The 70518-nt window shown below is 46.8% G+C and overlaps 2 protein-coding genes across 5 annotated transcripts; both read left to right on the forward strand.

Annotated features, from left to right (window-relative positions):
- Nucleotides 1-3380: 3380 nt before the first annotated feature.
- Nucleotides 3381-19144, forward strand: LOC130862562 (sperm acrosome-associated protein 7-like). The gene is made up of 6 exons (XM_057752199.1): nt 3381-3474; nt 11045-11107; nt 13425-13526; nt 14362-14445; nt 18444-18524; nt 19065-19144. Exons 1-6 carry the CDS (start codon nt 3381-3383, stop codon nt 19142-19144), a joined length of 504 nt encoding a protein of 167 aa, XP_057608182.1.
- Nucleotides 19145-32322: 13178 nt separating this feature from the next.
- Ankrd10 (ankyrin repeat domain 10) lies at nt 32323-57996 on the forward strand. Of its 4 annotated transcripts, XM_057752149.1 has the most exons (6): nt 32323-32661; nt 35045-35197; nt 38738-38829; nt 47559-47794; nt 54205-54300; nt 56791-57996. In XM_057752149.1, the coding sequence occupies exons 1-6, from the start codon at nt 32461-32463 to the stop codon at nt 57249-57251; spliced, it is 1239 nt and encodes a 412-aa protein (XP_057608132.1). In that variant the 5' UTR covers nt 32323-32460; the 3' UTR covers nt 57252-57996. The 4 variants fall into 4 exon arrangements, with proteins under 4 accessions (XP_057608132.1, XP_057608135.1, XP_057608134.1 ...); XM_057752152.1 differs by lacking the exons at nt 32323-32661; nt 35045-35197 and adding an exon at nt 43185-43313 and having other exon boundaries at nt 38746-38829; XM_057752151.1 differs by lacking the exons at nt 32323-32661; nt 35045-35197 and adding an exon at nt 43152-43313 and having other exon boundaries at nt 38748-38829.
- The last annotated feature ends 12522 nt before the right edge of the window (nt 57997-70518 follow it).

Consider the following 70518-nt stretch of genomic DNA (forward strand, 5'->3'; position numbering starts at 1 on the left):
CCCGGAAGCCACGCTCTCAAGAACAACTTCTGCACCAACGCACCCAGTGTTGCCTGGACTTAACAGCCCACAGGCCAACCAGAGCCTACAGGCTCCGGGCCAACTCCACCAGAGCAGAGTTTGCACTGACCCACCCTTAATGTCCTTAGCCAACAGCTCTACGGGAGTTCCCTCTCCCTACCCTGTCTTCCTCGGCCTGCCTGGAGTCTCTACCAATCTCAAGTCAGGATAACTGACTCTCCAGTCACCGCAAGTTTTGGAGAAACCTGTTTTTTATTTGGATGGACATCTTTATTTCTGCAATATTGCTACCAGATCCTCCCACAACCCCGAGTCAAGGCAGGAAGCCCTTCTACTACAGCCCCAAAGGCGCAGTCCTCCAACAGCTTGCCTGAGGCTGCTGTTGGGATAGTAAGTTGTTCAGGGACTCTTGTCCAATGCGGTGAGCCTTCAACCTAGGTCACCACCATCACAGGGTCTCTAGGGGAGAGAGACTGAACACAAATGTGAGCACAGATGGGCAAGTGGGCATTCATAACCAAAAAGGTGGGCTCAGAGGATGGACAGAGGCAGCCTCAGGGAAAAGAGAAATGTGAAAAAAGGAAGCTAACAGGAATCTTGCCCAAAGGAGGACGCAGTCAGACACCACCTGGGAGAGATAAGGCTCCCGAGGCCAGAGCACAGTGCAGATAAGCACAAAAGTGCAACCTTTTGTCAAATCTGGGGTATGCAATAATCTAGAGATTATTTTTGTGGTACTGTGACAGAACTTGTCATCTACAAACTCCATGTCTGAAAACACTGAAGTTAAAAAAAAATCTAGGTGGGACCTTTGTTTAAGACAGTAACCTTGAAGGGATAGAGGTGAGTTCCAACTCTCTGACCTTTGGTCAAGATGGAAATAAGCTCACATTTTTGGGCCTCCACAGGGAGGAAAAATACTGCCTTTTAATTTTGACTTGATTTGGTGTGTTCCAGTTGTCTTTACAGGGGCAGGTCACACCAACTCAGTTCTGCTCTCAAGATTATTGTCAACAGGTGTGGCTAATATCTAGACTTTGTAGTTCAGGAATAGAGAAGTAGATAAGTTTCTACCTCAAACAAAAGTGTAAGAATACAACTAAGTTCCTACTCCCTTAGGGAGATAACAATGGATTCCACCCAGGGAGTGGTTTGCCTACAGAACATTTTGGTCTAGGGTGTGAGTGTGACTTGTTTTGTCTTAGCAACAGAACGTTTAACCCGCGACCTTCAACTGGTCTGTTCACTTCCTTGTAACCTGTTAAGGCAATTTCTGATCTTACTCCTACCTCCTGGGGTCAGGAGTATTTTAAGCAATTGGAAATTAAACACAGGTGACTTCAGCATTCGCTGGCGCTCCCTCCCGGTACTATCCTGTGTTTTCTGTTTTATTATTTTTACTCACATCTTCGTTCTCTTTACTATTTTTCTAATCCCCACGCAGCTACCCTGGCAAGCGGTATTATTGTTGAGGATGGTCCATGACACCTCCCAAATATTACCAAATGTTTGTAAGGAACAATAGGAGAGAGACCAATTGGATAGAAGTTTATGATAAAAGCCTGGCTGTGGTGGCGCACGCCTTTAATCCCAGCATTCGAGAGGCAGAGGCAGGCGGATCTCTGTGAGTTCGAGACCAGCCTGGTCTACAAGAGCTAGTTCCAGGACAGGCTCCAAAACCACAGAGAAACCCTGTCTCGAAAAACCAAAAAAAAAAAGAAGAAGTTTATGATAAATAAAGAATAAGTTAAAAAAATCTTGCACTTTAAAAACTTTTTGTTCATTGTTTTTGCTGCAAAGCGTAGATGAGCAAAGAATGTGGCGGTGGCTTTGTGAGATTTCTGTGGCCTGAGGGATTTTAAGAGCAATTTTATTTTTTTATTTTTTTGGTTTTTCGAGACAGGGTTTCTCTGTGGCTTTGGAGCCTGTCCTGGAATTGCTTTAAGAGCAATTTTAGTCCGAGTGTTTCATTACCATCTGCTTAACAGCACCCTTAAAATTTCCATACTGTTCACCAGTCTCAGGTGGTGGCCTACAGCTTAAACTCAGTCATGAATTTTCTATTTATCAAAACCCTGAATCCAACAAAAGCAAGAAAAAAAAAAGTTCTTCCCTTTGAGTGCGTTTACAACCTGCCGGGCATTCTAGCTCACCACCAAGTTGGCTCACTAGGTGACTAGTTACTGGCAATATCACCCCAGCACGACCTCTCCTGGGGTTTTAAGTCAGGCAGAGGAGAAGGCAGTTCATGAGCAAGCAGACTTAGTTGCTGATTGAAGCCATGGCAGCAATGTCTTGTGAAAAACAAAGGGAACTGGGTGGGACTGAAGCCCAAGTGGAGGACCCAGGGGTAAAATCTCAGCAGTAGAGCAGGCAGGGAGTCAGCCACAGGAAATCAGTCTCAGTGGACTGTGCGGATACGCATGAGATTATGAGAACCACTGAGTGGAAAGACAAGTCTCTCTCTCTCTCTCTCTCTCTCTCTCTCTCTCTCTCTCTCTCTCTCACACACACACACACACACACACAATTTTCAGGAGAAACATGACATGAGACGCATCGGTGTTCCCAGGTGTCAAGACAGACATTGCAGGTAGGTTAGCCCGTGGACTCCAACTGATGTAGGAGGACCCAGTCCACCGTGGGCAACACCATTCCGTACGCACAAAGTTAAGGTCCATCAGCGGATGCCCCGAATCCAATGCATTCTGTATGCCTTTTCTGGGTGCTGGATTTGTCCAGGGAAAGTATGGAGACCAGATGAGTCAACCATAAGAACCATTTGGGAGACTTTGCACAGTACTGATGGAGAAGAGGGAGAACTGGAGGAAAATGACAGAAAATGCAGCCATACACCCTGTCCTGTGGAGACATTTCAGGGAATGGGTCTGGAGCAGATGCAAAGAAAGGAGAGAGGGAGGGAGGGTCTCGAGCTCCCAGAACCTCAGGACCCTGGAACTGCAGAACCATAGGCCACTCTCTTCGTGGACCGTCTGGATCTGCTTGTTCGGGCATACATCCTGCACTTCATCAAGTCCTCCAGCATCCTTCCATTCCATCTGTTCATGGAAAAAGATATGCTGGGGTTTGACCCTCACATCAGGAGTCTTAGCTGATGCCTAACCTCTCTGGTTCTGGAAGGTCTGGGGACTGAGACAGACACGGTACCGGCAGAGGAACAAAGTAGAGATGCTCTCAGTTGTGGTAGACTCCCATCAGCCTCTTCTCCTCAAGACCAGACAAGTGCAGTCCTACCCACCAGGAAAAGGAACCCAGACTTCTTCCTGGTGGTGATGTCACAGGTCCTGGACATTCTACGTATCCAGGAGATCAAGCCTCCTCCTTCTGCTGGAGGGACTATGGCAGCGAACAGAAGAGCGAGGACTTTCTTATCTGTCTTCCTGCTGTGCTGCTGGCAAGACGTGCAGCCCTGGCCTAACAGAGAGTTTTCAGGTAGAGTCCCCAGGAGACAGGCAGATAGAAAACCATAGGCGTGGATGGGCAGGTAATGGTTTACTCTCTGCTGCTGTTGAAAGGGTCCCCTTCTGAACTCCAGGTGTTGAACTGATGACAAAGCTGAGCTCTCCCTGGTAACTCTCCCTAGACCTCATTAAGGTCTCTGTCCGAAAGGGCTTAGGAGCACTTGCCTGGTTTGTCCGGCCACTGCCTGCTATGAACATGTACCAGTGGATCATTGTTCTGGAGTCTGGTATTGGCAAAAAAGAGAGAGAGAGAAAAACACACACACAGAGACACAGCACATTTTCATTATCAATTCCTCTGTTGTCAGGAACATAAGTTGGTTCTGTAACTTGGCTATTGTGAACTGTGTTGCAATAAACATCAGTGTTTAAACAGCTCCATGATGTGCTGATTTGAGGTCCAATGCATAAATACCCAGGAACAAGTTCAAGGTGGCTCTTGTTTGAGTTTTTCTGAAGATCCTCCATACTGAGTTCCGTAGCAGGTAGACTAGCTTCCATTCCATGCACCAGCAGTGCACATGTCACTATGGTTCTGGGATATACCTTGAATTCAGATGTGGGAAAAAACTTATTTCTTCTTTCATTCTTGCTGTATTTGTTTGTATTGGATCATTTTCCTAACAGAGGTTGTTTCTGCTTCTAAATGAGAATCTTAAGATTATTTTTCCAATTTCTGTGAAGAGTGGCATTGGCATTTTAATGGAGATTGCATTCAATCTGTACATTGATTTTTTTTTTCTTTTTTTCTTTCTTTTTTTTTTTTTTTGGTTTTTCGAGACAGGGTTTCTCTGTGGTTTTGGAGCCTGTCCTGGAACTAGCTATTGTAGACCAGGCTGGTCTCGAACTCACAGAGATCCGCCTGCCTCTGCCTCCCGAGTGCTGGGATTAAAGGCGTGCGCCACCACCGCCCGGCCTGTACATTGATTTTGATGGTTGCATTGGTTGCATTAGCTGCTCACTGCTGTGGCAAGACACATGGCAAAAGCATCGTAGCATTTTTATTTTGACAGTTCAAGTGTAGCCCACTGTGGCAGGAGCACCAGGGTGGCAGGAACATGCAGAGGGCGGCCTGTCACACTGTATCACAGTCAGAAAGCAAGGAACAAGGAGACCTAGGGTTCATCGTGACTGTTCCTTTTCATTCAGTCCAGGACTGAACCCCAACATATGATGCCACCCACACCCAGGCTGGGTCTCCTCCCTCAGTGAGCCCCATCTAGACAATCCTCACAACCGTTCCCAGGGCTAACCTATCAACACAATCCCACAGGTTTGGCCACAGGTAGTCATCAAGATGATCCTAGATCCTGTCAAGTTGGCAATATTAATTCTCGTAGCTCCACCTGCCTTCATCATTACATCCAAACACATTACTTTTTAAGCCATAACCACCCACTTCTTATATTTATAGATGCGTGGCCATCTCATAATAAAAAATACACTTAGTCCCCTGTCGTAAGGAGGCCGTTTGTTTTGTTCCCGGCTGCTCAGCTCCAAAATAACCACACAGAAACTGTATTATTTAAATGACTGCTTGGCCAATTACTTAAGTGTATTGCTAGCTAGCTCTTATATCTAGAATTAACCCATCTCCATTATTTTATATTTTACTACAAGGTTGTGGCCTACCAGCAAAGTTTTAGTGCATCTGTCTCCTACGGCTCCATGGCTTCTCTCTCACTCCACCTCCTTTCTCCCAACATTCAGTTTAGTTCCCCCCCCTTCCTAAGTTCTAACCTACAAGAGGCCAAGGCAGTCTCTTTAGTAACCAATGGTATTCACAGCATACAGAGGAGAATCCCACATCACCACCTCTTTTTTGTTTAATTAAAAGGCAAGGTTTTAACTCTAACATCATCCTTGAACAGCTCCAACACTGAAAGTCTGAATTCCAAGTCCCATTTTTGATCTATAAAATAAACCAAGTGGCATGCTTCCAACAAATAATAGCACACTAAAAACATTCTCATTCCAAAAGGGAAAACCAAGACATAGCAAGGAGGGCCCATACCAAAGCAAGACCAAAACCCAGTCAAGCAAACAAATCCAGCAGCTCTGAGTCTGGAAGCAATACCTAAAATGCATCCTGTTTTTTAATCCAAACTGCTAAGCTGTGTCTTTCAATCGGAGAGTGGAGACCATTAACACTCAGTCATTGCTGGGAGGTGTAACGGCTACCAGTGACTGTCAACCTGCTAGGATCTGTAGTCACCCAGGAGACAAGGTTCTGGGTGGTCACTGAGAGCACAGGCTGATTTCTGAGGCTCTCTGTCCTATGCTGTGGCTTGGGTCACTTGTACTGGAAAGGGAGAGATCCCCAGATTCCAGCAACCCTCTAGCCAACAGACTTCACTCCCAGTATTTTTTTCTTTGTCCTTTACTTATGATGGTTTAACTGAATTGGGGGTAGACAGCTCTATCTTGGTAAGTCTATTTAGGGCTCTAAACGTAATTCTGCCAGTCTGTCCATGTTTTCACCTGTGGGGCAGGAGAATCTGTTATTTTACTACTGAATGGGTTTTCGGTCACTGACTTTGTACCTCTTTTTGCCCATCTATTTTGATTATAGGTTCACTCCATTTTTTAATGGTTGACTTTGCTTTTAGAGTATTTTGGTTTCTGTTGTGGTTTGAATAAGAATGGCTCCTATAGGGCTGGAGAGATGGCTTAGAGGTTAAGAGCATTGCCTGCTCTTCCAAAGGTCCTGAGTTCAATTCCCAGCAACCACATGGTGGCTCACAACCATCTGTAATGGGGTCTGGTGCCATCTTCTGGCCTGAAGGCATACACACAGACAGAATATTGTATACATAATGAATAAATAAATAAATATTAAAAAAAAAGAATGGCTCCTATAAGCCCATATATTTAAATGCTTAGTCATGAAGGAGTGGCACTATTTTAGAAGGATTACTGTGCCCTAGAGTGGGTGTGGCCTTGTCAGAGGAAGTGTGTCACAAGGGGAGGTCTTTGAGGCTTTAAAAGCCCAAGCCAGGCCCAATGTAGTTCTTTCTGCCTGCTGATCAGGATGTAGCTCTCAGCTACTTCTCCAGCACCATAAATACTTGCCACAATGCTCCCTGCCATGATGATAATGGACTAAGCCTCTGAAACTAGAAACAAGTACTCAGTTACATACTTCCTTTTGTAAGGGTTGTCTTAGTCCTGATGTGTCTTCACATTTTTGTTTGTTTTATTAAGACAGGGTCTTACTATGTAGCCCTGACTGGCCTGAAGCTTTCTATGAAGACCAGGCTGGCCACTAACATACAGATATCAGCTACCTCTGCCTCCCAAGTGCTGGTATTAACTGCAAGAGTCACAACACCTAGTTTCAGTATTGATTGTATGTTGTTTATTCTGCCTTTTTTACTTATTACTTTCAGAGTGTGGCTTCCAGCCCCTGGCAGTCTCTTTTTCACTTGATCTAATGTGTCTCTGAGGTTTTCTACCATGTTCTTGTACAGGTTACTGGCTATTTCTTTTCCAGGAGTCCAGTTGTCTGTTTTTCAGAATCTCCATCTCCTTACTGAAATACTTTTTTGTCCAGTGTTATCTTCTGTGATTTGCTCAGCTATTTATGTTGGCCTCTTTGAATTCATAGATCATTTTAGAAACCATCCTTTGTCATGTTATCATTCAGGTATGTTTAGGGTTGGTCACGGAGCTGGGGAGTCTTACACTTGGGGGAGTCATGGTACCCTGTGTTCTCGAGTAGCTTGTGCTTCTCTGTTGACATTTGTGTGCCTGCTGGGATGGGTATTTGTTCCACTGTGGTGCATGGACCTTCTCGGTGAGCAGCCTGGTTTTTTAACAATATTTTTTAATCTTTGAACGTTCCATACAGACTTACAGGGTAAGTCGATCATATTCATCTACCATCACTTCCTTCCAATTACACAGAGTGGCCCCATGCAGAACTCCAAGTCCAACTGGTGTTGTTCATACACACATGCCCGACTGGACATAAGTAATCTCTTAGTGGCCACATCCTCAAGAGAGTAATTCTCCCTCCCGCAGCAGGCACCTCCACTGGGCCTCAGGACTACTCCTATTCATGCTGGAATATTGACTAGTTTAATCCTGTGCAGGTCACCAAGGTGACCCTGTGCTTGACATATTTTAGATCTTGATCTACTGTGAGCCTTTTACTTGTACCCCCAACTGAACTTCCTGGTCTCACTCCCATCTGACCTCTTTGGCTGTGATGAGCAGGTTTTGATAGGGTACCTGGTCTCACTCCCACATGACCTCTTTCGCTGTGATGAGTGGGTTTTGATAGAGTACATATTTCCTCTTGGTCGGTCTCATAAGAGCACCGTCCTCTAGTGGTTCAGGAACTATGACGCCAGCTGGAGCATTATTTCTAATTGGTGTCAATAACAAAAACCTGGAGTCAGATATCAGGGGGTGAAAGCTGAAAGATCAGAGAAGCCAGCCATTAGTTCTTACCTCTACAAAATTCTCAGACTGAATGGGGTATCCTGTCTCTACAAGTCCTCAGATTTGAATTCCTTGAGCTCCTGTCTCTTCCCGCCTTATATTCATTCCTCTCTCTGCCCAACCATATCGCTTCCTGTCTCCACCTCCCTAGTGTTGGGATTAAAGGTGTGTGACTCCCGGGTACTGGGATTAAAGATGTGAGCCACTGCTACCTGGCTCTTTGAGACTGGATCAGTCTAGTGTAACCCAGGATGGCCTTGAACTCACAGAGATCCACCTGCCTCTGCCTGATATTAAAGGTGTGTGCCACCACTGCCTGGCCTCTATGGCTAACTAATGGTTTAGCTCTGCACTCTGATCCTCAGGCAAGCTTCATCTGTTCCAGCACAAAGTTTCACCACAGCCAGCAGCTGAAGATATGGTGGTTACTCCTCTGGACTCCTGCAGTGTGTGAACTCACAGGATATGAGATCTGTCTACAGGGAGGTCTTTGTGCTGATAACCCCTTCTCTGCTATGATATGAGTGTGTAGGAGTGAACTTTCCGCCCTCCTATACTTACACATACTTGGGTTATGCATAGTGGGGCTTTTATCGCCCCTATTCTTTAAGTTAAAGAACCCACCAATGTATTATTAGTATGGTTGGCTTCCCTCTTTCTTGAAGAAACATAGTCTGGTCATTTATATAGCAAATTATTATGTGGTAATTATTATGAAGGATCCAGAATAGGTACAAGATGCTGGTCCTCACGAGTGTCTCTGCCAGCTTCACTTGTCTACTCCTGTGCACAACTCTTGCCTGTGCTTGCCTGTGCTTCCTCACCTGGTCTTTGTTAAGGGATTTGCTCTCAATGTTATCCGGTCATTTTTCTCCTAAGACCTGGTCAAAACTGGGATGGCATTCACTGTCCTCTCTAGCTTGAAACTGCATTGAACCTCTGGGTGACCCTCACAGTCTCCATCGGTTGTAGAATGGTAGAATGATTACCACAAGGTCTAGGCTGGATGTGGTGGCATGTAGCTTTAATTCCACACTTCAGAGACCAAGGCAGGCAGATCTCTGAGTTTAAGACCAACCTGGTTTACAAAGCAAGTTCCAGGGCAGCCAGAGTTTTGTAGAGACCCTACATAAAAAGGAAAATAAATAAATAGTAAATCTCACAAAGAGATCTAGTCATAACCATGTATGACTCTCAAGGTCTCCCTAGCTTGAGACCTGGCCATAGTCCTGCATGACCCCCAAGGTCTTCTTCAGCTTGAGGAACCAGTGAAAGGAGAAGTTCTCCATTGTCTTGGGGTAACACAGGTCCCCTCACCCATCCTGGGTGCTCCGCTGCTTGCCAGGATTAGAGCTGTGACTGCAAGTGTGTGTGGTTTCCTCGGGGGAAGGTGCTACCCACTGAGAAGAAGGCTAGCAAAGCTAGCAGTTGATGTGAGTCTTGTGACGGAGAAGGGCTCTGGCTTGCGTTCAATCAACTACCTGGAGTGAATTCAACCCGACAGTGAGCTTCATGAAGCCAGTGCTGATGTGGGCAGTGCTGAGACATTTGAGTGTCTCTGACTTGTGGGGATGTGTGCTGTCTGGAAGCTGTGACTCTCAGGAGGAGGTGACAACAGGAAAAGCACGGTGGAGCAGCTACACTTGACAATGCACGTTAACAGGCATGGACAACATGAGCATACATACCACGCATGTGCGCACGCTGACTTGCACAATGCTTCCATTGTGATTATGGAACAGACACGAGATGAAAAGAATATTTTTAACAAAGTGCTGGCGCTGCGCAGCTGTACCCGGTCGTAATGATCCATTAATGTCTCGTGCGGAGAGAACTGTACTGTTTGTTTGGTTTCCCGAGGTCAGCACACTGGGAAGCAATTGTCATCACCGGTACAGACCTCCTTACATATTTCCCATTGTTCTGAGCCGTGCAGATGAGCACATTGGGATGCAGATTGTCCATCATTAAAGCCTTTGAGAACAGCTTTGTCATTGGTTTAGCTGCAACTTTAGTTCTCCCAGACAGCTCTGTGCCTCAGAAAGAGAAGGGACGGTGGCCCTGTTTGCCATCTTTGGGGTCCCAGGACCTGGGAGCTGGAAGAAGAGGCCAACCCTGAGCTCAAACTAAGGGATGTACCAGATCAAGAGACAGCACAGACCCCGAGATAAACAGAGGTCACGTCGGAAGGAGGAAATGTGTGCTGGACGCTGCAGAGGAGAAACTGGTCCTCAGAATTCCCACAGTGCCCAGATAGAGCCAGACCCTGTACACCCAGCACAGCTCCTTCTGTCCATCAGGAAGCAGACATCAAAGATAAGACAGCCCTGGGCCCTGGAGACAACTGCCATCCAGAACTCTTCAGTTCACTAACCAGCGACTCCACTTCTTACCAGCAGACAGACCCCCTGGAGGGCTCTGCTCACACAGGAGGAAGGAGGTGACCAGCCTCTGGCCCTCCCCTCCCCCTGAGAGAACCTCAGGTAGCACAAGAGAGCATGCAGGGTTACCTGGGGCTCAGAGAAAAACACTTGTGAGGTGTTTTCTCATCACAGGACAAAGCGACATGGAAAGTCTTAGTCAGGGGCGGGGCAAGGGCCGCTTCTCCCTGTGTGCCAAGCTGGGCTTTGGGCTGCTCAGATGGGATCCCAGGAAGGAGTTCCCCAGCCTGGTGGCCACCCAGATAGTATCACCAGCTATGCAGGAGGCAAAGCGCTGCCTCCTACAACAAAGCACACGGCCCTCTTCCTTCTTTGCCCCTGTGATAGAGCTGAGTTGTCCCTGAGTGTGGACACTGTCTTACCACCCACGAGGACCTCTCTAGTGACCAAGAGAGCGGTTCTAATCAAGGCAATTGGGGCAATCATAGGTTCCACCCACACAGCTGCCCCATGGGTAATGCCTTTCCCATCTTCCATATGAGAAAATCCTGAAGGGCTTCCCTCAGAACCCACGGGAAAGGGCAGTACTCCACACAAGGTCCTTCCCCTAGACGGGTGGGGCCGCCCCTCACAACGACCCGGTCACAGGGAGGTGGGTGGAAAGATCAGTAAGTGCTGTAAACTATAGGTTGTCCTTTTTATTTCCCTTATCAGGTTTAAGGGCTAGACAACTGCCAAGTTTTAAAGCTCTGGATGACGATATAGCTACAGTGTTTGGTAAGGATTCCCCAGGGGAACACTAGGTCCCATGGTGAGGGAGGGCGGGCACTCACCAAAGCATGTCCTGGACAACCTGGTGTCAGTTACAGGCACTGGGGGAACCGATTTGGTTTAAGGTCAGAACCCCATTCTTCTGGCCTGTGGCGGCGTTAGTGCTGAAGCCTCTCTAAGTGGCATTCAGGGAGTGGTAGTCTGTCACCCGTGGACTCGTTTCAAACACCCTGCACCACGCCTGCTCAGGCCTTCCACGTCAGAATCCACATTTAGATGGAGACACTGATGCGATGTGTGTGCAACTGAGAGTCTGAGGGCGGGGACAGCTCCTCAGTCTCAGTACCGGACCTGGCCTCGTCTGATCATGGTACCTCAGGGTTTCCTGCAGCTCTCTGGAAGGGGCTCGGAGCACAGCAGGGTGAGGACCATTGGTGTGACCCATACTGTCCTTCAGAGACAGCTGTAGCATGATCCACCTGGTGCGGCACTTCGGCATGTAGACCATGCCAAATGACTGCCGTGGTCAGCCTTCAGAACGGTCTACAAAGTCCAGCGTGCACTTCACACCCAGGCTAATTCTGTCTGCACTAGCGACACTCCCTGCTGTGTCTGCGTGCACATGTCTGTCCTGTGAACTGTGCTCACCGCCCCAAATTACTCCTCCCCCATTTTACACTTGGTAAAGTGAGGCCCGGAGAAGCTGTCTGAGCAGAGTTGCGACTTTCGGCTTAACACCCTGGGGCACCGTGGGAAAGGGGTAGTCTCCTGGGCATCTGTCTGCCCGCGGCCACCTGTCAAGGACGTCAGGAGTAGATTAAGGGAAGACAGGATGTGGCCATGAAGCTCCTCTCGGAGCCGAGCCTCATCAGGAAGGTTCTGGCTTGAATGAAGATACTGCCAGGGGACAGGGTTCTTCCCAGGGGGGACCCCTTCCAGGAAGGTCAGCTCTGCTCATTTCTGAGTCTGGACTGGGGACTCATCATGGCCTCCGCTAGTGATGGATTGATCACACGAATGAGTGAGCGAATGGTCCCAGCTCACCTATGCTGCCCTGTCTACCGTCCTAGGCTACCCTGTGTCACATGTAGGAGACCTGGTTCCCACCCAGCTGGAGGCCTCATCTTCTGACTCCAACATGAGTGGGTCACATAAAGCTTCAGACAGTTTCCCTGCACTGTCCCGGGTCAGAGGCCATGATGCTGCAGAGACAGGGGCTATTTCCAGCCCCCACTATGATCCCTACACCATGCTGAATGCGACTGGCCTCATAAAAGGCATGAGATTTTACATCCCATTTTACAGAAGGTCCAGTGGAAGCTAGAGACACAAAGGAACTCATCCTTGTTCCTATCTGAGTAAGAAAGGAGCCAGAGTTGGTTGGATACGAAGTCCAGGACACATGTAAGAGACTTCTTGGAGAGGCAGTACAGGGAGACTGACTAGGGTGGGGGCGCATGTCTTTAATCCTCTGCACTTGGGAAGCAGAGGCAGGTGAATCTCTGAGAGCAAGGCCAGCCCGGTATCCAGAGTGAATTCCAGGCCATCCAGAGTCACACCACACAAAAGAAAGGCTGGACCTGTGCAGGCAAGGATGCTGTTCTGTCAGCACTTAAGGGCAGTTAGGACAGAATGAAGTGAACCACGAGCAGAGACCGGGCTAGGTGTGGGCACTGTCTTTGAAGAGTGTACTAGATTTCTCTCACGATGACAAAATGCCAGAAATAAACACTTACAAGGATAAAGATATATTTGGGGTCGGTTTTGGAGTTTCTAGTCCTTGTTTGGTTGGCTCTGTTTCTTTGAGCAACTGGTCACACATCCACACATCATGGTGCAAGTGTGTGGTAATTAAAAACAAAGAAACAAACATACAAAAGCAAAACCATTTACATCATGGCCAAGGAGCTAAAGAAGGAAGGGGACCAGGGCTCCACCACCTCCCTTATAGATAGCCCCAATGACCTAAAGATCTCCCTCTAGGCTCTGCCTGAAGGAGGTTCCATCATCCCAACTCACCAATGCCACTGAGAAATCAAGCCTTGGAAGACAAGGGCATTGAGGGACCTTCAACATCTGGATTACAGGGATGCTCAGGGGATACTCTGACCATCTTAAGTTTCTGAATTCAGGAAGGCAGGAGTATGGACAGCCTCCCCAGATGAATTCTCCAGAGTAAAGCCACTGTCCATAAGTTCCTTGCGTTTTCTAGTGCAGGGCTGACAGGTGGCCTTTTTCACTTCTGTGAAGAAGTTCAATTCTTCACAGAACATCTGCCCTGCATCATTGGCTCTATAACATGTTCTCATGTGCTTTTCCCAAGATGAAATTCTAGTCCGGGAGATTTTGGATCCAGGGAAAACATCATATTTTGAAAATCAAAGCCCACCAAAAGTCTTTGAACCAAAAACAACGAAGGATAAAAGCAAGTATATTCTTTTTACCTCCACAACTTCGATTATTGTTAGACCCATGGTGTTGAACATAGGTCCCTATTTCATGAGCACTCACTAGATCCAACCATATCTGGGCAGGAACAGTGGACACGTGAGGAAAGTTGTGACCCAAAGCCACTGTTATGTTGCTCCTGAGATGGAGGGAGTTACCGCCAAGGCAGAGGCGGCTTGCTTCACTCTGGGGTGATCTCTGGGTCACATCCATGCATGTTCTTAGACCATGGACATGAATAGGGTTCGGGTGCTACAGGAGCACAGGCTTAGATGAGCCAGACCAGTAGCTTAACGCATCTCAACACCTTGTGCTCACCGATGGCTTCTGAGGGAAGCTGTTACACTGTGGGGTCAAAACAAAGTCAAGGTTCAACATAGGACACAACCAAGGCCAAAGAGAGCAGGGGAGAAAGACAAAGCAGAGCTCCACATTGTGAGACTGGGCAAGCAGATGGGGCATCACGGGGCATGAAAGAAGGATTAGAGAGCTGCAAGGAGAGGCTCTGGGGAAATGCACTCAGAGGTGGGAGGGCTCAACACTTCCTGGGAGGTTTTAGTTCAGAAATAACTAGGTCCTAAGGGTTTGCTCACCCCATAGCTGCCTAGTCCCAAACCACCGGGCTCAAGGTGGTTGGATGATACCTGACTATCTAAAGACTAACTTTCCAACACACAGTTCAGCTAGAACTGGGACACTGTGCTCAATATTGTAAAACAGGGCTCAGGCCAAAATTGTTCACAAGCACGTAATGGGAAAATGCTCTCCTGGTTTATTTGTTTGTTTTTCTTTCCCTATGTTCTTCATCAAAGAAGTCTGGGTGAAAGAATCCAGTACTCCTAAGAAACACGAGAAGCAATCATCTACTGAGACCATAGATACCCTTTCCTTTGATGGTAAATATAACCCCACAAACCCATTCCTGGGCTCAAAACCTAACTGGGGAGTTCTAGCCAGACGCAGATGGATGCTTCTGCTTGGGTGAGAGCAGAAATTCCTCTGCTGGGGTTGGTGGCTGTTGGACCTGGTTACGTAGGGTTCTTACTGTGTCCCGAGGTGTCTAGTCCTGCACTGAGGTTCAGCATCCACTGCTCCCTAGTCCTGCCCTAGGCCTGTCCCTGCAGAACCTAGACCAGGCTGGCCCAGAGGAAACATCTTCTTGTGAGTAGGCAGTTACCAGGAAGGAACACAAGCTGAGTCCTCTCCCAGACTTCCAACTGAATCACTTCTCTCTGAATAGAAAGGGTAACAGAGCAGACAGAGTGCCCGGGGGGGGGGGGGGGAGAGGAGGAATTGGGAAAAAAAAAAAAAAGCCTGCCTCCATTAGATCTGAATCTGCTACCTGGTGCCCATAGGAGGCACGGGTCTTTGCTGGAAAGGATAGATATGATGAAGGATGTGTAGCATAGGATGTTCATGTACATTGCTGAGTAATCCCATGAAGGACCCGATGGCAGCTTCAGGTACAGGGAAGGGAATGTATTAATCTGCAATATGGGCGTGGGGACCTGCATCTCCATCCTTCATGGCTTTTCCAGCTGCTGAAGTTTGGGGTGAGTCAAGATGATGGCTTCATGGCATAAGAAAGAGCACAGACCTATTTAAAATGATTGTTCTAACACCCAGAGTTTGTCCTGCTCGTGAGTCTGACGTCATTAGCTCATAGTAGCTGCCTACAGTCAGAGAGAGGTCAGGTGAATGCATAGTGGCAGGCAAAAGTAGACTGAGAGATAGAGAACAGACTCATGGGTAAGGAAATCTGAGGTTAGAACAGAGGAGGGAGAGGGGACCCTGAGGTAGCACCAGGGCCCTAGAGCTGGCTACACCCCTGGGAACAGTATGCTGGTTCACTAGAGGTCAACAAACATCCCAAACCAGTCCAGTATGTTGTTTGCACTGCTGCCCAGGTGTAAGGACTGTGGCCACCACATGGAGTTCTTCCCTCCTCAAGCAGTCCCTAAGCTGCTGGGACCAACAGGAGACTTACTCTGGCCCCCAGGCACACAGCAGCCATTAGTACAAATGAATCCTTCACTGCAATTGTTTGACTCCCAGCAACTACGCCAAGACAAGCCTCTCCAGGGACTGAGTGAAAATGTTTATGAGTTATGACTTCATGGCAGCGAGGGTGAGGACTGGGTTGGAAGAGACCTGGAGATCACCAGAGACTAGTGTGAGACCCTGGTAATAAGAAGATAGGGCATCCAGAAAAAGAAGCCAACAAGAGCAGACGTGGGAATCGGTGTGAAAAGGCAAAATACAGTGGGCCAGCTCCTGCCTCAGCACACAGGTTCTCTGCTGGAGCCCCTCCCAGGGGAAGGAGAGTTCCAGGAAAAGACTCAACCAGAGGAGTGGGCAAGACTTTGAGCACTACTGGACCTGGAGGCTGCCCTGACAGTAAGCCAAGCCCACCCGCTATCTGGGTACCTTTGCTTGGATGGAGAACTCGTGGCCTCCTATTGTCTGGGAGATATCAAAGCTGCAGGCCTGCCCAGCTCTGCCTCGGATATGGCAGGTGGGCTGTGCTGAATAAAAGCATCCACCACTCTCCACACATGGTCGTGAGTATCAGAAGACGGATGTACTTGTAGGTCTCTGCAGCAGAGCACCCTTCCAGCGTTTCCTCATCTTTGCCAGTGATGCTGTGCCCTCTCCTCCAAGCTGAGGCCATGGAGCACAGAGGGCTGGTGGTGAGATGCACACCCTTAGCCCTGACATCAACCTCAGCTCTAGCACACTGCTCCATGTCACCCTGATCTTCACATGGACCTTTCCGGGTGTGCACCATCCAGCCCAGAGTGTTGTGTGCAACAGCATAGACTAGTGAGTGTGTGTAAGCCTGTTAGAGAAGGCCCGTTTTTCAGCCCAACTCCGGCACTGTCCAGTGGAAATGCTGATGGCTGCATGCTTGGGGCTGCAGGAAAAGCAAGCAGTGGGAGGTGGGGAACCAGTCCTGTGTCTGGCTGCTGCAGGGGTACGTGGGTGGCACAGGGCAAGGGAGGATGCAAACCTGTTGCATCTCAGCAAGCAACAGGGGGCCAAAGGAAAGTAGAGGCATGTGGCCTGTAGGCTAACACAACCCTCAGTGTCTCCCAGGTCCAGGACAGGCAGTGTGTCTCTCTCTGTGAAAGGCCGGAGAAGCTCCGGAGCCCTTTTATCAGAGATGAGACCTTGCAGCGGTGGAGACAGCAGGAAGGATGCTGAAGGAAACACGGTGGCCTCCACTACAGGTTACAGTGGCCAATGTAAACAAAGATGCTTGTTTGCCAAGTGCTACAATGGAGACTAGAGGTCTGTGCCTGGCTGCCTGTGAGAAGGGGGCTGCTGTATGGTCATGTGCATGTAGGCATCACTTAGGGAACAAGGATCAAGGGGGAAATCTCAGGACAGGCTAAAAAGGGAGAGAAAGGCACTTAAAATAGCATCCATTGCGACATTATTTTAAGCTTACAAAAGTGTCACAAAGAGCTTAAAAAACCATTCCCAGCCCTTCAAGGTCGGTGACTGGGAATAGGTGGGGACATTCACTCCTGCAAAGCTCTTAAATAACCATGAACATTGGCTACAACAGAAATAAATGAGCAATTGCTGCCAGACAATTGTCTGTACCCTGTCAACTGTATTTTAATAAAATGCTGATTGGCCAGTAGCCAGGCAGAAAGTAGAGGTGGGGCAACCAGAACAGGAGAATTCCAGGAAGGGAAAAAGTCAGTCTGAACTCATCACCAGACACAGAGCAAGCCTCACCAAAAAAGGTACCAAGCCACGTAGCTAACACAGACAAGAGTTATGGGCTAATATAAGTTATAAGAGTTAATAAGAAGCCTGAGCTAATAGTCCAATCACTTTATATTTAATGTAGGCCGCTGTATGTTTATTTGGGGCTGAACGATTGTGGGACAGGGCAGGACAGAAACCTTGGTCAACAAGCAATGATAAACTCTCAGGTCTTGTTCACTGCACAGTGCCCAAAAGAGCTTATTCTAGAACCAAAATACGAGAGACTACAGCCCAGGAACATAGATGCAACTCACCCCCATTCCCATGTTCAGATGAGGCCACAGTTTCACTGAGTTCTTATAGTAATAGGATAAGGAAGTTATATATCAAGACACTGTTATGGAAACCAGGTAGGCAGTTACAGACAAGCAAGGAGTCTCTGGTGCAGGTCTCAACACTCTCTGAGGACACCCTTAGCTTTGGGATCAGTGAAGCTACGGGTCTGCTTGTACACTCCAGAAGGTTTGACCTAATAGCCGCAAAGACGACAGTCAGACACTGCAGAGGACAAAGGACTGGCTACTAAGGGACAAAGGACCGCCCACACAGACTACCATCAGACTTGTGGCCTTCTAACCGCGCCATGATCCCTGCGGGTCTCTCGGTCAGTCTGCCTTGCAGAGGGGTTGTGCAAGGCAGGGCGTCTTCCCGGGAACTCAGTGCCTATGCATACAGCACATGCAAACATCAGCACCCCTAGGCTGTGTTTCTGGGTCTAGAGCCCATAAGGACTCCACCTGTCCACTGCCTCGGTGTCCTCAACATGGCTGCTTCCTTTTCCACTGTGTCTTTGATGACCTCAAAGAACACTGGCCAGTTCCTCTGTGGACTGGCTTTCAGTTTCGGTTTATGAGAATTTTTCTGCCTCTAGGAATTGAAAACATTTCATCTGGCTGTCCAGCTTTATTGTTTATGGAGAATGACTACGACTATTTGAAATTTCTTGTTTCTTCATGAATTTGGACTGAGTAGGTGCTCCTGGTGGCCACAGGGCAGTAGGCTACACACATGTACACACCGCATATGCTCACTCTATGTTGTGAGACCCAGGGGCCTGGTTTCAAAAAGTTTGCAGATAAACACTAATTGTGGAATCTATTCATTGTCCTTACAGATGAAGAGAAACAAACACTTTTTCAGATGAAAAGCCTCGAGACTCTGGAGAAAATCATCAACACTATCCGAAGAGCTATTGGTAAGCAGGCGCTACGGCGGCGGCGTCCTATGGCGAGTCCTGCGCTAGACAAGGAGAGAGCCAATAAGACCGCAGGTGGCGGTGCTTGTTGCCAAACCTGCAACCTGACGTCTATCCCTGGGACCCACATGCTGAAAGGGATAACTGAATACTCAAGCTGTGTACACGCTTGCTCTCTGTCTCTCTGTTTCTCTCTTTCTAACACACACGCATACGCACGTGCACATGCACACACACACACACAGATGTAATTTTTTAAGGAGAAAGTGGGCTGAACACCAGCATGCATGTCTGTCTGTCTGCTTCCTGGCTGTAAGCGCAGTCTGGCCAATACCTCATGCTCCTTCCGCCATGATTTCCAGCCACGGCTGGCCACCTGTTTGCACCTGAAGGACACCTGATGTCACAGATACCTCCTGAATGCTATGCAGGACAGAAGAGTCAGTGCCACTGATTTGAGAGACTGGAAGGGTTGACACAGGCTGTGGTCACAGTCAGCGGGATAGTCATAATTACTCAAGAAAATCTCTTCCCTGACAGGAACTCATATCAAGAAAAAACGGAAGTTTCAGAAAAGCAGGAGAATCAGACAACTCCTGGAGAAATTAAAGAAGCCCTAAGGACCAGGATTGGTCGAGGGGCAAGCCACTGCCCACACCTGGGGACAGAATGGAGTGGGAGCAGCCACCACCCTGTGTGAAGAACTGCACTCAATGAGTACCAAATAAAATTAGCATATTTTAATATTAAGTTATCAAAAGTGGATTTTTTGAGTTATTTCTTTATTATAATTTTTATTATTCAAAACGGAAAGGATGACAGAAATTGGAGGGCATAGAGTGGGTGGTGGGAACCTAGTGCAGTGGAAACTCCCTGGAACCTATGAGGGGGACCCTAGCGAGGACTCCTAGCAATGGAGGCCATGGAGCCAGAACTCTCCGTCTTCTGTGACCAGCTGTGCTAGCTAGTCTTATGTCACACAAACTAGTGTTGTCTGAAAGGAGGGAACCTTGACTAAGAAAATGCCTGTTTAAGATCCAGCTGTAGGGCATTTTCTTTATTAATGATTGATGGGGAGGGCCCAGCTCACTGTGAGTGGGGCCTCCTCTGGGCCAGTGGTCCTGTGTTCTGTAAGAAAGCAGGCTGCTCTTTTCTGAATGGAAAGGGAGGAGCAGTGGGGACAGGGATGGGGTAGAGGAAGGGGAGGCTGTGGTCAGGATGTATTGTAGGAGAGAAAAATAAAAAGAAGGCAGGCCGGCAGGCAGGCAGGAAGGAAGCGCCCTTCCATGGCATCTGCAGAGCTCCTGTCTCCAGGTTCCTGCCCTGATTTTCGGTTTCATGAAGTCCCATTATATTAATTGTTTATGTTAGTGCCTGTGCCAACAGTGTTCTGTTCAGAAAGTCCTTTCCTATGCCAATGAGTGCAAGGCTATGCTCTACTATGCTCTACTTACTCTTTGATAGGACTCAGTGTATCTGATTAATGTTGAGGTCTTTGAGTCATCTGGAGTTGAGTTTTTTGCAGGGTGATAAGTATGAATTTGTTTGGAATCTTCTCCATGCAAACATCCGGTTTGACCAGCACCATTTGTTGAAGATGCTTTTCTCCAGCGTGAGTTTCTGACCTATTCATCAAACACAAGTGTCCACAGGTTTTTAGATTTACATCTGGGTCTTCAATTCCATTAATTTAACACATCTGATTTTGTGCCTATACCATACTGTTTTTATTAGTATACCTTTTAAGCAAATCTTGAAATCTGAAAGTCTAGTAGAATTCTGTGCTAAAACCATCTAGCCCTCAGCTTTGCTTGGTTGAGAAACTTTTAATGATTGTGTTTATTTCACTAGGGGCTACAGGTCTGCTCAAACTGCTTAACCGATCTTGATTTAACTTTGGTAAGTAGTATGTGTCAAGAAAATTATCCATTGCTTTTAGATTTTTTCATTTTGGTAGAGTACAGGTTTTTAGTTTGTCCTTATGATTCTCTGGATTTCCTCTTGTGTGTGTTCTCCCCCCCTTTTCATTTCTAATTTTGTTAATTTGGATATTTTCTCTCTGCCTTTTAGGGTTTGTCAATCTCATTAATTTTTGAAAAGAACTAACTCTGGATTCACTAACCTTTTGCATTGTGATGTTTTTGTTGTTTCTGTTTTGATTTCTGCCTGAGTTGCTTTATTTCTTGCTGTCTACTCCCCTTGGTTGTGATTTCTTCATTTTGTTCTAGATAATTCAGGAATTGTGTTGAATTGTTAGTATAAGAGCTCTCCGGGCTGGAGAGATAGCTCAGTGGTTCAGAGCACTGCCTGCTTTTCTAATGGTCCTGAGTTCAATTCCCAGCAACCACATGATGGCTTACAACCATCTATAATGAGATCTGGTGTTCTTTTCTGGCCTGCAGGCATGCATGCAAGCAGAACACTGTATACATAATAAATAAATAAATCTTTAAAAAAGATCTCTCCAATTTTTTTCAATATTCTTGCTATGAAACTCTCCAATTTTTTTTTTTTTTTTTTTGGCTTTTTGGTTTTTGTTTTTTCGAGACAGGGTTTCTCTGTGGTTTTAGAGCCTGTCCTGGAACTAGCTCTTGTAGACCAGGCTGGTCTCAAACTCACAGAGATCCACCTGCCTCTGCCTCCCAAGTGCTGGGATTAAAGGCGTGCGACATCACCGCCTGGCTCTCTCCAATTTTTTTAATGTAGGCCCTTAATGCTATGAATTTGCCTCTTAGAACCTCCTTCATTGTGTCCCACGAGTTTCAGTATGTAATGTATTCATTTTCATTCAATTCTGGAAAGTCTTTGATTTCCTTCTTAATTTCTGTCTTGACCCATTTTTCATTAAGTAGAGAGTTGATTGGTTTCCATGAGTTTTTATGCTTTCTATTGTCGATATTGTTGTTGATATGAAGCTTTAATCCATGATGGTCAGATAAGTATTTTGATTTTCTTGTATCTGTTGAGACTTGCTTTGTTTATAAGTATATAGCCAATTTTGGAGAAAATTTCATAAGGAGCTGAGAAGTTATATTTTTATATTTTTCTGTGTTTGGTTGAAATGTTCTCTAAATATCTGTTGGGTCCATGTGGTTTATAACTTCAGTTAGCCCCCATATTTCTGTTTCATTGTTGCCCGGATTACCTATCTATAGGCAAGAGTGAGGCACTGAAGTTTCCCACTGTCAGTGAGTAAGGATCAATATCTTATTTAAACTACAAGAGTGTTTCTTGTGTTTGAGTCATAGATGTTAAGAATTGAAATATCGTCTTGGTGGATTTTTTTGAGTATGCAGTGTCCTTCTCTATCTCTTCTGATGAGTTTCTTTCAGTTATTAAAATATAAAATAGCAACACTAGCTTGTTTCTTGGGTCCATTTGATTGGAATATCTTTTTCCAACCCTTTACTCTGAGGTGATGTCTATCTTTGATGTTAAGGTGTCTCTTGGATTTAGCAGAAGGATGAATCTTATTTTTGACTCCATTCTGTTAGTCTTGTATCTTTTTATTGGAGAAATAAGACCATTCATGTTGAGAGATATCAATGACCAATGATTTGATTCCTGTTATTATGTTGGTGGTGGTGGTGGTTGTGATGATTTGAATAGGAATGGCTCCCAAAGACTCATGTATTTGAATGGTTGGTCCACAGGGAGTGGCACTTATAGGATGTGTGGCCTTTTTGGAGTAGGAGTGGCCTTGTTGAAGGAAGTGTGTCACTGTGGAGGCAGGCCTTGAGGTCTTATATGCTCAAGCTATGCCCAGTGTGGCACAGTCCCCTTGTGCTGCCTGCGGATCAAGATGTAGAATTCTCAGCTTCTTCTCCAGCACCATGTCTGCCTGCATGCTGCCACGTTTCTTTCCATGATGACACTGGACTACACCTCAGAAACTGTAAGCCAGCCCCAATTAAATGTTTTCCTTTATAGTTGCCATGATCATGCCATCTATTGAGAGCAATAGAAATCCTAAGATAGCGGTGGTGGGTGGTGTGTGTGTGTGTGTGTGCAGGCACATGCATGTGTGCCCCTTTTGATTTTGCTCATCTGAGATTATTCCGCATGTTTTCTCGGAAGTAGTTAACCTCTTCAGGTTGAAGTTTACCTTCTAGCACCTTTTATGGAGCCAAAGTTGTAGACAGATATTGCTTAAATTTGGTTTTATCATGAAATGTCTTATTTTTCCCATGTATGGTAATTGAAAGTTTTTCTGGGTATAGTAGTCTCAGCTGGCATCTCTGGTCTTTTAGGAGTCTGCAGCACATATGTCCAGGCCCTTCTGGCGTTTAGACTCTCCATTGGGGAGTCAGGTGTAATTCTTATAGGCTGGCCTTTATATATTACTTGGTTTATTTTCCCTGCAGCTTTTAATATTCTTTAATTCTCCTTCTTTAGGTTAAGAAAGCATGGGGACTTTGGGGAGGGTTGAAAGGGAGGGGAAAGGCAGGAGGGAAGCTGAGAAAAATGTAGAGCTCAATAAAAATCAATTAAAAAAAGAAAACTTTCTTCTATGATTTTGTTGAAAGTATTTTCTGTTCCTTTGACCTGGTTTTTTTTTTTCTCCTTCCTCTACTCTTATTATCTTTAGATTTGGTCTTTTCACACTGTCCCAGACTTCCTGGATGTTTTGTGTCACAAGCTTTTGAGGTTTAACATTTTCTTTGACCTATGTATCCATTTCTTCTATCATGTCTTCAATGACTGAGATGGTCTCTTCTATCTCTTGTGTTCTGTTGGTGAAGGTTGCCTCTGTGGTTCCTGTTTGAGTTCCTAAATTTTTCATTTCCAGATTTCCCTTAATTTGGATTTACTTACTGATTCTATTTCCACTTTCAGGTCTTGAATGGTGTTCCTCATTTCTTACCACTGTTCACTTGTGTTTTCAAAGAATTCTTACGAAATAAGAATTTCTATCATATTATATCATAACCTCTATCATATTCATAAGGTCTTTTACTTGTACTTCAACTATGCTGCAGTACTTAAGGCCTGCTGTGGTAGGGTTGCTGGGTTCTGGTGAAGACATACTGGTTACCTGGGACTTTTATCTTAGCACCAGGCATCTAGGATTGGGAAGACTGAAATTCTAGGTGTTGATTATATGGTTTTATCCTTGTTGGGTGGGTGTTCTGTGGTTTCTGTTCCTCTGTGGTTCTTAGAGTGTGGTTGTGTGTTGCCTGTAGGAAAATCTTCTGGGGTCCTGACAAGTGTGGACACCGGGGATTCCAGGTAAAATGTGTTTCTGGGAATTGAGATCTGAGACTTAGGAAAGGGGATGAACTGGGAGGTGGGGGCTTGCCAGAGAAAGGAAAGCTAGCTGAGTGTTCCACCAGGATCTGCTTAGTCCTGGGAGCAAGGGCAGCAGGTGAGGCCATGACACTGGGGGATTAGACCTGGAGCAGTGGAGACAGAATAAGCGGGAGCTGGGATAAACTAACACGTGAGGCGGGGCTAGGAAGGGGGATCTGTGGAACCCACTGGTGAAGGGGGAAGGGAAAGGGAGGCTGCAGCAGATGCCCTGTTGCAGAGCTGGGGATGAGACTGAGGACTTGGACTTGGAAGAACGAGGAAGAGGTTTAGATTGCAGTCATCATCATACCTGCTTCCCTGGCAGAGAGCCTGCTGGAGTCGGGGAGGGGTAGGATTACTTCCCCCACCCCCTTTTTTAATGATGTTGTTTATGGCTCCAGCTAAGCAGTCTTTGATGGTCTAATGCCAGAAGGATGTTCTCATGTTTCCTGTTTTGTTTGTGGTTCTTGTTACTGCTGCAAACACTAGTAGGTCTCTCTCTCTCTCCCCAAAGTCTTGCTCGGTAGCCCACACTGTCCTCAACTTCACAATCCTCCTAGCTCAGGCTCTAGAGTCTAGTGTTTCGGGCCCATATGCCATCAGGCCTGAGAGGCTGTTTTCTTCTCAATCTTTTCAAAGGCACTTTACATAGTTGTAAATAACCTATGTGTTGAGATGAGGTCTGCTCTAAGTTACTCCACAAGATAAAACTGTTGTTTCAGGCAGTGAGTTGCCCTGAAATCTATTTTATAAGCAAGTTTGTCTCCATTATGATGGAGGATGACTGTGAACCTGGATGCACGCAAACACCTTCTCTCGGGCACCATCCATACAGTGCATATTAGCAAATGACTTATTCCTGACCCTGGCACAGTGGTGCGTTCCTTTCATCCCAGCACTTGGGAGGCAGAGAAAGGAGGCTCTCTGTGAGTTTAAGGCCAGCTTGGTCTATGCACTGAGTTCCAGGACAGCCAGGACTACTTAGGGAGACGCTGTCTCAAAAAAATTAATAAATGTCTTATTCCTTAGTGTAGAATGTACCCCAATAGTCATAATTCACATTGATAATTTATAGGTACATGGGTATATTAAAACCAGGCCCAAGAATGTACTGGACATACCAGACCAAGGGAAGGGCACAACTCCTCACTTGTTCTCTATAAAGAGGACAACACCCATCACTGGTTGGGTGGCACAGTACCACCCTTACCTGTGATCCATCTGATAGCAGGGTGTGCGTCTGAGTGAGTGTGTGTGTGTGTGTGCGTGTGTGTGTGTCAAAACAAAAAAACAAAGAACCTACAATTGTCCCTGGGGCCTAACTCAGATCAATCCGTGCTATTAATGTGACCCAATGGCCTGCCTTCTGCTGTCCTGTGGTTTGCCCATCTGGGCCTGGTCCTCCCCTTTCCCCTCTATAGCCAGACTCAACTCCACAGTTCAGCTCTCACGTTTATGACCTACTGTGGTCTGACTCACAGCGGCAGCTTCTTCCCTACAGCTGTCAGAATTTACTAAATTCAAGATCTCGAAGCTGTAAGAATCACATCTATTGTGTGTGCGTGCTTGAGCAGTCTCCTTCCACCATGGGGTCCTCAGGCTCAGTGATGTATGCCTTCACCTGCTGAGCCATCTTGCAGTCCTCTCTACTCCAATCTTAAACAGCAGTGTCTATGACATTCCAGCTGCATTCACGAGGAGGAGAGAGCTGAAAGGAGGGGTGGACAGTGTGTCCTGTCACTGCTGTGTCCACTATAGGTTAACAAGCCAATTAGAGATGTCTGGACGGCTGCCAAGCGGCGGCATAGGGGACTTCAACTGAGCTGAGCCAAGGATCAATTAGGACTTTGTTTCCTGGTGATCTCCTGGGCAGAGACTGTGATGACTCCACACCCCCCACTCCCGGGGTAGTCTCTGACAAAATAACAATTGAGTGTGTTGTGTCTCTCTTTGTGTGTACCTGTGTGTCTCTAATACTGTGCTGTCAATACAGAAACAGAGTCCTGATCTCAAAGGGCGTAAGAGATCACTTATCCCAGCGCCAATCATGATCAACCATGGTCTGGGAACTTGGATTTAGGGTACACCAAACACTATATTTCGATAAGTAGAAGTTTCATTAAGTTTTATAGTGACAGAACAATGTCATAAATAGAGTCAATTTTCAAATATGTTAGTGGGAAACATCGGGTAGGAAGGGAAATCCATCAAGCCTCTTTAGGCCTCAAGCACTATCCAATGACTTTCTCAGCATGTGGATTGGTGGAAGCTGGAGCGCTATTGGTACAATTTAAAAAGGGTTAATCAGCTGGGTGGTGGCGGCTCATGACTTTAATCCCAGCACTTGGGAGGCAGAGGCAGGCGGATCTCTGTGAGTTCGAGGCCATCCTGATCTAGCCTGATCTACAAGAGCTAGTTCTCAAAGAAAAAAAAAAAAGGAAAAAAGGAGGATTTTATCTGATAGTTACAACAATGTTTGAGCAATAACCTGCAACATCCCAGCTTTCCACAGCCACTGAGGTCCTCATCAGTCAACCAGCCCAGCCTGTAAGGTAGAACAAGCGCTGCCTTTTCTGTAACCTCAGCGAGACTTCAACTGTGTCCTGCTCAGTCCACTGAGTCCAGTCTGTCGTCACTCCCAGCATCGGATGGCGGTCTACCCACACAGCAAAGGGCTGGCTCACTCCACCCCACAACTGGGCCCTCTAATGAAGGAAATCTGGACTAGGAGCTGCCCCACTCACATATTTCAGTCCACGCGCTTTTAGAAGACATTTGAGCAGAGTGTGCAGTGCAGCCCTCCTTTCAGCTGTGGTCTCCCCGCCGCTCTGGGGATTCATGCTGGGAGAAGAGCTGGAGCAGGGAAAGGACAGTCTTGGGTGTCTGGGTCAACACACCGGTTTCTAGTTAGTCCAGTTCTGTAGAGTCACGTGTCCTGGCTAGTCAACTCAAACGCTGTCTTTGTAACGCACCGAGCAAGAGTATAGACGACCCTGTGCTACATGAAACAAACTGAAAAGAAAGGGGCTTGTCTTAGAGTCTATTGCTGTCATAAAACACCATGACCAGGGGCTGGAGAGATGACTCCGAGGTGGGAAGCACGCTGTTCTTCCAGGGGACCCGGGTTCAATTCCCAGCACCCACATGGCAGTTTCCAACTGTCTGTAGCTCCAGTTCCAGGGGATCCGGCACCCTCACATAGGCATACATGTAGGCAAAACACCAATGAACATAAAACAAAATAAGTAAATTTAAAAAAAATGACCAAAAGCAACTTGGGAAGGAAAAGGTTTATTTCAGCTTCCAACTCTAAGGTCACACTCTGACACTGAGGGAAGTCAGGGTAGGAACTCAATGCAGGAACATGGAGTCAGGAAACAAAGCAGAGCCATTCCTCCATGGCTTGCTCCCCATGACTTGCTTACCCTGCTTTCTTATAAAACTCAGAACCACCTGCTCAGCGGTGGCCCTGTCCCCTGGAGGCTGGACCCACCCACATCAATCATTAATCAAGAAAATGAATTCCCAACAGTCTCGTCTACATCCAAGTGAGGCTCCTCTTCTTTCCTAACTCTAGTTGTGTTGAGTTGACAAAAGAAACAAACAAAGCCAACAACAGAAACCAAGCAGGATGAAGGGTCAGTGGAGCAAGACCCCCAGCAGGGGTGACATTCCCAGAGACATACTCAGCTATGGGGATATTCAGTAGAGATGATCTCTCAGGGCCACCAGGTCAAGGACCAGAGGGGAGGTAGTGAGAGGCTCCAGGGATACTCGGAGGGCAGACTGAAAACAGAAAGCCCCAGAGACCTCTGCTTTTATACTCAGTCTTCAAGGAAAGAAAGAAACAGCGACAGAGAGTAGGGTGGCAGCATTAGAAAACACCAGCGCCGGAGGTGTCTGTGGACTGTGGCCAACCATCAGTCGGCGAGGGCACTACGTAAAAACCTTCTCGGAGCCTGTCTCATTTCACCTTGGCAGTGGACCTGGCAGTGTCTTCACTGAGTAAGGAAACTAAACCAGAGAGGTTGAGGACCTCTCTCCAGCAAGGCAGACTTCACCATGCACTTCACAACACACCAGCCCTGCCTTCCCAAGAGAGGGAAAGGCTGACAACAGAGAAATTACCGCTGGTGGGAAGCCCCTGGGACACCTGCCACTGGAGCTGTTGTTTTTCTTTTGCCTCTGTTCCAATTCGGGTGCCTCCCTAGATGCCCCATGATTGCTCAAAGGGATTGCTTTCAAGTTTAGAGTAACCAAGAAGAGCAGTGGAAGAAGGTTCTGTGGTCTCCACTGTCGAGTCCTGTGAAGGTGGCTAAGATGCTCTTCTCTGTAATGAAGAGTTCCAGCAAATCAAATGCTGCCTGTACATCTTTTTCTCTTTTTAAAGTCAGGGTCTTATGTAGCCCAGGCTAGCCCTGAACTACTGACCAGAGGATGGCCTTGAAGTCCTGTCCCAGGTGCTTCTCTTGGGTGTTTTGTAGAGTAAATGTGATAGTTTCAGTTAAGGGAGAAAGGGACGGATCACTCAGTGGTATCAGGTACAAGCTCTGTTCAGCTAGTGGCCAGGCAACAGCCTCTGCCGTGCTGACGTGCTCTGGGTGGTGAAGAGGCTTCTTAGCTCGCTGTTCGGGTGGCCTCTGCCTCTGCTGACGTGCCCTGGGTAGTGAAGAGGCTGTTCTGGTGACCGGGAAACCCAGCACCCTCCCCAGGCGCTGAAGCACATTTAATAACAGCAGTGATCGCCCTGGGACTTTTCTCTGTGGTGGTGACCTGAGCGAATCAGCTGAGAACATTCTGAGTGTCTGCAAGCTGTGAAAGTGAAGTGCACCTGGGCGTCACCGTCACCCCCCCCAACCCCCCCCTCCCCCCCGCAGCTGCCTCCCAGGATGCTTGCCTACAGCTCTTTCGCGGTCCCTCTCCACCCAGTGCCTGTTATGGTTTTCAGTGTCTCTGAGTTAAAGGCTTGGTTCCCAAAGTGGAACAGCTACAGGGGCAGGAGGACCTAGCTGAAAGGACCCCAGGTAGTGGGGTGGGGAGAGTCTCCTGCAAAGGGAACTATGATATGAGACCTGCCTCACAGAATGGCATGTTCTACCACACATGCCTGCCATGAATTGCTGCCTGGCCGGAGACCTAGAGTCCCAGGGCCACCTGATCTAGGATGGAAATCTCCAGAACCATAAGCCAGAATAACCCTTGCACACATTATTCATGCCTCAGCTATTTCAATATAACACCACAAAACTGACTTAACATGGATCCTTCACCTTCTGTCCCCAACAATTCTACTCCCATCAGTTTGACAACAAAAGGAATCTCACTGTGCATCTAAGTAGAATATCTCCCCCTTTAAAAAGATTTGTGCTCAGCTTTTTTGTTTGTTTTTGTTTTTTGAGACAGGGTTTCTCTGTAGCTTTGGAGCCTGTCCTGGAACTAGTCACAGAGATCCGCCTGCCTCTGCCTCCAGAGTGCTGGGATTAAAGGTGTGTGTTACCACTGCCTAGCAGCACTTTTTTTTTAACAATATACAAGTAAGACACTAATAGGTAAGTTCTAGGGGTCTATGGTTTTTGTTTTGTTTTTGGTGTGCTTTATTCATTTGTTGACATAACAGTACATACCTACAATCTCAGTTTGGAAGCTTAGGTAGGAGGATGGTGAGTCCCAGGCCAGTCTGGACTACACAGACTCAAGAAAACAAAACAAATTGAGCAAAATGTAGGTTACCAACCAAGTGGAACACTGACACTTGATACACCCAATCCACAAACCCCGTGAGCAGACACTGGGACCCATCATTAGAGAGCACATCAGTCTATTTATGCATGCATAGATATAGAAATATGCATTATATGGGGCTGGAGAGATGGCTGGAGAGCGGTTAAAAGCACTGACTGTACTTTCAGAGGACCCAGGTTCAATTCTCAGTGCCCACATGGCGGCTCACAACTGTAACTCCAGGATCCAACACGCTTACACAGGCATTGTATAAAAACTAGAAAGTGATCTTGAGGAACGATGATACCGGGAATCCTAACATTATGTTTGATTTTACTAGACCTTGATACTGTATACAAAAAAAAACCCAAGGAAAACTCAGGCCAGTGAGATGGCTTAGCAGGTAAAGGAGCACGCTGCCAAGGTTGACGACCTGAGTTCAATCCCACAAACGCAAGAGGTAGAAGGGAAAAAAGATTCTCAAACGTTGTCTTCTGATTTCCACATGAGCTATGCTGCGTGCGCACACACACACACAAGTAAATGCAAAGAACATCTTTTTAAGGCAAACTAACATGGGTTTGACATATGGTCCAGATCTAATTCCACACCCAAGGGAGTTCCTTTAAGAATCTGCCTCAGAGCCGGGCAGTGGTGGCGCACGTCTTTAATCTCAGCACTGGGGAGGCAGAGGCAGGCAGATCTGTGAATTCGAGGCCAGCCTGGGCTACAAGAGCTAGTTCCAGGATAGGCTCCAAAGCTACAGAGAAACCCTGTCTCTAAAAACCAAAAAAAAAAAAAAAAGAATCTGCCTCAGGGGCTGGAGAGTTGGCTCAGCAGTTAAGAGGACCCTAGTTCAATTCCCAGCACCCACAGGGCAGCTCATAACTGTCTGTAACTCCAACATCCGACACCCTCTCACAGACGTACACGCAGGCAGAGCACTAATGCACATAAAATCTTAAAAGATCTGCCTCAGTCTCACAGCTCCCAGAAGACAGGGGAAAGTGCAATCTTTTCTGCAAAAGCTAGATCTTGAAGGAACACGCTCAGATTAGGATTGGTGGCGTGTAAACCAAAATCCACTTTTCAGTGAACAAAGCTTGAAATACACAGCTACCATTTGCTCTAAGCGCCTAAGTGATGACACAGCCATCAGAATATTTTCCTGCCTCGCCGATTACCACCTGTCGCATATTTCTCATTCTAGTCACTGCTCAGTGGATCGAAACACGGCACTTTTCTGTCTAGACTGGAACATTTCCCAGCATCTTCATCACGTTCACAAAGAGAGTTTGTTATCTGAATAGATGGCTAAGTGGTGTGCTCACACAGGCTAACAATTTCCCTTTGTCAATTGTCCGTTTTCTAATTACTTGTTTTATACTACCTAATGTCGCAATGTAGGGTATGCGGCCTGGTGGCATGTTTATAATCCCAGCAGCTGGGAAGCTGAGGCAGGACGGTGATGAGTTCTAGTAATGTAAATTTCTGTTATGTAGCCTCCTTAAGGAAAAACATACACATGGAACAAATATATATGGCTAGGAAATACTTTACTAAGTATCCATTAATCCTGTTCACTCCTTAATGGCTCAGTATGATTTTCAAATTTTAAAAAGGTCCTATTTTTTTTTTTTTTTTTTTTTGGTTTTTCGAGACAGGGTTTCTCTGTGGTTTTGGAGCCTGTCCTGGAACTAGCTCTTGTAGACCAGGCTGGTCTCGAACTCACAGAGATCCGCCTGCCTCTGCCTCCCAAGTGCTGGGATTAAAGGCGTGCGCCACCACCGCCCGGCAAAAAGTCCTATTTTTAACCACAGCATTTTTATACCATTTGAAAGAGACTTCCGTAGCTTACTTTTCTCGATAGCAAAATCTTTCACCATGTGCCTAGCCGGCTCGCGTGACTCATGTTTGAAAGTTACAGACGCCAGGGTTCCTCGATACTCCCCTGCACGGTCTCGGGGCAACCATCCCAATTAAAGGATAGCGGTATAACTAGCTGCACCCTTGTTTTCGGGATTTTAATGAGGAGCTGCACTCCGCAGGCACCCAATAAACACTAATTGGAGGAACTCAGGAAACCGCGGAAGCAGCCCCAGGGCCGACAGCAGCCAACCCTTGCGCCCAGAGTCCAGGATCGCCACCCGCGAGCGAGTGTGAACAACAGCAGCTCTAATACCTGAGTTCCATCTGAAACCTGCTCAGCGCCTTTCGCTCCAGGCCACACCCACCTTGCAAAGCCACGCCCACCCCCAGGCGTCCACCGGCCCCAGGCCCGGCTCTAACCCCTAGGTCCCACCCCTTAGTTCCAGGAGTGGCTTTTAGCTGCCAATCACAGATAGGCCGGGCCTTGGCCATCCCATCAGTCGGGGTTTGCCTCCGGTGTCTGTGTTACTGAAGTGGGATCTCTGGCGTGGCCGCCTTGGACGTCCATCACAGCCAAGCCTCGCCTTCATGGGCAGGCCCGGCCTCACCTACACCCCGGCGCTCGCATCAGCAGCCGCGATCACCTCCGGGCCCCGCCCATTCCTGGCTGGCTCAGGTACCAACCTCAGCACCAGCAGCCTAAGGCGGTATTCCCGGTCAGACCCACCCCTGTCCCGACGCAGGCCCCGCCCCGGAGTTCAGGATCCGCCCACTCTCGGCTGGCTCTTGAGGCAGTGGCCTATCAGGCTCGCCCTGTCCAGGCGCAGGCCCCGCCCCATCCCGGGCACCCGCCGCTAGAGACAGCGGTCTCAGTGAGGCTCCGCCCCGCCGCACAGGTCCCGCCCTCAGTGCTCGCCGCGCTTGGTAGCGGGTGGGACGCGGCCGCCGCTCGCCTGTCCTTTGTGCTTGGGTAGTAGCGGACTCGCAGGCCTTCGGCCCGCACGTTCCTCTCGCCGGTCCGAGTCGCGCGCGCGGGCGCGCTTGCCAGCGACCCATCATGTCGGCGGGCGCGGGCGTGGAGGCAGGCTTCTCCAGCGAGGAGCTGCTGTCGCTCCGCTTTCCGCTGCACCGCGCCTGCCGCGACGGGGACCTGGTTGCACTCTGCTCGCTGCTGCCGCACACGCCTCGCGCTCACCTGGCCGCCGAGGACTCCTTCTACGGCTGGACGCCCGTACACTGGGCCGCGCACTTCGGAAAGGTGGGCACGGGCACTTTAAGGCGCCATTTTCCGCGTGGTTTTCCGTGAGGGTCAGCGTGCACCCCACTGTGCCTGGAGAGCGCGGCAAAAGCTCCGTCCGCCCCCCCCCCAGGGTTCCAGGGCGCATGTGCGGCAGAACGCGGTCCGCGACCCAGCGGGTGGGGGTGCGGAAGCTTCGCCAGCCCGACCGGCGCCTCGAGGGGGTCCACGGCGCATGTGCGGCGCCGCGCGGGACCGGGTTCCTCGGGGGGCGCGGGGAGTGCTGGGAGGGCGGAGAGGAAGCGGGGTGGGCCTAACCTGGCGCCCCGGAGGGCCCAGGGCGCATGTGCACCGCTCAGAGAGGGGGTGATGTAGGCCGCAGTCGGGGCCGTTGGCGCCGAGTCCGCCCCGTCTTCGGGCGGCGGTGTAGACGGTTCCCGCTCAGGAGGAGGGAACGGAAAGCGGCGCGTGCCCGTGTAATGGAAACCCCCGGGGGCAGAGCGCCTTTAAGGCTGGAAGGGATGGGCGCTGCCCTCCTCGTAGTCGTGGGTGTCAGGTCTGCACCTGATGGGACCGCAGGCGGGATCCCGACCGGGGCCGCCCTCATGGCCTGGGAAAGATGCCTTACAGTCCTGGCGGGCCTCGGTGCGGGTGGTCGCTGGGAATCTACCGGCTGGGCGTTTCCATAGTTACCGAGCAGCGCCTCCGGCGCCGCAAAGCGGCCGACTTCGTCTTACCCCAGTGTAAGATAAAAACTAAAAGACTTTTTTTACTTCCACCAAGGACGAGGTGTAGACTTGGCTGTAGAGACCAGTATGGTAGCTGAGGCGAGGACTCTGGTTTTGAGCTGTCTTACAAACCTCGACAGTCTCACGATGTGGAACCATCTTGGAAACCCGTTCTAACTAGGAAGGAAAGCTCTTGAGATCGCAGAGGCCGAGCCTCCTTCCTCAGCCTGTTGTCTCCCTTTCTGAAGGTTTCCAGTATGTTTTCCTTAGGATGTACCAGTGATGCTGAAGTTACCCAGTCGTTTATGAGGGTTATTTATTTCCGGAAGACTGGCTGTTATTAATGCTAATTATACCTTGCTTTTACAAAATGACCCATTTGAAAGTACTTTCCAGAATTCCAAACCCAGTTTCCTCGGTGGAACATGGCCTAACTAACAAGTTCAAGTCCTGGGAACTCTCTCCGTGTTAAACGTTAATAAAAAGCTTTTCATTTGACACCTATTTATCTTACCACTGGTTTGTACTTTTATTTTTCCCTTGGGAAATTAAAGGAACTCTTCACCAGGCATTACTTTCCACTTCTGTCTAACACTGTTGTGTTTAAATCTGTTCACTGCCTGCTGTGCAAGCTTTGTAGCCTGCCAGTCAATAAAACTCAAGAGTGTTTATTGAAGTGATCTGTCCTTTATCTTGACAAGCTTACTCGCACATGCTTTAATCCTAGCACTGGGAAGGCAGAGGCAGGCAGGTCTCTGTGAGTTCAAGGCCATCCTGGTCTACAACAGCTAGTTCCAGGACAGGCTTCAAAGCTACAGAGAAACCCTGTCTCAAAAAACAAAAACAAAAACAAAAACAAAAAAAAAAGACAAGCTTAAGTTGCTTACAGTAACAGAGAAGGAGATCCAGGGTCCTGTTTGCTCTTGAAATTGCTTGCAACCAGGCACAGCTTCTTCACGGCCCTGTGGTCAGTTGAGGAGAAACAAGCAGTCCAAAATTGGAGAACAAGTAAGTCCCAAAAATTTCCTGGCTACATGGCAGGCACTTACTGGAGTCATAACCAGCAGCCAGCACAGTAGGACCTGGCTGTGTCTTGTCTCTGCTTGCTAGTCTTTCAGTTAGTCACCTGCTGGGTGAGCTCAACTGTGGTGTGACTTTTTTTTCCCATAATTTTCTTTCTGTTCTGTTTTTAAAGACTGAGAAGGTGATGGGGAATCAGCTTTGGGGGGCATTCAGTGTAGAAGGGTTGTTTGCAGGATATGGAAAAGTCTGACTGTAAAGAGTTTACTAAAAACATTTTTTTGTGACCTGCCAATTAGTAACATTTTTTTTTTTTTTTTTTTTTTGGTTTTTCGAGACAGGGTTTCTCTGTGGTTTTGGAGCCTGTCCTGGAACTAGCTCTTGTAGACCAGGCTGGTCTCGAACTCACAGAGATCCGCCTAATTAGTAACATTTTTATCCTGTGTGAAAGCCTTGATAGAAGTTTTAGAATAATTCACTCTTAGCTTAAATGTTTTAAAATTTTTGCGTAGTGTTGGGAAGAGATTAACGTATTGTCAGAAGGGGAAATAATGGTGACAAAAATGCCACCTCTGGTGACCGTTATGGAATTTAGATTGTGTCCTGTTAGTTGCTATACTGACACGCCATGTTTTTGTCCTCCCGCCTGTTTGAAGTTGGAGTGCTTAATCCAGTTGGTAAGAGCAGGCGCCTCACTGAATGTCTCCACCACCCGCTATGCCCAGACCCCAGCCCACATCGCTGCTTTTGGAGGACATCCTCAGTGTCTGGTCTGGCTGATTGAAGCTGGGGCCGACATCAACAAACCGGTAAGAAGGCCTGATTGACACTGCCTTTGTTGACTTTTCCAGCTACAGTTACTCGCAGGATACTGTTTTAATTCAAGGCTTTAATTACGGTTTGGTGTCTTTACCTGAGGCGAACTGGAATTTGTTCCTTCAGTTACTTGTGGATAATACGCCCTTTCCTTCTGAGGCGTGCACCCAGTTTGTAGAGTGCTTTTACCTGTTACGCGACTCACCCAGATCCGGTCCGATCTGGTCCGATGATCTGCCCAAGGTCACAGCTGATAATAGAAGGCTTTTGGCCCGCAGCCCGGATTTCCTGGCACCCACTCACTGCTGCCTTAACTTCATAGATACGGCAGAAACACATCCAAACTACCAAAAGGATGGTTTTTATTGGATTCAAAGTGGGTTTGCCCTCCAGGCACGAGTTGGGGGTGGTGATTGGTGTGGAAACATCACTTTAAATGTCATTTACTTAGTGGGAAGTGTGAGTGGCTGAGAAACTGGTATTTAAGAGTGCAGACTAGAGGATATATGAGCCAGAATTTTTATGATGTGTTTTAAATATGTTTACGTTATTAACCTATAGTAGAGAAACATCCAGTTAGGTGGTCTGAAATGGAGTAGAGAGAACTTACTACCCAGCTCAAAGGGTGGATTACATACTGGCAGCTCTGGTAGCTATGTTATGTGCCTTTTTTTCCCTCTTTCATTTTCCATGTGCTTTTCTTTTTTAAGAAAGAATTATGTGGGTATGTGCACCTGTTTGCTGAGACCAGCGTTGGCTCCTCTCAGAGCTAGACTTAGCGGTGGTTGTAAGCCACCTGATACGGGTGCTGGGAATGGAACTCGGGTCCTGGGTAAGCAGTACATGCTCTTAACTGATGTGCCAACTTTCCAGTCCCTTATGTGTTTTCTTATCCTCATCAGCATCCTGTGTGCAAAAGATCTTCAGTTCCTCCCTCTTGCTTTTCTCTTTGCTGAGGTTTTGGCCTTGGTTATAACAGCTGTAAAGCAGTGTGGTTCCTTCCTGAGATAAGTTAGCTGCCCACATGAAATGGCAAGTGTTTTGGTCCTGGGTCGGAACGAAGACAGTAGGAAAGGGGTGCGGGGTGTGTTGTGCAGCTTTTTGTCACTGAGACATGAGTAGAGACAGCTTTAGATCCTTGCATGCTCTCTTCTCTTACATGAATTTCCTCCTTTGCAGCCTCACCTTAAAGGGCAGAGGCATGTCTGTCCATCTGCCTGCTGTCCATACTGTTCCCTCCTGGTCTCCGCAGAGTGGGCACTGTGGGTTTGAGTCTAGGATCTGCTTCTGGGCTGTCTGGCTTTGAACAAGTCACTTACTTATTAGACTGTGGTTCCAACTCCACCAAAAAATATGGATAATAATTCCGTGAATGGAAATATTTCATATTCACTGTTAATATGAAATTTAAGTTTAGAATTTCCTATGTGTTAACTTTAGGTAGTTAACAAACAAAGTGTGTAATTTAGAGAGGTATAAAGAAATTGGTACCTTTTTGTGTATGTGTGCCTTTTAAAAGAGAGATGCTCCCTTCAGCTAGCATTTCATTTTAGTTCGTTGTTTTTAGCAGATAGTGAGAGTGCAGGCTCACAGGTGTGCCCCTGATGTCCCCGCTCTTCTCTGGGGTGCCTTCAGATAGCACCACATGCCTGACTTCCCAGGGCAAGTCTTCCTAGCCTTGCTTGCTGTTGCTGCTTTGCTGGGACACTTTCGAAATGTAAATAGAGGCCTGAGCCTAAAGTTTGAAGAGTTTTCTCCTTCAGGGAGGAAGTCACAAAGCCAGGGCTGGGTAGTCTTGCCTGTTCTCTGACCACTGTTAATAACCCTCTATCTTTTTGAGAAATTTTTTCTCTTGTTCCAAAATTAACTAAGTTTTTTTTCTTTTGAACGTATTTCACAAAACCTCTTCTAAGCCTGTTAGCTTTCCTGCAGAGTATGTGTGTCTCTGTGTAGTGTTGGTATATGCTCTATGTGCTCGTGTGGGTGTGTGCAGGTGTGTGAATGTGTGTGTGTGTGTGTGTATGGGAGCTGGAGGTCAGTGTTGAATGTTTACCACAATCACTCAGTCTTTTTTAAGATTGTTTCTCATTGAACCTAAAGCTCATCAGTTTGGCTAGTCTAGCTGGCCAACGAGCTTCAGAGACTTCTGTGGTTCCCATTTCCAGGGTTACAGACGCACACCGCCTTGCCTGGCTTCCATATGGGAACTGGGGCCCAAACTCAGTTCCTCTTGCTTGTACAGTGGGCGCTTTACAGATAGAACCTTAACCTGGGCAATTTTTGTGTAGCTTTTGTCTCTTCTACCCTTCTTCAGAAGGGTAGTTTGGATGGACGTGGTAGCACACGCCTTTAATCCTAGTGTTAGAGAGACAGGGAGTTGGATCTGTGTAGCAGGTTCCAAGACAGTCAGGGCTACACAATTGAGAGAACCTGTCTCCCTCAAAGGAAAAAAGTGAAAGTAGTTTGCTTAAATATCTGGGTTCACCAGTAGTTCATGATTAGTCACGTGACTTGCTGTTTCTTCAAAAACAAGCCCAACTTTTTCCTGATTAGACCCTTGTAGCACTTTATAAAGTCCATATTTAAATAGGTGAACACTCTTCCCTGTGCGGAGCACTGGGAAAGAACTCAGGCATTTGCTAAATTTATGAATGGCCTTTTCCCAGGGCCCCACACTGTACAATTGTGCTCCTGCCTTTTTTCTTTATCCCTTAATTATGTGGTGTGCAGGTACTGCCAACTGCTGCTCCCGGGAACCTTGAAGTGGGACCCATTCAAGTACTGGCAGAGCTCTCCCTCAGGGCTTCCTAGACAGCACTGGTGTCTGAGATCCTCCTCTCCTTGCTGCTCTGGTTCTCACAGCCTGGAGGGATTTCCCCGGGCTTTGTTTGTTTTTAATGACTGTTATACTCCTGAGTGGCTTCCCTGGGTGCTCACTCCATCTGTTTCATTTTGGTGCCTCCAGTGTCTTTGCCAAGCCAAAGGTCTGTTAGCACTACAAAGCTTTCCCTGCCTGTTACCCCATCCTTTGGCTTGAGATCATCTTTTCTAAAATACAGTTCCAATCAAGATAGGGAGTTCAAGTAGGCTCTCGTGTCTTACTGGTGTTGGCTCTACAGAAGCTATAGAGGAATAACAGGAGGTTGGACTTTGTTACCTTGTAAGTTTTTCTTGACCTAGGTAGCTGTTTTAATGTGAATTTGTTTTTATTTGTCATAAGATAGTTATTTTGAGTTTGTATACAACACATTTGTACCAAGCTTCAGGATAAAATGATGGGTAAATCAGCATTATTGGCCTACACCATCCATGTGGGACACCTCCCAGGTCTTCCTCCATACCCTGCAGCTAACTGTTGGAGCAAGCCTGCCCTACAGCCTGGTTTCCGTGTCCTCTCACAGGTGACTGTCTTCTCCATTTCTGATTGTGCTCAGGTTACCTTTTTTCAAAGATAAGGGAGGCTCTGTACTCAACACCTACGTGTCCCTGCCAACTGCTGTGGAAAATCTGAGCATGTGCATTCTGTGTTTCAGGACTGTGAGGGGGAAACGCCCGTTCACAAGGCGGCCCGCTCTGGTAGCCTGGAGTGCATCACTGCCCTGGTAGGGAACGGGGCTCGAACTGAGTAAGTGTCTTCAATTATTCCTCTCACCTAGAGACTGCTCGAGGTGTTCTGTACAGAAATAGCATTTAGAGCAGCAAAAGCCTTAAAACAAAGTCTTTGTTTCTAGAGTTAGCAATATAGTTTGATCAGGGTTGGTGAGAAAGGCTGTGCTAGGCTGACCACTAGCAGATCTAGGCTTCTTTCCTCCGTAGCCAGAGTGAGGCAGCAGAGTGGATGAAAAGAGCAGTCGGTCCATTAGAGACTTTGCCACTAAGGCGTCATGTCACTATGGCAGGTCTTCCTCACACTGTCTGCCAGGCTATAATTTCACACGGGGAGGCCTGGATTAGAGTCAGGTTTTTGCAAGTCCCTCTGGCTCACAGTCTTGAAGACTGTTTCCAAGTCTGGGTTTCCTTAGCAGTGTGAGGCCTCTTTTAAAGCCTCCTTGGACCTCATGATTTACAGCTTCTAGTAAACTGGAGCTCCATACATAGAGGCTTAACTTGCTTGGAATCTGATGCTAAGGGTTAGTTTAGAATGTCCTTATTTTAGTGCTATTTACATGAGCTCTAGTCTGTCACCCACTAGAACAGTGCTAACGTGTGAGTGTGTTAGTTCAGAAATATGATCTTCTATGCAAATCATTAGCTAGCCATAGCATTATGCATCATTTAGGTATTATATTCATTTTACTTTTTTTACATTGTAAAAATTTTCTTCTGCAGTTCACAGCATTAACAAATAGATGCGGTTTTTCACCCTTAAAACGTTGAGTATAAGCTATAGAGAGCTGCAATAACCAAGATAACTGAGAATGCCAGCTGTTAAATTTTACTGTAACTTAATGAGTAATTCATTTAAAAGTTAATTAGAAACCACTTTATTTTAACAGGAAATGTGGAAATTGGATGTGATGAGACAATTTAGTTTAACCCTTTGGTTTCCATTTCATTGTACTCTGTATTACAAGTAAATTCTGAACTTAGATCCTAAGTAACAAAACCGTGTATGTTAGCTCATGTAGGCATGTCTGTGTCCAGAGCTCACCGTAGTCATTGTCTTAGCTTCTGTTTCCTTCTTTATTGGCTAGTTTTGCCATTAGTTTGGGCTTGGTGGTTTAATGTTATAAATACAGCCTGTGTTGCCTAAGCATAGCAGTACATGGCAGAAAATCCAAGCACCCAGGAGGCTGAGGCAGAAAGAGTGAGTTATATTGTGAGACCCTGTCTCAAAAACAAACAAAAAAAATGCCATATATTAACTGCTATATTTTAAGGACCCTTGTGACCATTTAGTTGTGATGGAAGGTAAGGTAAAAAAACAACTTGATAATGTAGATATATATTATATAATCTTAAAACATTTAAGATGATTCTCAGTTGCTTTAAAGTTATAGAATTAGTTTTATCCACTGTATTTATATTAAAAACTTACACCTTTAATAGCAAGCTTTGATTTTAAATTGATTAAATTACTTAATTATCATTTATGGAAATAATGGGCAATTAAAGTTGGGTTTTTTAAATAGCTTTTTTTTCTAAATTATGCTTTAATTGGTCCTGAACATTCTATTACAAAGATTTTAATTTTAATGGATAGCTTAATCCTTTGAGCCAGTAAATATCTGTCAGTATGTCCTTTTTTTTCTTTCTTTCTTTCTTTTAAGTAGGTATCTTAAAATATGAGTATCTTTTATTTACAATTCTGTCCTTGGTTACAGGACCCTCAAGTGTCTCTTTTCTACCAGGTGTGGCTGAGCATGGCCTCGAGTGTCAGTCTGTCCCCCATCTCAGTACAGGAGCCACCCCCTCGAGACCCTGCAGTATGGTGACTGCCCTGGACTGAGCTTTCACATTTTTTTGGAAGGAACATTTAGCTTGAACTACCTAGGCAAAAGCAATTCTTAAAACCATAAGTCTTTGGCTTAGAGTTAGAATACAAGTAGTCAATATTTATTGCTATTATGTATGTGGTTATTCAGTTTATTATCTAAGAAAATGTCGGTTTTGCTAGTAAGCTAAATTGAAAACTGCTTCTTGGTGTCTATTCTGCACACTTTTATAATGTATCTGTTTAGTCTGTCTATATAAGCAGTTTGAGTCCCCCAAATAGCAGCGCCTAGATCTGTGTTTCCTTACAATGCTGCTTTACATGGCCACATAATAGTCCCAGCACAGAATAGGTCTTTTTTCCCCCTAAGACCAAAGGTTTAGCATTAATTCCTTATTTAAAATTACTTAATATATTTTCCATTTCAGAATGGGTCAGATTGTTAATTTATTTTATAATCTATAATATTTAAGAGATTAAAAACTTTCCTTTTCCTGTGAATAGGTTAAAAGCTGCCTCATACTGCTATTTTTAAATTAATGGTTTTGCTCTTAATTCCTACTCTGCTTTTTATATATCTGCTACATTGCAGTGGCCAAAGACTAAAGTTGTGCTTTTCTGATCATCAGGTAGATGGTGAGGGTAACTGTGTCTGTGGTAGTGGTTTGTTGTGGCTGACTTGTTAATGTAGGTTGCAGCTGTAAGATAACCCTTTTCAGCAGCTGTGCATCGTATTAAATTTTCTAGCACCACACGTGAGTATGCTGATGGACTTTTGTTTTCTTCTCTTAATTTAAATCTTGAGTTTTGGTGCCAAGTTATCTTTTCCACGTAAGCTTCTGCTGCTGGCTTATGTGGCAGTCATCAGTAATTGCCGTTGTTCACACCTAAAAGTCCAAATACAGAGACTCAAATTCCAGTTCTGTGAGCACACTAAATGTTTGTGTACCTTAAAGGACCTCGAGCTGTATCTAAGCATGTTGAACTCTGTTGAATTTATGAATCAGTCTCACATGATGTGGAAGGCAGTGATGATATCAGTCTGCCCCTCTATAAAATATGGCTTCAGTAGAAAGTTGTATATTTTATGTCAACTAGATCTAGTGCGATACCTTAGAAATAATTACCGTGTTAGCCCAAGAGCAGCCTTACTGTCCAGGAGACGGCTGAAGAAGCAGCATTGGACTAAGATAGGCCGGCTCCTTCACCTTGTGTAGAGATGGGCTCAGTTGTCTCTGACAGCAGCAGTCCAAAGTGACAGTAGGCCAGCCACAGTTGCAGGCTTTGTGGATCTGCTAGACTTTTGTAGTCACTGAAGCAGGTGTATGGGCTTCAGCTGGACCCTGCCTAGAGACAGGGTCATCACCAGGACAAACATCACAAACGTATGTATTTTATCAGTTCTCTTGTAACATTTTTATGGGCAAAATGTAAGCATACTGTCTTAGCCATTCACTTCTGAAGTTGATGGTTAATTCATCTCAACATATTTGTCCTTCAGAGCATCAGTCCTGCTAGGAGATGTCTCAGACTCACCGTGACTGAAGAGTTCTTCCATCCTCGTATGCTTGCCTCTTTTCTCATTGTCCCTACTGCAGGATGGAGGTGGCTGTGCAGGTCTGCCCACAGGCAGGAGCAGTCAGTATATGACAAGGCTCCAGAGCTGAAAGACTTACTTAGAATTATTTTATTAGTAACTTAAATGACATAGATTTCACTGTTTCTTTAACTGTTACTTTTATATTAAATGGTGTTTTAAAAACAAACCAGCAGTTTAAAATACCAATTTTTCCTCTCTGCTAAGTCATGGTGGAACATGCTCGGTGTTTTAACGTATGCAAACAGTAATTGTGGTTCACTTGCAGTGCTAATCATCCTCAGTAATGTTGAACTTGAAATGAAAACTTGGCACCAAACTTATTCAGGTAGAAACTTTTAAAAAAATAGTTTCTTCCTATTGTTAACTGAAGAGTGCATTTATGAAAGTCTTCATGATTGATTATGTGTTTGGATACCAAAGGGTTAAAAATACACCTGTATTTCTTTTACTGCAATAACATGTTTGCTAATGTTTTGTCTGTATGAATAGACATTTAGTAAATGTTTTTATTTTTTTATCTTTTTTTAATGATTGCATTTATTTGCTTATTTCCATCTAGGAATAGTTACTAATGTATTTGCGATACAGCATACCAAATTTTAAAGTAACCAGAATCGTGAGTTGATGGTTTTTAGTCCATACTGTTAAACTTTTGTTGAAATATTGACATAAATTGGCTTCACACTGAAGTTCCTAGAGGTAACTCTTTAAAGACAGCGCTAAAGCAGTGAAAGTGGTCACGCCCCAGTGGCTTAGCCCTGTGACTGCCTCATGTGTGTATGTATTTTTAATCCAGTGTTGCCTGCAAATGTGATCCCTTATGATTGACGTTTCCTGTGTATGAACCATGCCCGTTTTAAGTCACGCAGAAGATTCTGAATCTGTAAAAACTACACATGTCAATGTTTTACAGCTACATAATTCGAATTGACTTGGTTTTTTCAAGTAATCCTAGAAAGGGGGAGCATTCACATAGAAACTGCTGAAACTGCCACAGGTGCTTCTCCGAAACCTTACGGTTGTGGCATTGAATGTTCAGTATGGCTTCCCTTCTGCACACAAGCATACTGTTGAGGTATTTGTTGCGGTGATTGGTTTTAATGCTAATCTAGGAATTCAGATATAGATTCTTTAGATTTGCATGCTTTGCTTACCCTAATTTATGATATCTACCTTTTTATTTGTAAACTAACAATAGCTAAATTCAGATCAGAATTTTAACAGAAATATTATTTATATAAAATTGTGGTTATTTTTTGTTGTCACATGGCATTAGCATAAAGAATATCACAAAGGTGATGTGACCCCTTGAGTTGTGAAAATGATAGCATGTATTTCCTGACCTGTGATTATTATGTTAATTAAAGAAAAAGCACTCATTGGAACTGCTTCTCTGCTCTGGTATTGTGACACTGTAAGTGGAAAATCAAAGGGGCAGCTGGCCTCAGTGACAGTCAGTTCCTTGGGAGGAATTCTTGAGCAAATTAAAATTGAATGCTCCATTCAAAATATTCTTACAGGAAATTGTGTTTGGTGACAGTTTGATTCATTTTTGCCACTTTGGCAAAATATTTCATTTGTAGCTGGAATTACTCTCGTGCTCATTTTCAGATTCTCGATGATCAGCCAGAAGTCTGGGAGTGCAGCTCAGTAGTTGAGAGCTTGCCCAGCAGTAGGAGCCCTCAGCTGGGATTGACAGGCAGGGTTAGCAGGTAGAGTTCTGCCAGCCTCCTCCTCAAGTCCATTTCAGAGCTTCAACAGACTAGAGTTTTTAATAGACTCCCCATGTTAGTACTTTTGTGTGTGTGGGTGTTAGGACCAGAGAGAGTGGATAAGGCCTAAGGATCATTCTTAAAAAACAGTTTTAGCCATTTCTCCCAAGTAATATATTGGTACTTCGTTAGAGTCTGTCGGCAGGACACAGGTAGTCTGTGGTGAATGCTGGTAAATCAGACTGAAAGGGCACGCTGTTAGTTAACAAGCACTTGACCCAAAGTAGAGTGGACATAGAAATTGTAAGTGAATTGTGTCTTTCATTTGTGTGCCCACCTCCCATGGGATTTAGAAAACTAGGGCAAGGAAGGCTGAGATTACCTCCTTAAACTGGGAACACTACATAGAGGCCAGAGGTGCAGTTAACTTGGTATAGTCTGACGAAGATTGCTGTCTTGCCTGTCAAAACACTGAAGTTGAAATATAAACTAAACAGTGTGTGAAAACAGAATTTAAAGACCCAAGCTTTTTTTTTATTAAAAATTACTATTTTGATGACTGAGGGTATAGATCAATGGTAGAATGCTTACCGTGTGTGCACCCCAGGATTTGATCCCCAACACTACAAAAACAAAACCCATGTTTTGAGGGGATATAACTTAGTGCTATCCTAATTGATGTGCAAGCCCACATAATTTTCAGCCTCTAATGAACTGAAATTAAGATCGTAAAAGTAGTTGGAAGACCTAGAAAGCAGTACTTGTTCTGCATAGTCCCACATACGGATTCCGCTGTGAGGCTCTCAGATGAGGTGTAGCAGATACTGAGACAGGAGTGCTTGATCTGATAGTTGTCTTGGTATCCAATATTTTGTGATAGATTTGGCAGTTAGTAGAAAGTTTCTTTTTGTTTGACCATATAGTGAATCCAGTAGTGTATAAAACAATGAGGAGGACTCTGGGGGTCCTGGTTGGTTTGAGGGGAGCAGCCTCATGCTTGTCAGCAGCTCTATTCCTAGCCCGTGAGCTATAATTTTAACAGGAATTAAAACGAGAAATAGTGGGCATTATATGTGAAGTTGCATGTGACTCAGATTGTCTCTGCAGGCATTGTGTAGCACAGATATGAAGACATAGTGACGTGTCCCGTTTTAGAACTTTTTAGAACTTTTTGTTTCCCATTCTTACTTACTTCTGGTCCTTCAAAATTGTAGCAAGGCTCGGGTTGACGTTTGGCTCTACTGCTGCTGCCCAGGATGGCTTGGCTCTCATTTTCTGAGATTTTCTCTTACATTTGAAAGTTGGACCCTGTAAACATCTAGAAGTTGGTTGGCTCTGGTGGTAGAGGAAAACACCAGTGTTGGTGGCTGCCTGGGCGATGGGGGCAAGCTGTTAAGCCTACTGTGATTTATGTTGCAGATTTCCTAGTGCATTTACTTACCCTGTTATTGATGTTGGCTTCCCATTTCTGCATTTTTTCATTTTGGTGAACAAGACCATGCTTATCCATAGAAATGACCATTTGTGGGCGAGTGAGACAGTGAGTTTAGTTCCCAGACCCCGTATGGTAGAAGACAATAGTCTTTAACAAGTTGTCTTCTGATCTCCATACATAGATCATAGTGCCCATGTATTATATACACATGCAAATGTAACAATAAAAGTGTTTGTTAGAAATTTTGTCTATAGCATTGCTCTTGTCTTCAAATTCTGAGGGAGTTTGAATTTTTCAGTTTGTTTCTTGACAAGTGGACCTGTCTAGACCATCCTTACTCTGCTATCTGATAAACTCCACACATTTATAAGAAATGTAAGTCGTGTGACTGTGTGGGGCACTTAATATCTGTGTATGTCATGTTTTAATGACAGGTGGGCTTTGTTTTGGCCATGTATTAAATCTTTTTTTTTTTTAATTTATGTATCAGTAAGATGCTAGAAAGACTCTACATCAGAATTCATTGTGCTAAAGTCTTCTTACTGGTCCTGTATATAATTGCTTTTTATTTTTAAGAAAATGCTACTGATTCCTGGAATTCTCAGGTCTTGCCTCTTTGTATCTCATTCAACTGGACTTGAGGGCTGGTAAGATAACTCAGTCAGTAGAGAGCTTGTTATACAAGCATTGGGAGCTGATTTTGGATCCCCAGGTATTGAGGAGACAGGCAGATTCCAAGAGTTCTCCGGCCTGCCAGTCTAGCCACATCAGTGAACTCAGGTTCAGTGGGAGACCCTGTCGCCACACACAAGATGGAGAAAGATTGAAGTCCGTCTCTAGCCCCACACACACACACACCGCAGCACTACACACAAAAAAGACTGCAGGCATGTGCATCACATGCACAAACTGGGCTTAAGGACTTTAGTCTGTCTTCAGATAGGTATTACATTTCCTCTTTTATTTTTTTAAAAGTCGAATGCGTGTCCAAAACACTTTGCAGCCTAAGCCTTATGCTTGTGATGGAATACAAGGCTGTGTTATCTTTGTAAACTAAGAACGTTATTTGTCCCTGAGCCTGTAGTTTGGTGCTCCAGTTTTAAGTTTTTCTGTTTGTTTCCTTGACAGTAACCGTCAACCAAGGCCTTCATTTCATCAGGTCTTGGTTGGGCGTGGAGGATAGCTGGCTGAGTAGGTATGGAATCTCCCTCACCACTGCTGTACCCGGTGCCAGTTGCCGAGCCTGAAGCCAGCAGCGCTGTCCTCGCCTTCTGAGGGAGCCCTCACAGCATAGCTTTGTTCCCTTGGCTCTCACTGGTTTCTCCTGTTGACAGATTGTGCTGTTTCTTTCCTGTTTGACTCTGGCTTAAATTCTGCCAGTATTTCTTTCTTCCATGACTTTTTCTTAGTGCTATCCCCAGGCGACAGTAGTGAGCAGGACTGAGCCTAGGGAATGAGCTCCGTGGTGCTACTGCAGGGTTGTTCAGGGGACTAGTCACTCAAACGTCTTATGTTTCCAACATGATGTGCTTCTGCGAGTTTTCCTACAGAGGACAAGTCTATCAAAACATAACTCACCTTGTCTGAGGTGGTAGGGCCTGTGGCAGGTCACTTTGTCAGAATACCTCCTAAACTTGTCTGAGATGTTGGGGTCTATGGCAGGTCATTTTGCCAGGATACCTTCTGAACTTCCACTTAGAGTGTCACATATCAGCCACAAATCTGGCTTGTTGCTACGCTATGACTTTGCGCGTTCAGGGAGCCACTTGATATGAATGCCATGGACAATGTTGTCAGTACATGTTTGTTATAATTTTGCTCAAGCTAAAGGATGGGCTTTTAAAATTAGGTGCAGGTAATTCAGAATCTGTTTCAGATGAAGTCTGAAGTTAGAATAAATTTAGATTCTTCAGACTAACATAAAACACAACTTTAAGAAGTCAAGTAGGAAGATACCTTTTAAGTTTAGTATACTGATTTTTTTTGTTTTTACTGTCTCCCGAATCAAATATGTGTAGGAAAAGTTAGTTACAGACCAGGCTGATTAACTGCTCTCTTAATGAAGATTTGCTGTAGATCTGTTGTTACCTTCAGATAGTTTAGTCAGTTTGGCAGGAGCAGACACCAGGGTCAAGTGCTGCGGGGTGTAATTCATTGTTTTTGTGTTGTACAGCCTGAGAAATGCCAGTGGCTTGACGGCAGCAGACATTGCACAAACCCAGGGTTTCCAAGAGTGCACCCAGTTTCTCTTGAGCCTCCACAACCATCAGATGAACCGTTTCTGTCATAATGGCACCTTGAATGGAGGTCACGAGAACATACTTCCCAATCATATTAGCCTGGGAACAAATCGAAAGAGATGCTTGGAAGACTCAGAATCTTTGGGAGTAAAGAAAGCTAGAACCGGAGGTGAGACTGTGTGGGAGTGGGAAAGAGCAAGGGCCCTGCCCGACAAGTCCCTTCTTCGTGGCTAAAAGCACTGAGAGAGTTGTATGTGGGGGCGTGGAGACCTGTCCTGTGCTGCACTGTGAAGAGGGGCTGCTTACCAGAAGGGAGGTGTAGAAGTGGCTTATGGGTAGCGCAAGTGTGAATGAATGGGACCTGTGGCTTCTGAGTGTCTTTGTACTTCCTCTGTGAGCTAGGGGGGCATATTTTCATTTGTATTTACAGTGTCACCGGTAAAGAAATCTGTCATCGAACCTGATTTTGTTGTTAATTTCTGCGTTGTTTGTGAGCTTCTAAGAATTGTCAATGGCTGACTGTAGTGGCGCACACCAGCACTTGGGAGGCAGAGACAAGACTTGCCGAGGATGACCCTGTCCTGTGCAGCATTAGCTGCCCAGTGGTGCCCAGAACTTGGTGTGAGCAGCACCGTCTTTCTCCTGCTCAGCACTGTCCAGCATGGTCTCTGTTACTGTATCACAGCCATTGACATTTCTTCACTGCAGGTTTTTGTGTTACTGTGACTTTAGTAGATAGAAACATATGAATGTACACATTAATAGCTTAGCCAAATTGGGATTTATGTAATTTGTGAGCCTTACAGCTTCATAGAGGTGCTATATAAACTGAGTGTGGCACACCGGGACCGAGGTTTAGACTGGCAAGGTGTTGGTTAGTTGATAAGTATGGTAGTTTACTTGTACAATGTTCCAGTTTATTTGTTAATGTTTTGGGTTCTTTGTTGTTCGAGACAGGGTTTCTCTGCATAGCTTTCAAGCCTGTCCTGGAACTCATTTTGTGGACTACCCCCAGCTGTTAATGTATTTTTTTAAAGATCTTTTCTGTTTCATGCAGTACCTCGTTGATTTACTGAAATTGTAGTGTTCATCTTACTATCAAGTGTGTAAATTGTACTTTATCTGTTGTAATTGATAGATCCTTTAAAGATAGTTATTTGCTTTTCGTTGTGGCTATTACATTTTAAATTCTGATTCAATTTTAAAAACTAGACTTAGATTGAGAGATGGCTCAAAGCTTAAGAGTGCTGACTACTCTTCGAGAGGACCTGGGTTCAATTCCCAGCATCTGCATGGTAGCTCAGTGCTGTCTTTACCTCTAGTTCCAGGAGACACACACCATTTTCAAAAAAAAACAAGCCGGGCGGTGGTGGCGCACGCCTTTAATCCCAGCACTTGGGAGGCAGAGGCAGGTGGATCTCTGTGAGTTCGAGACCAGCCTGGTCTACAAGAGCTAGTTCCAGGACAGGCTCCAAAAACCACAGAGAAACCCTGTCTCAAAAAACCAAAAAAAAAAAACAAACAAAACAAAATCGGTGGTGGTGACACGCCTTTATTCCAATCACTTGGGAGGCAGAAGTTGGATTTCTATGAGTTAGAGGCCAACCTGGCATACATAGTGAGTTCCACAACAGCCAGGACTACACAGAGAAACCCTGTCTCGAGAAAACCAACAAAAAAAATTAGATTTATTTATTTTACACAGGAATGTTTTGCCTGCGTGTATATCTGTGTGCTATGTGTGTATGCCTGGTGTCTGCAGATGTCAGAAGAGGGCAGGCATTGGATCCCCTGGAACTGGGCTTAAGTGCAGTTGTGAACCTCAGTGTGGGTGTTGGAGCCAAGCCATGGTCCTCTCCGAGAACAGGTGATACTTCCTCAGTATCTGGTTTGCAAGAAAGAGTTGTGTGTCTGTGTTTTCTGTTTCTCAGCCGTTTGCTCAAGGCAGTGTGGTAAGCAGTGAACTGGAGGATGGTCCTGCACCTGCTGCCTCCAAGTCAGCTGAGTTTGTGTTGGTGCCCTCGGTCCATCTTCAGAAGAACATGGTGCTCTGGCCGTGCTTAGTGCTGGCTTTCTTTGGAACTTCAGACTGACTGGGCAAGGACTGGGAAAGCAATGCCTGAGAAATAGGCTGCATTCACATCTCAGGTCTGCCTGTGACTTTGATGTTGCATCCGTAAAACACTGGGAGGGAAACAGCATTCCCTGGCCGTAGTCGGTGCTGGGTTTTCTGGGTAAGTGTAGCATAGGATTTCTGGGTTTTTGTCAGTCGTCCTTGACGGGTCCTAAAGGAAAACAATATTCCTGGCCGGTAAATAATAGGTAATTTGCCAGTTGCCTTAAACATGAAATTCACAAAAACTCCTCCCAGGAATAAGATGTTTATTTGGTTCCTTTAATTTGTAATGTCTGTCCCCAGTGTTCTCAGTTTTGCAGCAGTTGCCTGTTTATATATATATATATATATTTTAATTAGTTTATAATTTATTTATTTGTATTTTGTGTACATAGGTTTTTGCCTGCATGTATGTGTGAGTAAAGGTGTTGGATCCCCTGTAAAAAGAGTTACAAGTGGTTGTGAGCTGCCGTGTGGGTGCTGGAGATTGAATCTGGGTCCTCTGGAAAAGCAACCAGTGCTCTTAACCGCTGAGCCATCTCTCCAGCCCCTTATATCTGTTTTTAAGTTTTTAGGGTATCAAAACTTAACTTTCCCGAACAGGTAGTCATCCTGATCTCTGGGGTATCATTCTTGTGTGTGCAGGGCTTGTGTCAGAGGACCACATGGTACCTGTGGTTTCCTGTCACTACTCTGGTCTGGTTTTTCCCACAGTTGTGACAGCCTGTTTCACACATGGCCCTTTGTACTCTTCAAATACTGCCTCAGTCCTCCTCAGTCTCTCCAGAGCTCTGCTGCAGTTCCTGTGCCTTGCCTCTCTCTGCCTTGTGTCATCCCAGCTCTGCCGGCAGGAGTCCCAAGTCCCACAGACAGTCTGCCTTATAGAAGAGCCTTGGTTTAGACCTTGAACTGTATTGCAGGAGCTAGTTGGCAGATAGAGAGGTAGGTAGGTGATAACGACATTTGAGCACACAGCTCTTGTACCTCACAGTTGGCTGCTAGAAACCAAGATGCAAATATTTCTACACCTGCTCTTCTTGTTAGAGTCAAGCCTTCCTCTAGCTTAGCATTCCCTGATAATGAGTGTTCTTGAAACTGAAGGCTGCAGGGCGTGAAGGCTTGGGCAGCACATACTTTTGCCACCTCTCAGAGGTGAGTGGGCCAATGCTAAAGGCATTACAAAGCCTGGCTTTGTCCCAAGCCTTGTGGGTTCATTGTCTGAAAGTCCTTGGTGATTTAGGCCTGTGTGCATTAGCATCTGCTGTTTTGGTTGTGTGTAACTTAGCAGTGTAGGTCTTGGGAGCATTTCTCTTGGGTAACTAGAGCACAGGAAGCTTGGCCACGCAGCTTTAAGAATGATTTGTTGGTTAACAGTGGTGGCACAGGCCTTTAATCCCAGCACTCGGGAGGCAGAGGCAGGCGGATCTCTGAGTAAAGGTTAGCCTGGGCTACAGAGTGAGTTCCTGATAGTCAGAGCTGCACAGAAATCTTGTCTTGGGGGAAAAAAAAGTCCTGCTTTTTGCTTCCTTTCCAAACACAAGCAGAATAACCACGAGTCACTCTGAGACATCCGCGTAAGCCACCTTCTCAGATGTGTCATAAATGGCTTTAGCGGTGACAGATTGGGGGCAGAAACGCCATCAACATCAGGGTGTGACAGGAGCATATGGAGTCCAAACACAGTATTTTTAGGAATACTGTGATATTTAATTTCATCATTCATGACATGCATTTTTAAAAAGTGATAGTTCTGTATATGTCATAGGCATCAGGCACAGAGAGTCTGCCTGGTCAAAGTCATGTCTACCATGATCCTGGGGCCGCCTGTTATGAGCGTCTTCCCAGAAGCTCAGGAAATGAGATGCTAAGCTGTAGAAGATGAAAAAACTTCCCTCCCTCCCTACCCTGCTAGATCAGTGACAAAGCCCTATGTGAAAATCCACCTCAGTGGGCTTCCCTGGGGCACTCACCAGACCTTCCTGTGGCGTTGAGATCAGTGGTCTCTGGTCTTAATATTTGGAAAGGAGTGATTGTCCTATGTTTCTGTTTCTTCTCGCTGGTGTGTGGGCTTCGTGGCAGCACACACCTTTAATCCCGCCTCTTGGTAGACAGAGATAAGTAGATCTCTATGAGTTCTAGGCCAGCCTGGTCTACAGAGCCAAGTGCAGGCCAGTCAGGGCTACTCGTAAGGCTTTGTGGCAGAGGACAGAGAGAATGTCCTTCACATTTATTGGATGTTTTTATTTTGGTGACAGTTTCACTGTGTGGTCCAGCTGGGCTCAAACTTACGATCCTCCTGTCTCAGTCTTACAAATGCTGAGAATATAGAAGGCACCCCACATCTATGCTTCAGGTCAGTGGATGTAGGTAGAAAAAGGCAGAAAAAAAAATCTACTTTTCAGAGATGTGAACTTGCACAAAAACAGTAACCTGTAGTTGCCACTTTCCATGAGGCCTGAGTGTGTCTAGCGTCTGGTGCGGCTGTTTAAGGAGTACTTGGGTTTGACTGAGCAGACACAGCAGAAAGGGGACCAACACTGGTCACTGGCCTCAGGGTCCTAGTGTGTGCATTGTTACCTACTCAGCTGCATTATTGACCCCTCCAGATCACAGCTGGTGTGGTTGCTGTGGTGGCACTGGCCAGTTGGTACCGAATTCCTGCTAACTTGGGACTTTGAAATTTAAAACAGCTTTGTGTGAGAAGGACAGCTTAATGGCTGTCGTTCCAAAGTCCTGTTTAAACTGCTTTGTCTGACTCGTGCAGACTGTCCATCCTGCACTGCTCATTCAGATGGGTTCTCCTCGTGTCTCTGGCACCTTTGGTTTCAGTCTACACATTAGCATCTGGGTGGGGTGGAGAATGGAGTGTTGGTATAAATAATTGGAAAGACCCTCGTGCCTCTAAAATGAGAGCTAGTTAAAGCTATGAAGTTTATTTCTTCTATTTTGAAAACTACTTCATACCCTGCGTTGTTTATTTCTGTCCTTTGGCCCAGAAATAACTGTAGGTATTTATTGAAGAAATGTCAGCAGAGATGAGCATATGAGGCTCGTGACCATGCAGTTGTGAGAGCGCAGAGGGAGGCAGCTGAGAAAGACTCTGTTGCCTAAGGTGTGAATAAAAGACTTTGGAAGTAGTTAGCATACAAAATAATATGCTCCAATATGATATTTGATACATGTATCATTCCTTGCTTATGTTTGACACCCCCTACTCTTCCTTCCTACTAATGTCCTTTCCCCAAATAGTCCTTTCTCCTTGCACATGCATGTGCAATGTGTGTGTAAGTCTAGATTTACATGTGAGAGAAGACAGTATTTTTGTGTCTAGCTTATTTTGTTAGGTGTGATAATCCAGTACATAAAACCTGCAGATGACGTGTGCTTTCCCTCCCCTCCCCACTCTCTCTTTGAGACAGGCTACTCTTTAGCCCTGGCTAGCCTGGAACTTGCTGTGCCTTGCCTCAGACTCAGAGAGATCCACTGCTTCGTTTCTCTAGTGCTCAGACCACGCATCTGCACTACGATTTCACTCTATGCTTGAATAACAGAGAAGTCAATGAAGCAGCATGTAGCAGCAATTCTCAAAGCCATTTTTATCATGATTTTAAAAGAAAAAAGAAGCCCATTCTTAGCAATTAGAAGCCATTTGTCAAAGAGAAGCAGTGAGAAGATTGTCAGGTTTGGGACAGAGGTGTCTACAGAGTGTGTACCTGAAACAATGGTGTCTGCACTTCTACCTGCAGACACAGAGTGGCAGTCTGTTGTTCTGCCTCCCGTCACAGACTTTCTAGTATGTACCTTTGTGTTGGGGACTCAGACTGGACATTGCTGGGAGTGGGTCCCCATGGACAGCCTCTGCTTGAGTGCCACCCTTTTTATATATTTTTTTTTAGTTTATGGGACTTTTTTAAATGTCAAGATTGTTTTGAATGCTTCATGTTGAGAATTGTCTTCAGTATTTAATTAAACCCACTTTTTGTGGGGGCAGGGTGGGATACACTTAGAATTATCTCTAGGTCATATAACTCTGTTACCCAAAGAACAACCTGGGAATTACAGCTTTTACCATTTAAAAAATGAGCAGAAATCTGGAATTCATGATTTTGAGTTAAAATTGCATACATAAACATTTATTATTAATAAAAAAAGGTACTTTCACAACAGTATAAAAGTTCACTAGCACCAGACGGTGGTGGCGCACACTTTTAATCCCAGCACTCAGGAAGCAAAAGCAGGTGGATCTCTGAGTTGGAGGCCAGCCTGGTCTGCAGAGTGAATTCCAGGACTGGCTCCATAGCTACTGAGAAACTGTCTCGACAAACAAAAAATTTCCCTGGTGATCTTTGCTTCTTTAAATTATTTGATGGTTGTTAAGCTTTCGGTGTAGATAAGGGGGATGGAAAGCTCGGCCTTGGCTTCTTTGGGGCACAGAAATCTAAACTTGCCTGTTTCCTGTGCAGTTCCCAGCCTGGATCACACCATGCCACTAGCAAATGGCGAGGCTGAAGACGACGCTGAGAGAATGCATGTTGACAGAGAGTTTACTGCTGTATCAGGTGGGAGTGGACAGTTTCCTGTTAGCTGCAACAACACCCCAGTGGTCGAAGACACCAAACAACAGGAGAGTGGTTCTGTTGGACCCAAAGAAATAGAAATATATACTGTTTCAGCAATGCAGACCCCTTGTCGTTGCAAGAATCAGTATGCTTACTATTTCTAAGTTCTCAAACTTTGCACTTTCTTGTCCAGTGTCTTTTAAGAAAAAAAAAAATGTTCTATTATAATTTAATTTTTTGGCACTTGTATGGATGCAAGAATTAAGCATTTCATTGAATTCTAGTGCAGTGAGAGCAAGTGCAATCCCGTTCTGATTTGAAGCATTTACGTGATGTGCCTCGTTTGTTCTCATGAGGTCTGCAGCTGGCTTCCTGGCATGGCCTTTGGGTGACTTTGCACGTGCTGTTGCTTATATTCTGATGGAAGTACAGCAGGTGGACAGCTCACTGTCAACACTGGGAACTGTGGGGGTGGTGACTGGCTTGTGACCCACTTGTGACAAGTTTGGGATAGTTACCCCACGCTCTTGGTTGTTTTGGTGTCTACCAATCCTTTGAAGACTGTTAAAAGGCTGACCATTTTCAACAGTGTTCTGCGTGTTAAAATGTTCAGCAATGAAAATAATTAACTCTTATTTTACAGTTTAAACTCAGAGAAGCTCGGGTTTTCCAGGCTTTAGGGTTTCTGAAATGATGTATTTATTGGCATGTGCCTTTTTCTCTCATTCTTTAGGTGATGACAGAACGCCATGCTATTTCAGTATGTCTGTCTGTTTAGAGATACTGATTTTCTTTATAAAAAGGTTTTATTATAATTTCTTTCTGTCCCTTTCTTTATTGGGAATAAAAGGTCACCTGTGTGTTTTCAAACCCATGGGAAATGTTTCTGTGCCCCTAAGTTGCTCTGCAGTCACGGGTGGTGTACTCACCTGTGAACAGTTGCTCAGAGAGTGCATTTTAAATAAGGTTTCTGTCAGCAGACGTAGTTTACCTCACAAATTAAACCTGACAAAAGCCGGCGCCTGTCCTTTATGGAGACGACATCGCTCTCTCCCTGTCAGGCAGGAGTAACCGCTCTCCTCTGCTTCTGTTAACAGCCAGCCCGTGCTAAGTTTGTTGGCAAGCTTTTCCTTCAAGCCAGGTGGTCCTGGATGTCAGAAGACCATGTGGGTCTTCTGATGCTTCCCGGTACTGTCTGACTGAAGAAACGGGTTGGGAATCCCTAGAAAGTCTTGCAGTTCCTTGAGCGAAAGCCCATAGAAACAGCAGCTACTGCCCTGGGGGCTGCACAGAAGGAAGGCGTTTCTCCTTAATGCAGCTCCACACTTAGGAAAAGCTGTTTTAATGATGCCTACACATTCTTAATGCCCCTCATTTGAGACTCGCGGAGGGTGAGCTTCTCCGGTGAGCATATCAGAGACGTCTTCCCTGCTGGGCCTGGCTACCTGGACCCAGTGCTTTGTGGCTTCCGTCCACAGCTGAGCAAGTGTGTGAGAGGGGGAGTAGGGTGGACCCAGCTTCTCCTTGAGATGTCAGCCATTGCCGCAGAGGAGGCTAGGCGACAGTAAGTAGTGAAACTGGTTTACTGCAGCTGGGCACTGACACTGCCTATAGGGCATCAGTAACTTTGAAATTCTCCGTCCTGTTTATGAGTTAGTGTACAGGAAAGATGATTTATACTTTATTTTTGGAAAAAAAATTCCCCTTGAGAAAAACGTGCTTCATTTTTTCTGTACAGCATCATCTTGTCAGTGGACATTTAAATCCGCGGACTAAACTGTTCACACTTTTCCCAACATCAGTGGTTTCTGAAAATAACCAGATAGGAGAGTTTGGCTCTCAGGGTCATCTTTGTTGCTGGACTCAGCAGAAACCCTAGGAACTGCTCTTGACCCAGGACCGTAGGAGCCACTGGTGTTGATATTTGGCAGTGGCCACCGTTCTTTGCTGCGCCAGTGCACTGAGTGGCATCTCGGGCTGTATGCCGATAATGGGTGTTGATGAGACAAAAGCAATTCTTTTTACTAATGTGTCTGTGCTGCCCTGACTGGGAAGCATCCCCCAGTGGTGCCCTAGTTCCAGCTTCCTTAATGTATCTACTTCATTGCCTTTTCCCTCCTTGACTAGAAAAGTTCAGTGTCGTAAGTGGAGAGTGTTCTGCTGGGTTCTGATGTACCCTTCTGGGTTGGCTTAAACTGTTCTTCAAGGGTTTAGAAGATCGGTATCTACTGCTCTGTGTTTACTTTTGGTGATAGTTTTATTTCTGCTCTCCAAGGCTACTGAAGTACATATACTTTTCCTATCTTATAGGCAAAATACTGCAGTTGTGTCTTCTGCCTGTATAACCTTGGAAAAGGAACTGGTTTGTTTAGAAGAAAAAAATAGCAGTACACAAACAAGTTTTCTGGAATTGTGGCTTGGGTTAACATGTGCTAGTTTCTCCTTCCCCGTTGGTCTGTGTTTTGGTGACAGGTATATTTCTTAATGCAGATATGAAAAACTGTAGCTCCGTGTTGAATACATTGGCAAATGGAAGTGTCATCAATGGACATGTGGACCCCTGCGCGACCCAGCTCAATGGGATGGAGAGCAGGAGTAACCCGTGCTTAACAGGACCTAATGGAGTTAGCAATGGACAGCCATTTTCCAGTGACCAGGGTTCTGTCTGTGCTAATGGGACTGAGGAGCCAGAAAAGACCATGGGCGTTAACCCTGAGATGTGTGGGTCTCTGCATCTGAACGGGAGCCCTAGTAGCTGTGTGGCCAGCAGGCCGTCCTGGGTGGGGGATGTGGGAGAAGACTTGCACTATGGACACTACCATGGGTTTGGGGACACTGCCGAGAGCATCCCTGAGCTGAGCAGCGTGCTCGAGCACTCCAGCTGCGTGCGGGTAGAGCAGCGCTATGACAGTGCCGTCCTGGGCACTATGCAGCTGCACCATGGCTCCTGAGCCCAGGCCGACCTCAGCCACACTGCGGTATCAGCCTGAGCAAGTGGCACAGCCTGTGTCGTTGGTGCCGCAGCTCTCTGAGAAAGGACTTGGATTCATTGATGCAGTTGCCAGTGAGTGCGGCTCTGTGCAGGGGGCTTCCCAGGGCACAGATCTCTCTGATGGGATGATGTGTGTGCCTCCTGCAGGGAGCACTTTGTGGATGGTGTGGGTTAGTAATGAGGGGCCTGGTGACACGCGGGCATCATCGAGTCATTTACCACTTGCTGCAGCACTCATGACAGCATAGGAAGAGGCCGTCAGTGGTCAGGGCACAGTACTCTCCCTTCTTCCACGTTTCTACTTGGTCTCTAGACTTTTTACCACAGATAATGGTTCTCTTTATATTTAGTGGAAGTCACTGTTTGTAGGAACTGTCAGGTCAGAATATTTTACTATGGTGACCTATTTTTTGTTACTGTTTTTTGAGGTTTTCTGCTTAAATATATATACCATATATATATATATATATCCAGTTAATTGGGAGAATTTTGGATTTCTCTTATTAAAACTGCATTAAACTTATGGTTTTATAGAAATTAGCTTTTGTTTAGGCCACTAGTTAGGCTGCGAATGCTGTGATGACTTATGGTTTCTGTAATAGCAGTCGGTGCAGAGAAGCCGTGAGATGAAGGAACCGATGTAAGAGTGTGCTAGCATTTCCTTAAACTGTTCTTTACAAACTGAATAAAAACCTCACTGCTGATCTGTTTCTCTGGAGTGTCCTTTCTCGGTGGGCTTGGTCGGGAGGTATCTGTTGGGTTTGCTCACACTCTTCATTCTGTGGCCCTGTCTTATGAAGCCTCTTGAAGACGTTGTATGTCTGCAGTATTGCTGCCCTCAGGGACTTATGGGTTGTAGTTGCCACGGTTACAGTAAACTTCAGCCTTTTAAGGGTGTCAATTTAGTTAAATAATTTGAGTAAAATAGTCACCTGGCATGCCTGCAGTGGGGTTCTGCAAACTGCCATTCATGTTATCCTTGTACAGCTTAGACTTACATGAAGAAGGTGAAGTTTTGAAAATGTCCCTGTCATAGGAGTCAAGGTCAGAACCCGTGCTTGAACCCTGGAAACCCTGGAACCACTCACCAGGGTCTAAGAAGCTGCCTGCTTTGCTGACTCTCTGGTGAGGCTTAGTCCTATTCCCTGGATTGTGCCCCGGAGTATCAAAGGCTTGATACAGAAGCAGTTTGTCCACAAGTTCATGGGCGACTCTCTCAAAATATTCTCTAAAGGAAGCTGGAGAGATGGCTCAGGGTAATAGCGCTCGCTGCTCTGCTGCTCTTCGGAGGCCCTGAATTCAATTCCCAGCACCCACATGGTGACTCACAACATCTAAAATAGAACCTGCCCTCTTCTGGCAGGCATGCATGTGGACAGAGCACGCACACAGTTTAAAAGAGTATGAGGATAGAAATGTTTGACCCATCTTGAAAATTGTCAGAATATGACTGTTCGGGAAATGCTACATCGAATCCGTAGTGGCGGGACAGGGATGCTTTCCTCAGGAGGTCAGTGCCAGCTGTAGTCCCCAGCCCTAGTAAACAGGTGGACACTGCCACTAACGGAGCAGTGTGAGCTCCGCTGTGCACATTGTGCAGGATATTTGGTTTAACTAGGCGAGGGCCTGAAGGACGGAAACACACTTTCTGAAGTGGTCATTTCAGCACCCTCCGAGAAAGGAGCGCCAGCGAGCAAGAAAGGGTTTTCATTTTATTCAGAAGGAAAGGTGTGAAGCCACATACAATTAACATTCTAAAAGTAGAATGAGGCTACATCAGAACAGCCCTGCTTCCTCCTACCACCACCTCCCTGTCCTCAGGGGACCTCTGTGATCCAGAACCACCTCCAGGGACCCCTAGTTAATGCGGTTACATGTTCTCGGAAGCACTACTGAAATTCTAGCAGGGATGCACCTGTCTCGGGTTTCTGCAGAAGGTGTTTTCATGATCGTCATGGGCTGACTTGGCCCTTCTGACAGTTCAAGGTAACTGAAGGCCAATTTTGCAAGCATGGTTCATGAATCATGGCATCAAATAGCACACTGTGTCGCCAGCACATGACAGCAACACCAGTTCCTTATCCTGGGGTTTGGAGTTTGTCCCCAGAGGGAGAGGAATGTGAAGGGCATCCTGAAGAGATCAGTGACTGTCTCTCCAGCCATTTGGGCTCCTCGGCCGCAGGCTGAGAGAGTTTCGAGCTTGAGCTACTAAACACGGTGCCCTCTGGGTCATGGCTCCCATAGGAGGCCAGGTGGGTCCTCCAGTGACCAGAGCTGGAGGGCATGTTCTGTGCCTAAGAGTGCCGTGGGCAGAGCCTGCGACTGGACTGCATCATTCTGGGGGCAGTAGGCTCCAGTAACCACCAAGGTATAAAGGTGCAAGTTCCTAGAGAGGCCAGAAATCCAAATGTCATGGCAACAGGTAAGCAAGAAGCCAAGGACTCGGTGGACAGTGGAGCTCGGCTCTAAGCTCTTCACAGACCTTTGATTTTTTTTTTGTTGGTTTTTTTTTTTTTTTTTTTTTTTTTTTTTTGTTGGTTTTTTGAGACAGGGTTTCTCTGTGGCTTTGGAGCCTGTCCTGGAACTAGCTCTGTAGACCAGGCTGGTCTCGAACTCACAGAGATCCGCCTGCCTCTGCCTCCCGAGTGCTGGGATTAAAGGCGTGCGCCACCACCGCCCGGCTTTTCTCTGTGGTTTTGGAGCCTGTCCTGGAACTAGCTCTTGTAGACCAGGCTGGTCTCGAACTCACAGAGATCCGCCTGCCTCTGCCTCCCGAGTGCTGGGATTAAAGGCGTGCGCCACCACCGCCCGGCCTTCATGTGACATTTTTACAGTTGCGAATAGGGCCTGGATTACATTCTCCCATTACCTACGCTGTCCCGCATACCTGCTCCCTTCCTTTCACTTCAGAGAGAGAGAGAGAGAGAGAGTCCCACACTTAACCCCTTCAAGTCTGGCTTGCTCCTAGATCTTGGAGAGCTGCTTCTGCTCAGAGGGGAAGCACTCAGGAACCAGCACTGTTTCCGCTAGTCTCAGCCACATAGCACTTATACATGTAACATATTTCTGTTTAGTTTTTGAGACAGAGTTTCTCTGTAGCTTTGGAGCCTGTCCTAGAATGTGCTCCGTAGACCAGGCTGGCCTTGAACTCACAGAGATCCACCTGCCTCTGCAACCCGAGTGCTGGGATTGAAGGCGTGCACCACCACTGCCCGAACTTCTGTTTAGTTTTTTTTTTTTTTTTTTTTTTTTTTTTTTTTTTTTTTTTTTGGTTTTTCGAGACAGGGTTTCTCTGTGGTTTTGGAGCCTGTCCTGGAACTAGCTCTTGTAGACCAGGCTGGTCTCGAACTCACAGAGATCCGCCTGCCTCTGCCTCCCGAGTGCTGGGATTAAAGGCGTGCGCCACCACCGCCCGGCTTCTGTTTAGTTTTTTAGTTTAGAATATTAGCACACGCCGGGCGGTGGTGGCGCATGCCTTTAATCCCAGCACTCGGGAGGCAGAGGCAGACGGATCTCTGTGAGTTCGAGACCAGCCTGGTCTACAGAGCTAGTTCCAGGACAGGCTCCAAAGCCACAGAAAAACCCTGTCTCGAAAAACCAAATAAATAAATAAATAAATAAATAAATAGAATATTAGCACACATCTAAAAATTGCCTCGGCCATCCCATAGGTGTGGCATAAACACTGCCTCCCGCTGTGTCAGCGCCTGGACACTGTCTCCAGTGCACCTCTAGTCAGGCTTGGCAGGATGGGAGGCAGCTGCAAGTCCCACCGGCCTCCCTCTGGACACTTTCGAGATTGGTGTGTGTCTGGGCAGTCCATGGCTGCCTCCACCGCTGTCATGGAAACAGGTGACACAGTAGGTAAAGGTGCCTGCCGCCAGGCCTGAAAATTCAAACTCCATCCCCAACAATGTAGAAGCAATTCCCTTCTGTTGTCCTCTGACCTCCACACATGTACTGTGTCATGTGTATGTATGTGTGCGCGCACATACACACATAATACACGTGGAGCAGGAAGAGGAGGAGGGGGGAGAAACTGGAGTAGTTTCTCCTCAGGTGACTTTTGTGACCAATGGTCATGTTACACACCGTGAGCCGTATAGCCAAGTCCCACGAGAACATGCTTCCTACAGCAGAGTGACACCATATTGTTTCCCACACACCTGGACTTGCCTCCTCTGTTCCACAGGCTCCACCCACAATCACACACTAAACCATGGCACTTCCTCAGTGGGAGTCAGTCCCTCACACACCTCTGATGGGGACAGTTGTGGTGTCCTGAGCAGAGACCAGGCTCCTCTGCTCAGATCTGGGTTTAGAGGAGGCCACGTCCTGACCTCAGGTGTCACTTGGATATCCAACGGCCTAACTTGAGCATGGCGTAGAATGCATCTGGCAGGCCCATGGTGTTTGGTCATGTCAGTCTGCCTGTCTCTCGCTAAGAGGGGACTTGGCCGAAGCCACAGGAGACGCTAGAGGACTGGGCCTGTGCTCAAGTTATTCTTCATGGGAGAATGAGGGTCCTCTCCATCCAAAGGGCCATGGGCCTGGTTGCAAAACACTCCCTGCATGACTCTGGTCACACTGCGGGCGTCAACCTTGGTTTTAGGGATTGCAGGAGGGTGCAGGGATGGAACTCACGGTCTTGTGAATACTATGCCAGCTTAGTCACAGTGCCAACCTCATCCTGGTGTGGGCTATTCCAACCCAGCCTTCACTCTGCCGAGCACATCTAATTCATACAAGGGGCAGGGGTACCCATGGACTAGCAGCTCCATCAGGCCGTGTCTTGGCACGGGAGCACTGTTCCCTGTCACTCCAGCAGACTGCTCACAATGCAGTGCCCCTGCCCAAAGGAGATGGACGGCCCCTGACTGCAGTCTTGTCTGTCCACCTTGAGATCCGGCTGCCTCAGCCTGTTCCTGCCAGCTTGTCCTCATCTGGTGGACAAGGTCCGACTAGGCCCTCAGATGGAGCTGATACCCGCTCCTGGAAAGCAGCAGCCTGGCTCCAGGCACTTGCTTTCCTAAATGGCTGCCCCCCCCCTACTTTTTTCACTTGGAGTTGCTTCCAGCTACTCTGGCAGAACCAGCCAAGGTGGCTCATGTCTGCAGACATGTCTGAGAAGTGACAGCGTTGGCTGACCACTCACACAAACTGTTTAAACTTGTAGTAATTCAATGGCCTCAGCCTCTAGATTTAAGCTTGCACTAGCACACCTGGCTTGTGTAAAATGCCCCACTACATCCTTGGGTGTGCTAGGGCTTGATGTGCTGGCAGTTAGACGTGGACTCACTAACCCACTTCCAAGGAAATGACTCTCCATGAGGGTGACAATTCCTGCTCTGTGATCCTGGGAGCGACCTCAAAAGCGCTTGCAATCTGTCCACACACTGAAAGATGAGAGCATTCATCTTCAAAGCACATGGCTCCTTGTAAGCTGACCACACTGGCGTGGAGGACTCCAAACCCAGGAGGCATTTCTGGCCAGGGGCTACAACCCACTCTTCGAAACCTCCGGGAACAACTCCCGCTTAAGCCCAGAGTTGCTGACACCAAGGGTTCCAGTCCTCTGGGCTTTGTAAAGGTGAGGGGACAGGTGTACCAGCTGTGGCTCTCCTGAGTCACCATGCCTAGGGATGAAAGCCAAGGCCATGCAGTTTGGAGGCTCTGGAGATGGAGACTTGCCCCAAATCCGATGTGAGCAGGGTGTTTGTCCAAAGGTCTGTGAAGAGCCGGGCGGTGGTGGCGCACGCCTTTAATCCCAGCACTTGGGAGGCAGAGGCAAGCGGATCTCTGTGAGTTCAAGACCAGCCTGGTCTACAAGAGCTAGTTCCAGGACAGGCTCCAAAACCACAGAGAAACCCTGTCTCGAAAAACCAAAAAAAAAAAAAAAAAAAAAAGCCGGGCGGTGGTGGCGCACGCCTTTAATCCCAGCACTCGGGAGGCAGAGGCAGGCGGATCTCTGGGAGTTCGAGACCAGCCTGGTCTACAAGAGCTAGTTCCAGGACAGGCTCCAAAACCACAGAGAAACCCTGTCTCGAAAAACTTAAAAAAAAATGTCACCTGAAGTCATATGTAATTAATATGAGCTGATAATAAAAGGCTAATATGGGAAATACAGGTGCTGTCAAAGAGTAACCCATAAGACAATTCACAAATAAACATAATTAAGATAGGCACGGCAAATGGAGTCCTAAAAGTGTTACAGGATAGGAAGTAAAATAGAATGGGATGGGTTTTTACCAAGGTGCCCACAGTACACAGACACACAGCTCAGTAAGGATGAACACACAATAGCAAATGAATACATCTCAGGGCATTTCAATCCAAGCGTGCAGAAAAGTATTCCACTAGAGTCGAAATGTGGGCCAGCAAAGCGGCGCGGGAGACAAAGGTACTTGCCAGCAGCCTGAGTTTCTCACCCAGGACCCACATGGTGGACAGCGAGAGCTAACGCCCACAAGTCACCCCCAACCTACTCGTGCACCGTGGCATGTGCCCTTATGCGCACACCATGGTGTGTGCCCTTACACATGCACAAAATAAATGTAATAAAAAATAAGAATTTTAAATGGTCAGGGGGGCCAGGTGATGGTGGCACATGCCTTTAATCCCAGCTCTCAGGAAGCAGAGACAGGCGGATCTCTGTGAGTTAGAGGCCAGCCTGGTCTACAGAGCAAGTTCTAGGACAAGCTCCAAAAAACTACAGAGAAACTCTGTCTCAAAAAAAAAAAAAAAAAAAAATGGTGAGGGCGAGGGGAAGCAAATCCTGCCTGTAACTAGCTTGAAACATTAACAACACTGTCACTTTAGGGTCACCAGGCTGGGCAGTCTTCTTCAAGGCTCATGTTAGCCTCAGCACCCAGCCTGCCGTGGGTCAGCTGGAAACTCCTACCCCAGGGAAGCTGCCTGGTGTCTTTGCTGTGGAGCCCATGTCTTCCTCTACCAGTAGAGGGCAGCAGCACCCTCCTCACAGCACAAAGGCCACCAGAGTCAGAGCAGGACCTATTTTCTGCAGAATAATACACAGGGCACTTAAGCCTCCGTCCTGAACCTCAGTGTGGGAACGGTAGTTAGGGGGCAGCCAGTGACTGCCCTATGCCTAACTCTAACACCATTGCAACCTGTTCCCACTTGCTGGGGACGTAAGGGGTTGTAAGGTCCTGTGCTTGTTCTCTGAGGCAGGTGACTGAGATGGCCACTTCCTCTGCAGCTGGCATCTGGACAGACAGACCGAGCCATCTACAGATAGTCCACGCGGACTCCGGTGTCGGAGAATCCCTTTGTTCCACATTCATCTGGGAGAGAAAAGGATGACTCCCAATTAAACACTGTGTTCCCAACACCTAGCATGCTGCGTTTATACTTGTCAAAAGAGCTATGTTCAACTTATTTAGACATAGCCTTTTATCAGAATTTCTCCTTTGCATACTTAACTAGGAAAATAAGACAGAAACAATTAGTTCTGACTTTTTTGTTTGTTTTTGGGGACAGAGCCTGTCGACTCAAAGCTCTGCTGTGATCAGGCATACCCACAGTCAAGCTCACGGGGCCTTGGGACAGGGTGAGTGGGTCCCCACTACTGTCCCTGCAGTGGCATTCATCCTGCAAGTTTCTGTGCAGCAAGGCTGGACTTATGCCGGCCGGGGCCACAGTCAAACACCCTAACTGCAGAGGCTACACAATATGAAGACAACCTTCACCCCAGCACTGAGTCTGCAGCCGAGTGAAGGGGTGGGGTATGTTGTGTGTGTGTGTGTGTGTGCGTGTGTGGGTGTAGCTGTGAATGCACACAGGTGCACAGCAATGTGTCTGCAGCTGAGTGAAGGTGTGTGTGTGTGTGCGCATGTGTGGGTGTAGTTGTGTATGCACTCAGGTGCACAGCACTGGATCTGCAGCTGAGTGAAGGTGTGTGTGCTCTGTGTGTGTGTGCATTTGCATGTGTGGATGTAGCTATGGGTGCACACAGGTGCACAGCACTGGGTCTGCAGCTGAGTGAAGGTGTGTGTGTGTGAGTGTGGGGGTATGTGTGCGTGTGTGTGCATGTTTGGGTGTGGCTGTGGATGCACACAAGTACACAGCACTGAGTCTGCAGCCAAGTGAAGCGGTGTGTGGGTGTGTGTGCATGTGTGTGTGTAGCTATGGATGCACACAAGTGCACAGCACTGGGTCTGCAGCCAAGTGAAGGTGTGGGGGGGTGGCTGTGGATACACATGGGTGCCCTGCCATTCTCTGTTCATGAGGTGTGAAAGTGACCAGGGGGTTTCTTTCTTTGGGTCAGGAGTAGAGTTCGTAGGCACAGCCACCCACCTGGGTCCATCAGTGGGGCAGCACCTAGCACTGGAGATGAGAAGTGTCTGCCTTGACATCACTGGAAAAGAGGCCCCAGCAGGGCTGGAGAGATGGCTCAGTGGTTAAGAACACTGACTGCTTGGGCAGAGGACCAAGGTTTGATTCCCAGCACCCACGTGGTGGTTCCCAACCACCTGTTACTCCAGTTCCAAGGGATCCAATGCCTTCTTCCAACCTCCACAGGCACCAGGCACACATGTGGCAAACAGGTATACATGCATGCGCGCGCACACACACGCACAGGCACACACAAAGGCCCTCCTGGGGTGTCTGTCTTGCCGCTCAGTCTTTTGCCATCTCACCGTCACGCATCACCACGGGGATGGTTTCTAGAGCTGCCCCCAGGCACGTTGCAGTGCCCTGGAGCTAGGGAAATCATGTTCACTTACCTGCTGTGGGTCTCTTCTGCACACACTGGCAGTGAGTGCCAAGTGACACCCTTGCTCCCAAGCAGAATGCTGGAGGCATGCGTGTGGAAATCTGGTAGTGAACAAGTTTTAGGGGTCAGTTTCTCTCCTTGCACCTTGTTGGAGAAAGGTCTGGCTTGTTTCTGCCGCCCTGAACATTTCAGGTCGACTGGCCTGGCAGCTTCTGTCCATTCTCCTCTCCCACCCCTACCTCTGTAGGGATGCTGGGGTTGCAGAGAGAACCTGATTTCTTACATGGTTTCGGGGGACTCAACTCAGGTTGTCAAAATTAAGACACGGGCCCTTACTTCCTAGCCATATTGCCAGTTCTAGATGAAGTAACTGTCACTGGGTGGGGGTGTCCTATCTGTTTCCTTCCATGTTCTTGGCCTGTCCGTGACCTATGACAGAAGCAGCTCTCATAATTATGACAATCAAAGATGGCTCCCAGGGCTGGAGAGATGGCTCGGTAGCTAAAAGTGGCTCTTCTAGAGGATCCAGGTTCAGTTTCTGGTGCCATGTGGGAGTCCCTAAGTCTGTACGTAACTAGTTCCAGGGGATCCAATGTCTTCTGGCCTCATTGGACTCCCGCACACACACACACCCCATAAACGCAGGCAAGCACACACACATACACATAACAATTAATTAATTTAAAAATTGTTGCCAGAAACTGCCAGACAGCCTCCTGGGTAGCAAATTGCCAGCCCATGAAGATCATGGACATTGCACCTGGACACTGGCTGCTGTGTTGTGGAAAGCTGGGGTTCTGTGATATTCTCCTGAGGAGTACTGGTTTTCCCAGTTCACATTTCAACCCTGTTGAAATCAACCGCAAACTCAGCTTCCAGGCGGCTGTTCAGTCTCTGCTCACCGCTTCTCCTCCTGTCTTATTTTTTTTTTTTTTATTTTGCTGTTATTTATCAATACAAAGTTTCTCTGTGTAGTCCTGGCTATCCTGGAACTCACTCTGTAAACTGGTCTGGCCTCAAACTCAGAGATTCATCTGCCTCTGCTTCCCACCTGGCTCCTGTTCCATTCTTTTTAAAAATATATATATATATTTATTTATTTATTATGTATACAATATTCTGTCTGTGTGTATGCTTGCAGGCACCAGACCCCATTATAGATGGTTGTGAGCCACCATGTGGTTGTTGGGAATTGAACTCAGGACCTTTGGAAGAGCAGGCAATGCTCTTAGCCTCTGAGCCATCTACCCAGCCCTCCTGTTCCATTCTTTCATTATTTTTGCTTTCTGTGTTTTGCCTACATGTGTGTCTGTGCACCACATGCATGCCTGGTGCCTGTGGAGGCCAGAAGAGAGCATCGGATCCATTGGAGCTGGAGTTATAGAAAGTTGTTAGCTGCTGGGCGGTGGTGGCGCATGCCTATAATCCCAGGACTCAGGAGGCAGAGGCAGGTGGATCTTTGTGAGTTCGAGGCCAGCCCTGTCTGCAGAGTTCCAGGACAGGCTCCAAAGCAGAGAAACCTTGTCTTGAAAAATCCAAAAGGAAAAAAAAATGTTGTGTTTATGCACAGAGCCTGGGACTTCCCGAGTACTCTCTCTTCCCTTTTTCCATATTTTCCCACAGGTCTTCACACTAAAGAAGCTTCCATCTTCTACATTTCTACAACCCTCTGTCGCCACCACTGTGAAGACAGCCAGGGGCTCTGGCCAGCCTTGCAGACAGACTTCTGCCACCCCCGCCCCTTTCAGCATCTCTAGGGTTCTCTTGATCCAAGTCCCAGTATTGGTTACTTTCTCTCATTACTGTGACAAAGACCCAACAAAAAACAACTTAAAGAAGGAAGGACATGGGGTTGCAGAGCCACGGGTCCATCTTGGCGGGGAAGGCACGGAGGATGCAGAGCGAGGCAGGGCAGTGTCCACAATGAGAAGCGGAGAGAGAGAGACGAACCCTGGCGTTTCACACCTCACACCAGCTCAGGAGCTTGTCGTCTATGTCATTCGGAAGCGGCTCAAGCTTACTGCGAGGATTAACCATATCAAGCCATTGTCAGCTTGACATAAGATTATATCACTTCAAACAGCACTGGGCAGCCTGACATGCCTGCTGGCTACAGCACAGCGCCCTCCAATATCCCCTCTGCCCCTGAGTTTCCCCTGTGCCCTCAAGGAACAAGAACTTCAGCCAGGGGTGTGCTCCTAGCCTCAACCTTTAACCCTTCCACTCGGGCATCTGGGCAAACCTTCAGTCATTGGAGCAAGCTCATTCCCCTTGAATAGACTTCGTGGAATGGTTTCGGATGACTTCCAGCAGGAAAGCTCAGGTGCTTTCCTGGACAGCACCGACCGGTGTGCCACTTACTTACAGCACGCCACCTGTTTCCCTCGAGCCAGAGCCCAGTTCACCAAGCACCACCACTGTCCCAGGCTCCAACCAAGGCCCCGAGGCTCAAACAATACCACACTGCTGTATCTTGGAAAAAACAGCACGGCTTTTGCCTGAAAGTAATTTTTTTTTGTGGTGAAACTCAAGCATGTGGCTTGTTCTTGGCACGACTTCCGTGGGTCACGGTTTAATACAGAGCAGGCTGGAAATCCCCCCAAGTGCGTGATTCTCCTTGTTTTTCTAATTCTTGTGTGAGTGTGGAGTATGTGCGCGCGTGTGTGTGTGTGTGTGTGTGTGAGAGAGAGAGAGAGAGAGAGAGAGAGAGAGAGAGAGAGAGAGAGTGATACACATGAGGGTGCACATGTGGAGGTCAGGAGAGGGAAGCGTCTGCCTCTCTCATTCTTAACCTCATTCCTTTGAGACAAGGTCTCCCGCCAAACCTGGAGCTTGCATTTCTTTAGCGAGGCTGACAGCCAGCATGCGTCCTCCAGTCGTGGTCCCCAACAGCAGTGGAGTTACAGATATGTGAAACCACACGCAGCTTGTCACTTGCATCCTGGGACCCGAACTCCAGTCCTCGCAGTTTGCACAGCAAGCACACTTAACCAAGACCATCTCTCCGGTCTGAGGGCGGCTCTGTTTGAGCTTTCAATGCTCGCACGAAGGACTGAGGCTTCTTAGGAATAAACCGTCAAAGGAGGTAAAAGTCACTTACACATCATGACCCTAACAAGCCTTCTCTTCCAGCCCCACCCTCCTCCTCCAGGGCTCCTGCTTTTTCAGGGGAGACTCTGGCAGCATGGGAGTAAGATGGGGACTGGCAGATCGCCAGAGCAGCGGATGGAGCCGGAGAAGCTCCTGGCCACATAAAGCTCAAGGGATCACAGCCTGCCCCCACTCAGTCACTTGTATGCAGCCGGTCTACGTGGCCACCCTTGCCTGGGGATCCTCCAGTGCTGCAGCAAGTCAGGTCCCATTGTGGCAGCTCCCACATCTTCACGTGTTCTTTGGGGCCACATACCATAAAATTACTTTGGGGTGTGGGGTAAACCTCATGTCATTCAGGCTGGCCTCAAATTTAATATCTAACTGAAGATGAGCTTTAACTTGTTATTTTTCTTTTTTTTTGGTTTTTTTTGAGACAGGGTTTCTCTGTGGTTTTGGAGCCTGTCCTGGAACTAGCTCTTGTAGACCAGGCTGGTCTCGAACTCACAGAGATCCGCCTGCCTCTGCCTCCCAAGTGCTGGGATTAAAGGCGTGCGCCACCACCGCCCAGGCTATCCTGGGACTTGCCCTGTAGACCAGGCTGGCCTCAAACTCACAGAGATCCACCTGCCTCTGACTCCCGAGTGCTGGGGTGTGTGCCACCACCGCCTGGCTGACCGACTTTTAACTTCTGATCCTCCTATGTACCGGGGTCATGGGTGTGTCCCACCACACCTGATTCATATGACACTGGGGACAGAACTCAAGTCACTCCACCGCTGAGCTCCCCAGTCCGTGTCCCTAAGATTGCTAGTGCTACCCCTCGCGAGGAAAGCGCTAAAGCAAAGTAGGGAGGAATTGTTGGTTCCCCTCTCTTGAGCTACGCTGACAGGGCAGCGTGTTCACTGCTCTTGTGAGGGAGCAGTCTCACCAGCTCTGATTATAAAAACCCCTTCTGTCTATATTCGGTGGGCATAGAGCCCGTGACACCACTAACAAACGCTCCTGGGAGGATTCAGAGGACTTTACCATACTAGTGCCAAATGGGGGGGAAAGTCCATTTCAGCACAGCCCGTGAAGCCCTGAGGACAATTTCCTCTGAGCCACAGTGAACAGAGAAAGAGACAGGATCTGATTTGCAGCCTGGCAAACCCTTCATTTTCAAACCAACACTGTATTTCATAACTTTTCACGTTCTCAGGTTTCCGGAACTAAATGCGAGACCTAACTCTTGCTGTACTGATACGACCTGCCACCTGTCACTGCGAGAAAACAAACAAAATCCACCCTGCTCGCTGGCCTGATGCTGTTTGGTTCTGCACATTCTGCACAGTTCTAGGCGGCTCTGATCGCACATACCCAGAAAGTGCTGTCGCCAACCTTCCTGCACAGCACACAC

The sequence above is a fragment of the Chionomys nivalis genome, chromosome 20 (assembly GCF_950005125.1).
Source record: "Chionomys nivalis chromosome 20, mChiNiv1.1, whole genome shotgun sequence".
In the NCBI taxonomy this organism is placed as follows: Eukaryota; Metazoa; Chordata; class Mammalia; order Rodentia; family Cricetidae; genus Chionomys; species Chionomys nivalis.

What these genes read in the sequence shown, in the direction of transcription:
- LOC130862562 (XM_057752199.1), top strand. Translation starts at nt 3,381, where the DNA reads ATGGCAGCGAACAGAAGAGCGAGGACTTTCTTATCTGTCTTCCTGCTG. An exon ending in CGATATAGCTACAGTGTTTG is followed by an intron (nt 11,108 to 13,424) that starts GTAAGGATTCCC and finishes GCTTTTCCCAAG; the next exon opens with ATGAAATTCTAGTCCGGGAG. An exon ending in AGATACCCTTTCCTTTGATG is followed by an intron (nt 14,446 to 18,443) that starts GTAAATATAACC and finishes TTGTCCTTACAG; the next exon opens with ATGAAGAGAAACAAACACTT.
- Ankrd10 (XM_057752149.1), top strand. Translation starts at nt 32,461, where the DNA reads ATGTCGGCGGGCGCGGGCGTGGAGGCAGGCTTCTCCAGCGAGGAGCTG. An exon ending in GGGCCGCGCACTTCGGAAAG is followed by an intron (nt 32,662 to 35,044) that starts GTGGGCACGGGC and finishes GCCTGTTTGAAG; the next exon opens with TTGGAGTGCTTAATCCAGTT. An exon ending in GGGAACGGGGCTCGAACTGA is followed by an intron (nt 38,830 to 47,558) that starts GTAAGTGTCTTC and finishes TGTGTTGTACAG; the next exon opens with CCTGAGAAATGCCAGTGGCT.